Genomic DNA, 60,948 nt, shown 5'->3' with positions numbered 1-60,948 from the left:
GCATACGAGATCTGGGGTGCAGGCCATACACTGCTGAGGGGAGCAGGGGTGAGACAGGAGAGGTCTGCTGTGCCATGTGGGTCCCCTCCCTGGCCGGGGATCGAACTTGTGCTGCAGTGGCTGCCGATAGCTTCACAGTGCTGAGACTTAACCCCCTGCACCACCAGGGAGGCCCCTCTGCCTTAAGTTCAAACACTTGCTAACACAAACTCATTTCCTACTACTCAGGTCCCGTTCACTACCTGAAATGTTGCAGAAATTTCTCCCATGTCTTTTTCACAGCTACCTTCACTTCCACGTTTTTAAGGCTGTAGATGAGGGGATTCAGCATGGGCGTGACCGCACTGTACTGCAAGGAGGAGAGCATGTCTAGGGAGGAGCCAGAGGTGGGCATCAGATAGCGAACCAAGCCCGACCCGAAGAACAGAACCACCGCGATGAGGTGGGAGGAGCAGGTGGAGAAGGCCTTGCTCCTGCCCGTGGTGGAGCTGATGCTCAGGATGGCAGAGACGATGCGCATGTAGGACAAGAAAATGGGGGTGAAGGTCCCAAGCACATGCAGTAGGGTGATGACGATCAAGATGTCAATGTTGATGGAAATATCAGAGCAAGACAGAGGGAAGAGGGAGGGCAGCTCACAGGTGTAGTGGTGTATGGTTTGGGACTCGCAGAAATCCAGGTTAACAGCCAAGAGCACAATGACGACTGAGTTGACAGAGGCCAAAGCCCATGAGAGCAACACCAGCTTGACACAGAGCTCGTTGCTCATCATCTGGCCATAGAGCAGGGGGTGGCAGATGGCAGCGTAGCGGTCATAGGCCATCATGGACAGGAGAAAGGCTTCGGTCCCTGCGGTGACAAACACAAAGAAGACCTGAGTCAGGCATCCCTCGATGGAGATGGTTTTCTTCTCAGACAGGAGGTCCTTGAGCAGCTTGGGCATGGTGACGGAGGACAAGCAGAGGTCTAGGAATGAGAGGTTACTCAGGAAGAAGTACATGGGGGTGTGGAGGTGGGCATTGGTCCTGATCACCAACAGCATGGTCAGGTTGCCCAGCATAGTCAGCACGTAGATCGCCAGGAAGAGCACAAAGAGCAGAGCTTCGACGGAGGGGTTGCTGGACAGTCCGATGAGAACAAACTCTGTGATGACACTGTGGTTCCCAGAGGCCATTGGTGGAGGGTGTTTTCCTGGAATGAAACAGAAGGGTGAGATCCCTTACCTCCTCCGGAGCACCCCCTCTTCTCATGCATCGCTCCCTTCTGGGTCCGGACTCTACACTCAGATATCTCAAAACAGCCTTCGCTACATCTCAGGGAGAGTTTTTATTTTGTTATCCCCAATCTTGGGGTCAGACAGTCTTATACCTTTTCCAAAGGGACTTACTAGAAAATGAGTATCTGGTTCATCTACATATTCATAATACTTAGAGTCCTATGTTCTTAAGTACATAGTACTTACATATTCATAGTACTTACATAGTACTTAGAGTCCATAGTACTTAAGTACATAGTACTTACATATTCATAGTGCATCTTTCATATAGCTTGGAAATCCTTAACATTGTAGCGGAGATCCATAGCGCATTTATAAAACTCTTATCCCCTTCATATATAGGATTGATAAACTCAAGGGGAAAAGAGAAATATATTATACATTTGGTTTAAAATCCAGTGACTTATCAGAATTAGCATCCATTAGACACAGCTCCATGGCTGATAAAAAAATGTTATGTTTAAAGATCAAAAGCACAATGCGAATAACGCAGGCTCAATAACTTCAGTAATAAAGTACACATTTTAATGGAAAAGAGGGACTCCAAAGGCAAAAGTGCTTGGGGCTCGTGACAGTCATCATGGGTCTCTGATCCTTCATAAATAATGATTTAACTCTAAAAGCACAATATTAAATACAGCACATTTTCTTAATCACTATATTAGTTTTACCAAAGCAATTGTGTGAGATTTTGCAGGGAATTGTTTCCTGCCCCCCTAGATAAGGAAATTCATCCCTGTTTTACCTGGGAGAAATCAGACATGTCAGATGTCTGATGTTATGCTGACAAGTGGAAGAAACAGGAAATAAATCGCATTATTTTTTCTAATTATCAGCCAAATATCTAGGTTGAGTCCATAGTAAGAAATAGTTTCTTACCTTGACATTCAGAGTTCTTCCTCATCTGCTCTTAAACGTTGAGCCATTTTGTTTATTTTTGATAGCAGGGAGGTCTTTTGGTGTCTGCTCATCTTTTTCATTTCAAACGCCCTCCTAGCTCCACTGAACCTAGCTCATCTGGTTCTTGCAATGTAACCAGGAAACCACGCTTGCTTCCTGAGAGTCTGTCTTGACAGAGCTCTGCTCTCACCAGAGTTCTCTGTGCAAACACTGGGCTCCTTGCTCTCAGGACTTTAAAGTCATAATCTGAATTCCATTTCTTTTCTCATGTGAAACCTACATCTCATTTTCCACCCTGCAGTCTCTGGGCTCCTTGGGAACATGGAGCACAACTTAAAATGATTACACAGAGTTTCTCTGACCCTGTCCCCAGTTGTTAGCTTCTGTCACCTTTTAGATTATTTTAGCATCTCATATGTGCTTGACTACACCTGGTCAGCAGGTTATTTTGATGATGTTAGTAAACATCACTTTGAACTCTAATTTTTGTGGCCATGTAGTAATTCACTGTCCCGGGTAAAGATTCCTGCCTTATGTGGATATTGTGAGAATCATTAAGTATTCTATTCTTCTTGTCACACAAAAGTCCTTCATTTTGCTTATCCAGACATGTTTCTGACCCAACCTTGCCAGCAATCTATGACTAGGTGCTGACATATCAAGAGAAGCTTAAATTCTGATACCATTAACCCCTTAGTACACACGTAAGCCTTAGACCCAGGTGTAGATTACCTGTGTGGCAGCACAAACATGGCAAGGTCCACCTTTGTGTATTGGCAGGGTTTTAGCTGAGATCCAGGGATGGTGAAGCATAATCAGCTGGAGAGGTTACTCCTGAGAATCCTGCATGGATAAAATTGAAAGCAGTATCTTGAACCAATCTATACAAGCAAAGTAAAATGATATATGGGAGCAAGCTTTTCTTTCTAAAGATCTATTTTTTTTTAAAGATTCATTTACTTTTATCCATCAAAGAACTGGGGTACATGCCAGAGGTGCGGAGGGTGAGAGGATTCACCAGAGACAGAGTGGGGAGCAGAACAGGCAGATGGAATGAAATACACTGCTGAGGGGAGCAGCGGGCGAGACAGGAGAGGTCTGCTGGGCCATGTGGGTAGCTCCCTGGCCGGGGATTGAACTCGTGCTGCAGAGGCTGTGGATAGCTTCACAGTGCTGTGCTTAACCTCTAGGCCACCAGGGAGGCCCTCTAAAGATTTAGATACTGATACAGCTCTTCTGGAAACTGCTTACACTTTTTCATGTTTACTCCCAAAGTGGCACTGCCACGGTGTCTGCAGGGGCATTAACAACATTGTAGTATTTGTGGAGAATCATTTTCTGTCCTGCTCAGCATCCACATTTTGTGTGAGTGAAGGCTGTAGCTACTTTTCTCATGTGATTTTCAAGTTATCACTGAGAAGGGAATCTCCCTCTTCTGATCTCTTTCTAAATAGGATCTTAAAGTGATGTCTGAGATTTTTTCAATGACCGGGGGAAATTCTTTAAATACCAGATCAATTAAGCATAAAAATAAATCACTCTTTGGAAGAAAAGGTATTGGCTTCATTTAGTTCTGAGATATAAAAGACTAATTCCAACTTTAGAATATGGGGTGAGAACAGGAAAAGACAGGAAAAAAGATGAGACTTTGATTGTGGAGGGGTAGGAGATATACAAGGATTTTAGGAGGGTTAGTGTCACTGCTTTACCAACACAGACACTTCAAGTCCATGACATACCTGGTCATTTGATCGATTTTTCTTACAAAGAGAAGCAGCAGGATATTGGGTATATTTATGAGTTTATGGCTCTCAGAAGATTCACTAAAATAAGCATCAACACAATTCAGCTGTTAATAGGTAAATAACAGGTTTATTTCACTGCCTTAAGGATCAAGCCCCAACGTTAAGAAGAACAACTCTGAGGGAGATATTATCTTAGTTAATCCTTCTCAAAGGACCAGCTATTTGACAGCAGTTTTCCACAAAATAAGTTATTCTACAGGGGTCTGGCAAAGAACCTTGTTCACACTGATTGCTTAAAGCTGTTTTTTGTTTTTTGGAAAAAGGAAATGAGTGAAGGGAACGTGTAGAAGGTCAGTCTGGACAAGGTGACATGAGGGATCCGCTGGACTGAGGGGTAAAATTCAGACCTAGGTGTTTGAGGGAAGACTCTGAACTGGGGAGAAGGCTCTCAGCTCTGGAAGCAGGAAGGACCACAGGCAAACTTGATCCACTTGAAAGTACTGTCAGAGCTGCCTTTCCTGCACAAACAGTCCACTCTCTACCACTGATGTCTGCATTTCACTGTAGGCATCAGCTTTGGGCTAGTATTTTGGACCATGAGGCCTGGGAGGGTGCATGCCTAGGCTTTAGAATGTGACTATCCTCAATGTTAAGCAGGGAGGGAAGCAAGACTTGCCAGAGAAACATCCCAGGCAGCTGGTACAAATACACCCTTTGGAGAAAAAGATATCAGAGCTCTAACAAGGGGAGGCGGCCTCTTAAGCTGTTTCCAGCTCTAGTTTGGGGATGAGGAATGGGTGGAACAGGAAGCTCAGCTTTAGGATTAAATCAGTCATGAAGTGGCAATAGAATGCAAACATCCATACAACTTTGCAGGGAGTGTAGAGGGAGCACGAGAAAATCAGAGAAGATATTACCATTTTCCTGGCTTTTCTTGGAGGCAGCAGCTCTACATGTTCTGTCCTTGCGATCAGGGTAGACAAATCATAGGTATTCTCTATAAAAGAACTGCTGTTGCAAGAGTCTGATGCTGTAAAGAGTAGAGAGATTTTTCTCTTTGCCATTGGCAAGTGAAGGAAATTAGAATTCATCACCCACACTCTGGAATCACTGGCTATGTCACAGAATCAGGATCATTACCCTGGAAACTTAATCTTAGATTGGTGTCATTTTGCAAAGCATCACGTAACCTGGGAAGACAAGGATGATTCTTCTGCAGAAACTCATATTCTGAGCAACAGGAAAATGTTTCATTAAAGCCTCACATGATCTCAGGAGCAGTAACGCTGTCTCTTCATTTATTTCTCTATGATTCTGAATACTCTTAAGTATCACTGAAAGAAAGAACAATCTAATGGAACCAATCAGAAGGTCATCCACGCTTATGCAGCCAAGGATTGGGTCAAGGGCCCAGGGGAAGCTGAGTAACTAGCCCGTATTCCCTCAAGTCCTAGCTGAAGCTGAGCTCACAGTTTCCAGTTAACTAGAAAGTTAAACTTAGGAAACATCGAGGGTTATGTCCAGCATTTGAGGTTTCTGAAAGAATGCAATACTTTAAAACTCAAAAAAGGAAGATTATTAGGCCTGAAGGGCAAAAAAGGGAAAGTAAAAATGAACATTTTCCTCATGGCACTCTGGGGCTGAGAACGCCCTTTCTGGATTAGCCTGGAGAGCTGAGCTGTGACACACACTGAGCACTGTCTGGGTCATTGTCAAGTGCACACTTAAGTTTTCCTTATTTTCACAACAGGGTTTTCCATTATAATAATTAAATGAGAGGATGTAACTCTCCCCTGGAAAACTTGTCTTAATTTTCTAGAGTCTCTATTTTAAGCATATGATGAAATTTTTTTTTAAAGATTTATTTATTTATTTATCTATCTATCTATTTATTTATTTATACAAGCACTGGGTACAGTCAGAAACACTGGAGGGTGAGAGAATTCACCAGAGCCAGAGCGGGGAGCAGAACAGGCAGACTGAAGAAGTACACTGCTGAGGGGAGCAGCGGGTGCGGCGGGAGAGGTCTGTGTGCCATGTGGGACCCCTGCTGGTGACCGGGGATTGAACTGGCGCTGCAGAGGCTGTGGGCAGCTTTGCAGCCCAGCACCCAACTACTGCACCACCCGGGAGGCCCATATGATGAATTTTTAAGGGTTTGTTAAAGAGTGATAATTCAAGTACATAAAGAATTATTTTAATGAGTCACACAATGGGATTTATAAGTGTATGTCAAAGCATTTTTTTAATCAGAAATTTTTGACTTAATATTTGTTATACAACTCTATTTTTTTCATTTTTTTAAAGATTTATTTATACATGCAAGAACTGGGGTACAGGCCAGAGGTGTGTGGGGTGAGAGGATTCACCAGAGATAGAGTAGGGAGCAGAACAGGCAGATGTACTAAAATACACACTGAGGGGAGCAGCGGGCAACTCAGGAGAAGTCTGTTGTGCCATGTGGGTTAACTCCCTGGCTGGGGATAGAACTTGTACTGCAGTGGCTAATGACAGCTCGATAGTGCCGACTTTAACCCCTGTGCCACCAGGGAGGCCCCTATAAAATATTGTACATAGGCTTCATCAACCTCCACCAAGATTCCAGTGCCTGTACTCTGTCCCCTTCCTTACTCTATTCCCTCCTCCTACCCTGTTCTCTTCTGGTAACCCAAACAGTTTTCACAAAGTCTAAGAGGGCTTTTTGTGTGTGTTTATTTTGCCAATTTGTTTTCTTTGAGACTTCATATTCCGTAAATGAGTGAAACCACCTGGCAATTGTCTTTCACTTTCTGACTTATTTTACTTAGCACAATCACCCCCAGATAGATACATATTGTCCCAAAAGGCATTATTTCATCTTTGTTAATAGCTGAGTAGATTTCATTGAGCACCTATATCACAAAAACATTGGGGGTGATACAAAAATCCCACCCCTTCTTTCTAAAGACCCCCTGCCTATACCCTAGCCTTACTGCTAGTGCTATCCCTACCCCTATGCTTGAGCTTAACTCTGACTCTGATGCTGAAAAGTAATAAAGGGTAAAGTCACCAGAAAGTAGTATATAGGTCCGGAATATTGTGCACAGTAAAAGAAACCATCTTAAAGTGAATAGACACCTTATTGAGTGGGAGAGATATTTGCACACAATACCTGTTACAAGGTACTGATAGCAAAGATCTACAAAGAGCTTACAGAACTCAACAAAAAGAAAACAACCCATTTAAAAATTGGGCAGAAGGGCCTCCCCGGTGGCGCAGCGGTTGAGCGCTGGGTTGCGAAGCTGCGCGCAGCCTCTGCGGCGCCGGTTCGATCCCCGGCTGCTCCCTGGCCACCGGAGGAGGGTCCCACATGGCGCGCAGACCTCTCCTGCCGCCCGCTGCTCCCCTCAGCAGTGTACTTCGGTCCTTCTGCCTGCTCTGCTCCCCGCTCTGGCTCTGGTGAATTCTCTCACCCTCCCTCCCGCACTTCTGACTGTACCCAGTGCATGTATAAACAAAACAAGCAAACAGACCAGCAAACAAATAAATAAAGCATGCCTCTAAAAAAAAAAAAAAAAAAAAAAAAGATACAAAAAAAAAAATAAATAAAAATTGGGCAGAAGAACAAAAAAGAAACTTCTCTAAAGAAGAAATGCAAATGGCCAATAGGCACATGAAAAAATATTCAGCGTCATTGATTATTAGGGAAATGCAAATCAAAATCACAATGAAATGCCACCTCACAATAGTGAGAATGGCCCCTATTAAAAAAAAAGAACTGTCAACAGCAAATGCTGGCAAGGATGTGGAGAAAAGGAAACTCTCCTACACAGCTGGTGGGAATGAAAACTAGTCCAGCCACTATGTAAATCTATGTGGATGACCCTCAAAATACTAAATATGGATCTACCTTATGATCCAGAAATTCCACTCCTAGGAATCTACCCAAAGGACACAAAAACACTAATTTGAAAGATAACCTGCACTCCTATGTTTATTGCAGCTCTGTTTACAATAGCTAAGCTATGGAAACAAACTAAATGCCCCAAAATAGACTAATGGATCAAAAAATTGTGGTATATTTACACAGTGAATTTTACTCAGAGATCAGAAAAGACAAACTAATGCCATTTGCGGCAATATGGATGGAGTTGGAAGGGATTATGCTAAGCGAAATAAGTTAGAAGGAAAAAGGGAAATATGAGATGGTTTCACTTATATGTGGAAAATAGCGAAACCAAACAAAAGGTCAAGAAAAAAAGTTACAAGCTGACCACAGATCTGAGGTCTACAGCAGGGGAGGGGGAGGGAGAGAAGTCAAAACTGGAGAGGGAAGAGCACAAGGGACTGTGGAGATTGATTAGGGGTGATGTGGTGGAAGAACTGTGGAGACTACCCGGGGGAGAAACCAGTCACTGTACAAAAATGAACAACAGGGCCTCCCCTGGTGGTGCAGTGGTTGAGCGCTGGGCTGCGAAGCTGCCCGCAACCTCTGCAGCGCCGGTTCGATCCCCGGCCACCAGCGAGGGTCCCACATGGTGCGCAGACCTCTCCTGCCGCACCCGCTGCTCCCCTCAGCAGTGTACTTCGGTCCTTCTGCCTGCTCTGTTCCCCGCTCTGGCTCTGGTGAATTCTCTCACCCTCCCGTGCTTCTGACTGTACCCAGTGCTTGTATAAATAAATAAATAAATCTTTAAAACAACAATAACAACAACAACAACAACAACAAAAACAAAAATGAACAACAACATAAGAAAATATAAATAAATTTAGAGAAAAAAATTAACATGTGATGCAGGCATTAATAAAACACATCCATTCACCATTTCTTCAGTAAAAATTGTGTACCAGACACTGAGATGAATGATCCCAGAATGAACAATCTTGTTCTTGCTCATCTACTTGTCTTCCTAGGGAGAAATAGATATTATCTTTTTTTTTTTTTTTAAGATTTATTTATTTATTTATACAAGCACTGGGTACAGTCAGAAGCGCAGGAGGGTGAGAGAATTCACCAGAGCCAGAGCGGGGAGCAGAGCAGGCAGAAGGACCGAAGTACACTGCTGAGGGGAGCAGCGGGCGGCAGGAGAGGTCTGCGCGCCATGTGGGACCCTCCTCCGGTGGCCGGGGAGCAGCCGGGGATCAAACTGGCGCTGCAGAGGGTGACGGGCAGCTTCGCAACCCAGCGCACAACCGCTGCGCCACCGGGGAGGCCCTAGATATTATCTTTAAATGTCATCCTTTGAGAGAGGTTAAATCCAGATTTAATTGATTGCTTGATATCTGATGTCATATTAACAAATAAATATATCAATTCTGGAAAGCAAATACTGTTCCTGCAATTAAGACTGATTTAGTGCGATACTATTGTGCTTGGAAATTATTGATCCTTGATTGGTATTGCATGTGAAGGTAAATATGATAAGAGCTCTTAACATTTGTGACAGCTTAAAATTTGACATGAGTGTGTAAGATAGGGTCCAATTTGCTGATTGAGCAATAGTGATTTTGTGTATCCTTAATGGGAGATAGGGGAGAGAAGGGCATAATGAACCCCACCCCCCCATTCATCTAGAGCACTTTTATTTGTTTTATGTTTTTTATTGTTTTATGTTTTTATCTAAGTTTAAAATACAAACAACTGAAATACATTTGATCTGGTTTAGCCATTTGTTTATTTGTTTATTTTTATTTTTTAAAGATTTATTTATTTATGCATGCAAGAACTGGGGGGCAGGCCAGAGATGCGGAGGGTGAGAGGATTCACCAGAGACAGAGTGGGCAACAGAACAGGCAGATAGACCGAAGTACACTGCTGAGGGAAGCAGCGGGCGAGTCAGGAGTGGTCTGCTGTGCCATGGGTGGAGCTCCCTGGCCGGGTATCAAACTCATGCTGCAGTGGCTGTGAATAGCTTCATAGGTTCTGTCTTAACCCCTTGCGCCACCAGGGAGGCCTGCCATTTTTTTTTTAAAGATTTATTTATTTATACAAGAACTGGGGTATAGTCAGAGGCGCAGGAGGGTGAGAAGATTCACCACAGACAGAGTGGGGAGCAGAACAGGCAGACGGTCTGAAGACACTGCTGAGGGGAGCAGCGGGCAAGGCAGGAAAGATCTGCTGCACCATGTGGGTATCTCCCTGGCAGGCTGGGAATCGAACCCACACTGCAGAGGCTGTGGACAGCTTCACAGCATTGCACTCAACCTGCTACATAGCCGGGAAGGTCCCCATTTGTTTATTTTTAATGAGAAAATGCAAATGTCTTGTATGGGGAGACAACTGGTGGCCACATATGATTTTCATGCACTCTATTTGTGTGATAGTCACAATTTATGCCACAAGTCATGTGTAACAATAAGGACTATGAGAAAAATGCATGAGGATGAAAGAACGGAAGACAGATTTTATGGAATACTTGACCCACAGTAAGTATTTTAATAAACAAGTTATTTAAAGGAATGAATGAATATACTCTACTTTGAATATGCTGCATTTACATGTGTGTATAACATCTGGTAAATGTGTAGGTCTATAGTTGAGGTTCGTTTAGACTGCAGATATAAATTAGGAAGTCAGAAACACATGGGTGGTCTTTAAATCATGGTGCTGAATAAAATAATGCCAAAGAGACTGTCTATGGAAAGAGAGAAGTTTCTCAGGACATCCCATCATATAGAAATGGTAAGGAGGTGGTGCAAACTTCCAGCAGGGCTGTCTTTAGCTCCAGGAGACACAGTCACAGAATCCAAAAGTAGAGTTGCTAGAGAAAGAATAGGGTTGTCACCACTGTCAATCTGCATGACTTATTGATGATAAAGCTGAAGGCGCCACTTCAAAGATCATCCTTTAAGAATAAGTTCATTGATTTATGTAAGTTTTTTTCTGATTTTCTGATTGTGTTAAGTATTCATCTTCTGTGTTGGCCATTTACATTTCTTCTTTGGAGAACTGTCTTTTTAGTTCTTCTGCCCATTTTTTGAGTGGGTTGTTTTTGTTGACTTATACAATCACCCAAGTCTGAATAAGAAAGAAATAGAAAATTTAAATGAGGCAATTACAAGCAAGGAAATTGAAACATGACAAACCTACAACTAAGATCATTCTCCCCCAGGTATGTCCCAGCTCCCTGGTTCGCGAGAACTCTGTTGATCTACTTCCTATTTTCTTGCATAGATTTAGTTGTTTTGCCTGTTCTTTTATTTTTGGAAAAGTCATAGAGTCATTAATAGGTACAGAAGAATTAATATTTATTTATGATTTTTAAAAGTTAGGAAAGTAGAAAAAAACCTTGATTTGATCAAAGATATCTATAGAAAGTATAGATTTTAATTTCATCTAAGTAATTTATCAGTCATTTATAACTTTGGAGGTACAATTTCATTGTACCTTTGGAGGTACCTTGATATATGCATGTTCCACTTACCCTCCACCCCAGCTCTTGTATGCATAAATAAATAAATAAATAAATCTTTTAAAAAATTTGTTTAGTCAAATGACAGCAATTCAATGGAAAAGACTACAGTAGAGGTAAGGAGGAAATTAACAAAAGGTTAATTAGAGGGTGCTGTACCGATGAGTCCTTCCTGATTGGTGGACTGGCCTGAGATGGTATTTGTTGAGAGAGAAGACAGGACAGAGTTCAGAAGGAAGAGAGAAGGCGCTCGGAGAGAAAGCAGATAGGAGAACCTTTAAGGAAGGGTCAGTGTGCATACTACCCCAGGGGCCCAGGATTTCCACTTGATTTGAAAAAGCCTATTGCAGTTGTCCCCTTGAAGCCCCCAGGGGCTGGGTGGGTAGGTGGGTGCATTTGACTGACTTTTCAGTGGACACTGGAGCAACCTACTTGTTTTTTTGTTTAAAGATTTATTTATTTATGCATACAAGAACTGGGTACAGGGCAGAGGTGCGGGGGTATGTGAGAGAGGATTCACCAGAGACAGAGTGGGGAGCAGAACAGGTGGATCTACTAGCTTGGGATCCCTAGCTTGGGATCAAACTTGTGCTGCGGAGGCTGTGGCTAGCTTCATAGTAGGAGACTTCCAGGGAGGTCCCTTACTTGGTTTCGAATTCTTGCTGCCTGCCATACCCGGAGACTTGGGCTGGACTTAGGATGTGCTCCTCTGCTTCTTAGTAGATATCCAGGATCAGCAAGATTTTGCCTTGGAATGACAGGACCGTGTGTTCAAAAGTACTTTGCAATATTGCTGGACTGTGCTTTGCAAGGGTTATACAAATTCTCTCTTTGGGAGAACTAATGCCTGGGCATCTTCGAACGCTCCAACTGAAACGAAGTGACCTCCTACAATATGTGGCTGACCAACTGATTGCCAGCCCTGACTACGACTTGTCTGAAAAGTATCATACTGTTGGCTCCAGCGCTGGCCGCCCAGCATCCTGCACTTCCCAGCCCCGCCTCCAGTTAGGTGTTGCCGGCTGCTGGGGCGCCCCCTCAGCACCACCACCTGGTGGTGATCACCTGCAACTGCAACTGTGAGTTGGTTTCTGGTCCTGCACTTACCGGTGTGCCGCTGACTGGAGGCCTTTGCAGAAGGGACAGTACCATCTGGCATGAGCAGCCTTTGCTTTGGGTTACTGGGCACTGTGGACACTCTCTGGGGTAGGAAAAGCTGCGACTTGTGGCCTCAGACATTCTTTCCTTCCTCTCAGTTGCCTATTTCAATCACCCATTTGTAAATAAACCTTGTTGCATCCTGAGCCTGTCATGGCCTGCAGTTGTAAGCTCATGGTGAGGACCCACCAAACATGACTTTACTCCCTCCTTTGCACGGTTTAATGCATTTGAAGGAATGGATGCTTTCTAGCTATTCTGAAATTGCTTCCGTTCTTCTGCTCTCACTCATGAGAGGCACTGAGTACAGGTCTTAGACAGGCCCAGGGTCTCCAACTAAGGAATATTTCTGCATCACTTTGTAGTAACTTTGGCCAGTGTTTTTCTTTCCTTTTCTCTGACTGACGAAGCAACTATTTATATTACGTGACAGGGAAGGGCACCTCCCCCTCCATCCTAAACATCTTGTATAGACGTGAGAGATTTCTTTAAATACTAAGAATAAAGTTTGTAGTTTTATTCTGTATCAAGTTATTAGGAAATAAGTCTGAACTTTCATTGCCTACACGGAAGACCCTGGTTTCCTTTCGTTCTGATATGTGGAATGAAGTCAGGTTTACAAATGGGCGAGAACAAGATAAAACTAACGTGAATCATGGGGTGGTCCATCATGGTGAAGGGTAAAAGTGTGAAAAGAGGATTTAAAACTGCTCTAGAACATCCTTGCCCAGAGGTGTTGTTTAAAGATGTTTTGGACTAAATAAATGGGTGTGTGTGGAAAGTCATGCTTGACAAGTTAGCTTGAGGGGTGCCAGAAGCTGAGAGGCAGCTTTCAGACCTTAGGTGCGTGAAGGAGGAATTTGGTCAGCAGGAAAGAGTTCTCAGTGCTGTAAGCATGGAAGCCACGTTTGGTCCCCTTGAAGTTATTCTCAGAACTAAACTCCCCCATCTTGCCTCAGACAATTCACACCGTCTCAGTAGGGTCTATATACGAAGGGGTTTAAAAACAGAAAATATTTACCAGTTACCCTGGTAGGATTCTGGCCAAGAAGTGGAATAAGTAACCCCTCAAATCCACTACCTATCTCTGGTGACTTTATTTCATTCCAGCTGTCAGTTTTCTGCAATGTGTTCAAGGCTGAGGTACTAGAGGGTGTGTGGCAGGCTGTAAGGTGTCCCTGTCACCAGTGGCAAGCAGAGACCTTCCTGAAAGGCTATGCGAGGAGCTGAAACAACACCTCCTCGGGAAAGCAGAGCTATCAGGGTCCCATCCAGGAAAGAAGGTATCGTGTCAGGTCGTGGCAAGTTTCCCTCGCAGGCTCAGGGAGGAGAGATTGGAATGGATGCTTCAAATTCCAGAGTGACTGAAATGCATGAGAAAGTGGCAGCAGCGGGTGGGAGTACAGGAGAGGACAGTCAGCAGATTAAAACACAAGAGAACTTTCCAAGAAGAAAAATAGGGGGAACACAGGAAATCCAGGAAGACATTACCATGTTGTTTATTATTCTGGAGGGAGCGTTATCTGAGTTTTCTGTCTTTCCCATCCTGAGTTGGTACATCATTGTATCAACTCTGTCGCAGGAGTTTGGCGCTCAGTGTATCGGTTCCCTTCTTTCACTTTTACTTTTACTTTGTTATCTCTGAATGCTGGGAATTAGAAGAGTTCCCGCATCAGAAGCACCGGAAAAGACACAGGCTCATTTTTCTGATCACCTCACCAGAGGAGGGTCCCTCCACACCGCAAATGGCCCTGTGGAAGAACCAAGACCGTTTCCCTGCAGAAGCTCCTGTTGCGCACAACTGACAGAGTGCTTAGAAGTCAGGCTCTCAGGAGCACGTCACTTACCTTCTCTTCACTCCCGTGCTCATTCTGATCACTGTCCCAGGCGAGTCCCTGACAGGAATTCACCACGGAACCCATCAGAAAGTCTGTGCTTCCGCAGCCAGGGCTGGGCCGGGCACCGGGGCCGCGGGGCTGCTGCCCGGTGTTCCCTGAAGTCTCAGTCTGGCCTGGCCCTGGAGTCCCCAGCTCGCGCTTTCCCGTTAACGAGAAAGCAAACTTATTAGGAAGTACATGACATTCTCTCTAGGGCAGCAGTTGAAGTTTCTCGTTGAAGGCAATTATTTAAAACCCAGAGGAGACTATTAGGTTCAATGAGACCGAAAAGATGAGCTGAAGGGAAGAAAATAATTGCAATTGGAAGAGACATTTTTCTTGTGACTGCGGGGCTCTGAGCAGTGACATGTTGCCCAACCCGTGGTCATTTTCTAGTATAGACAGGAGGGTTTTTTTTTTTTTTCAAATATTTTTTATAGAGTTAATATTGGTTCACCTCATTGTCCATATTAGAGGAGCACAGGATCCCCCTTTTGGGTGTGTTTGCCACGGTGCAAGGTGTAGATTTTTCTGAACATTTGGATTTATCTGACAATTTGTTTTGTCTTTCCATCGTCCACATATAAGTGATGCCATCTGGCATTTGTCTTTCTCCTTCTGACTAATTTTGCTTAGGGGAGTCTGCTCCAATTCTATCCATGCTGCCATGAATGGCAGGAGTCTATCTTTTTGATGGCCGAGTAGTATTCCTATATACATGGTCTCTCTATGCCTTTGTACTTCTCACCAATTCAAAATCACTGAGCACGGTAAGAGTCTCCTTTATGCACGTACAGTTGGCCAAACCCTTAGAATGGGCAACTTGGGTTTTTCCCCATAACAGTTTGAGGTTCTGGGTACCCTTTGGTTTTGTCTGGCATCAGCAGTCCCTGGACTGCACAATCTCCCAACTGAAAGATAGGCTCCTGGCATGGAAGGACACCCTCAGAATGTTGCTTCAGCCATGTGACAGGTGTCCACTGGCAAAAGTGACCTTTCTGACTAATCAAGACCCATGTCACCAATAAATATTTTGACAATCATTTATGATTATAAATAAGGTTTATTTTACAACTTGTTTTTTTTCCACAACTTGTTTTTTTTTTAAAGACTGGGAATTTGAAGCGATTTTAAATATTATTTTTCCAAGTATAATAATTATTTTTCCAAGTCATTTTTTCTAGCAAACACTGAGGAATAAATGACAAATGAAATTGTATTTATATGCAAAGTACACAGAGTGATGATTTTATACACATATACATTGTGAAATGTTCACCTTAACTAAGTCAGTTAACACATCCAGCACTTCAAGTAGTTCCTTTTTTCTCCATGTGGTATGAATATGTAGGATCTACTCCCTTAGCAAAATTCAAGTGCACAAATACAGTACTATTCATGAGAGCCACATGCTATTTATCTCATAATGACAGTTTGCACCCTTTGACCATGGTCTCAACACCATCCAGCCGCTGATAAGTGCCATTCTGCTCTCTATAAGTTCAGCATTTTTTGATTGTACAAATAAGTGAGTTCAGATAGTATTTTCCTGTCTGATGTATATCTCTTAGCATTATGTTCTCCAGGTTTATCGATGTTGTCACAAAAGAAAAACAAGATTTCCTTCTTTTTCATAAGCAAATCATAGACCATTGTTATTATGAATTTGAAAAGGGTGCTTCTTCTCGATGCAAAATTGCTTAAAAGAGTCATCATATACAGGAATAGTAAAGACATCTATACTTTGAGTCTCTGAAGGTTGAAGGTATAGCCATTAGGATTCGTTCTTCATATAAACCAGAATATATGCAGTTTCTTGCCTAGAAGGCAAAAAAAGAAAATAACAGTATAGCAGAAATAGTTCAAAGATACATTATTGATTCATTTTAAGTCCAAGTTGTTGGAGCAAATCTTCCTCTGTCCTTGTCTGGTGACAATGCCAGCTATGCTGCTGTTAATGAACATGTAATCAAACAACAAAGTGTCCATGAGCCAAATCAGACCATTTTTGCCAATAAATTTAATTGGAACACAGTCACACTCATTCATTTGTGTATCACCTGTGACTGCTTTTGTGTTTCAAGGAAAGAGTTGAGTGGCTGCATCAAAGACAATATGACCTACAAAGCCTGAAATATTTATTCACTGGCCCTTTACAGAGAAAATTTGCCAAGCCCTGATCTACATAATGTTGGAATCGCTGATACTCAGAAAGTGGTGTCTATGGAAGATATTTGGACCAAAGAGAAAGATGAAAAGTTGAAGGCCGGAAGAATATTTAAAAAACAAACTGTACTTCATTCATTATTTTTCAAATGATCAGGCCTACTTCTGCATCTGAAATCATTTTAAATGTCACCTCCGGTATACAATGTCACCCCAACCCAGAAACTCAGCTGGAGAAACTTAGTCTCTGCTTTAGCTCCTTTCTCTCCAGCTTCCCCTCTGTAGTTCTTAATTTTAAATATATTAATGATATTTACTAAATGCAAGACACTGTTCCACACCAAGAAAGAAGAAAAAAATGATCCCTGCCCCTGATGCTCAGTAACTAGTGTAAAAGAAAGTCATGTAAGAAAATGATTACAAAGCAGTGTGGTGTTTGCTGTAAGTGAGCTATGTTTAATATGGGGCAGATGAGGATTCCCTGCCTGGCGAATGAATGAGGCTTTACAGAGTAGGAAAAGGGTATGAGGAGCAGTGTTAAAGCATGAGTAGGCATTTGCCGCCATGATAAATTCAGAGAGCAATAGAGGCCAGGAACTGCGCGTGCCAAGTCATGCAGGGAAGATATAGGATACAATGTTTGAGGAGCTACTTATACTTTAGTTTTAGCAGAATCTAAATTGTATATACACTTGGAATATTACTCAGCAATCAAAAAGGATAAACTCATGCCATTCACAACATGGATGGAGCTGGAAGGGATTATGCTCAGCGAAAAAAAGCCAGAAAGAAAAAGAAAAATATCAGATGGTTTCATATATAGGAGTAATATAGAGGAGCCAAATAAGGGATCAGGAAAAAAAAACTATAATAAAGTAAAAATCAAAATCAACAGGTAACCATAGACCAGAGACATTCTGTAGGGGAAGAAGAGGGAGAGGGATCAGGACAGGGGTGGGAGAGCACAAGGGCCAATGGTGATGGAGCACAGGTGAACTGGTGGTGGGAAGTTCATGGGGAAATCATACATTGTACAAAAATGAAGGATGATATAGTAAATATAATTAGAAAAAGGATCTAAATTGTGAGAAAAGCATGGTGCAGTGGAATGAGCATGGAACATTAGTCACTGGGGAGTTACACAACTCTAAGTGGCAGTTAAATCATGAGAGTTTCCTACAGCCATAAGAACCTTTTGTAAGCAAATCATTGCTCAGGTATTTCTCTTACCAGCGGTAGTACTGATTTCCATAGGTACAACGGATGTCTTCCCAGGATACCTGGAGGTGCACAAATGGAGGAAATGAAGCAACCCATTGACACTTGTTAGGTTTCCAGAGAGTATAGGATGCTACAATTTGTCCTTGCTCACTGCTCCAGACAAACCCACCCCTATAAAGTCCCCACACCTGGATCACCTAGAGATAGGATATGAAGTTCCTTTTGGTCCCCTCTGCTAAAACTTAGTTATATTTAGCCCAGAGCTCTAACTTAGCTATTTCTAACTGTTTTCCATAAGTTTCCCAATAAGCACGAAACTGCCAGACCCTGGGGTAAGTGTTAGAGAGTTGTAAACTATATGGGGACTCCATGAAAAAGAGGGCTTTAAACCTCACAAAAGGTATTCCACACAGATAATAGGCTCATGATGTGTCTTGAGACACATTGAGACCCTAGACAATCAAGTACTCAGAATTTATTGGAAGTGGCTAATCTGGAGCAAGAGACAATTTTGAATAATGTTCCTTACCCAACAAACATTGGAGTCGTTGAAGCAGAACCATTCCCCATCCGCAGAATTCCGAATATAGGCGCAGTAATGACCAAAGTCAGCCATTCCCACGTGGGCGATCACAGCGAAGAGTTCATACTGTCCCTGGGGCTGGAAGGAGGGAGGCACAAAGTAACACAACATTCGCCCCTACCTTCCCCACCCTCGTCCAGAATAAGGAATTACAATTTCCTCACACATTTACTCACTGCTTACTCTTTGCCAGGCACTGGTTTGTTCAAGGAAATTACAGAACAGTTTTTGACCTCAAGAATCTCCCAGTTAATGTTGTGACTTATACCAGATATATATATATATATATATATATATATATAAATATATATATAATTTTAAAGATTTATTTATTTATTTATTTATTTATACAAGCACTGGGTACAGTCAGAAGCACGGGAGGGTGAGAGAACTCACCAGAGTGAGAGCAGGGAGCACAACAGGCCGACTGACGAAATACACTGCTGAGGGGAGCAGTGGGCGCGGCAGGAGAGGTCTGCGCGCCATGTGGGACCCTCGCCCGGCGGCCGGGGATCGAACCGGCGCCCTAGAGGCTGCGGGGAGATTCGCAGCCTAGCGCTCAACTGCTGTGCCACCAGGAGAGGCCCTACCAGATATATTAACAGGCTAATTTGAGAACACCCAACTTTTGCCCAAGAAATGGAGAAGGAACAACCAGCTGAGGAACCCAAGGAAGCTTCCCAGGGCTGACAGGCTTGAATTGATTTTGAAGAAAGAACAAGAGTGACAGGGCAGTTACAAGAAGGGAGTCCCCTTGAATGTGGAAACAGAAACTACAAAAACCCAGCAGCATAATGGAGCAGAGTATATTGAGGAACTGGAAGTCAGAGAGGGTGCTGGGACAACACAAAAGAAGAAGCTACAAAGATCAAATTAAGAATTAGGATTTTTCCCCTGAGTGATGGGGAGAGCTCAGAAGGTTTTAAGCAGAGAGCACATCATCAGATTTGTGTTTGACGAACATACTGAAGTAATGTGGCTGGAAACTGGGTGAGAATCCATATGAGACAGAAACTTTCCAGTGAGATAAATTATTTATTTTTAAGATTGATTTTTTTAATTTAAATTTTATTTTTATATTCCCCATACAATTGCAACCCCCTTATTTTGACCCCAAGCCCTCCTTTCCCTGCCCCCCACCCCCCACACAGTGTCTCTGGTTCACAGTTGTTTGTTGATTTTGATATTTTCTTTCTTATAGTTATTCATTTTCCTGGTCCCTTATTTAAGTTTTCTAGATTCCTGTTATGAGTGAGACCATCCAGTATTTTTCTTTTTCTTTCTGACTTATCTCGCTGAGCATGATCCCTTCCAGCACCATCCATGTTGCAGCAAATTGCATGTGTTTATCTTTTTTGAATGCTGAGTAATATTCCATGGTATATATGTACCACATCTTCTTGATCCAGTCATCTATTTTTGGGCATTTGGGTTGTTTCCAAAGCTTAGCTATTGTAAACAGTGCTGCTATAAACATAGGGGTGCAGGTGCTCTTTGGAATGGATGTTTCTGTGTCCTTTGGGTAAATACCTAGGAGTGGAATTGCTGGATCATATGGAAGCTCTATCTTTAGTAGGTCCAGAAATCTCCACACAGCTCTCCATAGTGGTTGGACCAGTTTGCACTCCCACCAACAGTGCAGGAGAGTTCCTTTTTCACAAATGTTGTTCCTCGCCAACATTTGTTGTTGCTAGTTTTTTTAATATGTGCCATTCCAGTGAGATAAATTATAATAATGCAATAAAGAAAGGAATCAGCCTAGAGCATCACTATCAGCGTAGTTACAAAAATGATATTATTAACATAATAATGAACTAGGTTTTGGCATTCACTATACATTTGACTAAATCTTTACATACATTAATTTATTCAACATTCACAACAATCCTATAAGGTAGATGACCAGTATAAATCCTACTTTGCAGAGATGGAATCTGAACTCAGGAAGGCAAGGTACTTTATCAAAGGCCAGAGCTTATAAATAGAATAGACCTGTTTGGTTTCAAAGTCCAAGTTCTTAACCCCGATGCTATACAGTATTGAGGAAGTAAAAGTGAAGGTAGAAATGAGGAGGCAGACACCGCAAATTAAGGAGAAATAACAATTAATAAATTAATAACAAATAATGTTAATAACAAATAACAAACTGACTGGACGTTGGGAGGAGAGCAAGGAAGAGGTGCTTGTAAGGATGGATTCCAGGTGGGAGAGAGAGAGATATCAGGGCTATGGGGTTGAACGTGGAACAGAGCTGTTTGGGCCAGAAGATGTGGGAGCTGTGTGATGACATCCAGTGCACTGATATGAAGCTCAAGAGAAAGAAAGCTCAGGAGAAATAGATTTGAAAGTCTCCAGTTTGAGGTGATCATTGAAACCCTGAGCATTAATAAGATGACATTCAAAAATCGGAGAATAGGAATGGAATTAAGGCTAAATGTCAACAGAAAGGAGGGTCAGAAAAGGGACAGACTATGAGGAAAGACACCCTGGGGGAGAACGCATGGGTAGACAGATTTGATTTTGAAGGAGGGTAGACTAAGTCACACAGAATACCACAAAGAGCTCAAATAAAAGAAAGACGAGCAAGTGTCCATTAAATTTGGCAGCAAGTCATTCTACTTCCTTAAGCCGTAGAAAGTCAAGAAAAGGCAGCTCTCGCCCCACGCCTGCCCCCTCTGCCTGTGCAGGCTTCTCAGACCATACTTTTGAATGAAGCTCTTTCTGCACCTCGTGTCTGTGTATAAGTCTTCTTCTCCTTTCCTTGTTTTCTAATAAACCTGCCCTTTTGGGATATGACACAAAAAGTCAAGATAAGAAGTGATTCTCTAGGAAAAGGAAATAGTGGCAGGAGAGACAGTGTTGATGGATTGTGAAAAGGATTTCCGCATCGCTCAGGGATACTTTAGTCCTTCCTCTCAACACAACTGAATAATGACCCTAAGACCATCAAACAGCATCATTGAGGAAGAACAGGGCTGAAGTCACTGCAGGTTAAGTTAAGTCACCTAAAGGGGGGGATTCAAGTTATTCTCTATTTTAGCTGAAGATCTATGCAGAGTATTTTTTTTTAAAGATTTTATGTATTTATGCATACAAGAGCTGGGGTACAGGCTAGAGATGCAGGGGGTGAGAGGAGTCACCAGAGACAGAGTGGGGAGCAGAACAGGCAGACTGACTGAAATATACTGCTGAGGGGAGCAGTGGGCGAGTCAGGAGAGGTCTGCTGCACTATGAGGGTAGCTCCCTGGCCGGGGGATCAAACTCATGCTGCAGAGGCTGCGGACAGCTTTTTAGGTTCTGTCTTATCCCTTGCACCACCAGGGAGGCCCTACACATCTTACTTAAAAGGAAGGTCCTGAAGTATTGGTTCCTTCCCTCAGAACTATGAGACCCACGCGTATCAATGCAAGCTTTAGCACTTGTGTCGACAACAAAGGGGTGGTGTTATGTGGTGACCACGGCCCTGCCTGGTGATTTAAGGACACAAAAGTAAGTGTTCCTTGAATATATGACTGTGTCTCTGCATCACAGAGGCTGTGGCGTTTTCCTCCCTCTGTGTGTCCTGGGCAGAGTCAGCAGAGGACTTGATGTCTGAGATTAGAGAGTGCCACAGACAAGACACCCAAAAACACCATCTCTGGTGAGTGGGACTTCAAGTGTTTTAAAACTGAGGGGAGGAACCACGCAAGGATGTCTCATGAGCTGGAAGATGGAGGGAAGTTTAGAGCCTCTCACCTGTTCCTCCACATCACAGAGATCTTGCTCATCCAGAAGGACCTGATTTAAATCCAAGCTCTGGGGGAAATACAGTGAATGGCAGACTTTTTCTGTCTTTGAATTTTTGTTGGAGAACCGCAGAAGGTGGATTGTCAAGGTCTCAGGCAGATGGGACAACTTGAAGACCTGAAAAAGTAAAATCACTGTCAACAGGAAGTCCGAAGGCACTTGAAGAGGGGTCGGAGAAATACCAGCGTCAGTGGTATTTTCTTCGTGTGCTGAATCTGCTGGGCTCGCCTGAGAAGGCATGGCAGCCCCTGGGCTCTGCACCAGCGCCAGGACCCAGGGGAGTTAGAGGCTGCTGCAGGGAGCTCGGCTAACCCTAAGCGAAGACTCTTCCGGTTGCTCTTGGGCCTTCTCTTTTCCTTCAAAGTCTCCTCCCACCTGGCGCTGCGGAGTCTACACAACTCTGGAAATCAGAAGTCCCAGGATCCCAGGGAAGACCCTGATGCCGCTCCCCTCCCCCAACCACCACAAGGTTTCCTCAGGGCCTCTGTGAAGACTCTTGAGGAACCCGCTCGAAAACACCCATGTGAGTACCTGTTTCCTAAAGGTCTTCCTTCCACAGTTCTCACAGAAGCTCTTGCTTTCACCTGCTAACTTCTTGGGCTGGAAAAAACAGCGCAGGGCATCCTCCTGTGCCAGAACAAGACAACAGCAGGATGAGTTCCCCATCGAGAGACCCCTCGCCCTGCAGGTGGGGACTCAAGTTCTCTGGAGGCCTCCATGTCCCCTTCGCGTCTGACACAATGCGAGGCACATAGTAGGATTTCAAAAAGTACCCACTGATGGGGGCAAACAACAGGAGGGGCATTTGTTAAGGAAGCAACGCAAGGAAACGGGAAGTAGGAACTGAAAATTTTCAGCCAAGGGTGGATTAAAGAAACCAGGGAATCTGGGCAGCATTGCTCAGGGGGTGGAATGGGAATAAGAAAGTCACCAAGAGGCATCCCTCACCAGTGTTTTCAGAGGCTTTGAGTCCAAATCGAAAAGAGAAAGTGGTAGAGTGAGCCTGTTACTGTACTGGCTGCTTGCCAGGCCACACTCAAGGCAAATCAGGGACTCCTTCATCCGGATCCTGTACAGACTCTGCAGCCTTTCCACCTGCAGGAGAGAGGAAGAAAGTGCTACAACAAAGCCATAAATAAACCAGACCCGGCCAGTTTCCAGAAGTTGGAGTCATGAGACAGAAGCTCCACAAACACCAGCCACGGATAAGGCTGGTACTCATAAGGTACAAGATAGGAACACTTGTAAAATTAGGGAATTGTGATAAGGATTTTATGTACGTTTTGTATCTTACTCCTCTCTGCACATTGTATTAAAGATAGTTGGATGAGTCAAGTGAGCAGCACCTTAAGTTTCTGAGTCTCTGATTTTAGGATCTTACCAGGTCTGCATCCGTGATTTGCTCCTTAATTAGGTTCAAGACTGTAAGGTAGAGTTCAGCAGCATCATGCTGGACAGACACTGGCCAAAGAGAAAAGTTACAGCCCAATAAGTGAGGCCACCGGGGACACATCTCACGCCCTCTGCCCTGACTACCAGGATGCACAACGAATACCCCCCCCCCCCTTTCACAGCCGTCCCTCTTTTTCAGGCTGTTCCATGTTAAATGCTCAGTAAATGAAAAAGAAGCTTGATAATGATTTCTGAGAACTCTTCTTAAAACTTAAAATCTGATCCCACTGCACATAAGTTTTCTGTCCTCTAATTTGCCACCCACCCTACTGACTTCCAAGATAAAACCATTAGTCAGAATGGATTCTCCCCTAGTCCAATTCTCTAACTGGACCCCTACGACCATTCACTTCTCTGTCTCTTTTATGCATTTTCCTCTTTCACTCCCCTAAATATCGAGCAGTTTCCTCGTACTCATATTTGAACCAGGTTTTCCCCAAAGGTGTCTAGGAAAACAGGAAATGTTAGATGATGCTGGCTTGGGCAGGAATTAAGTAGTGAATGCTACATATGTTATACAAGAAAATGTAAGGTTAAAGGTGAGAAGTATAAATGTGAGAAGTATAAATGAATTTAAAGTACCAGTGGTGGGCAGAGTGTGCAAGTATCCATTTGGAGAGGCTGGAACCTATCACCCCCAGAGCAGATACAAAGATGTAAACCTAGGTCACCTCAATAAAAATAATTTGGGGGGTGAGTAAACAAAATACTTTTGTATTGCATTAAGAAAATAAGTATTTGCCAGGGAGTGGGGGGGAAGTATTATTCAAGGGAAATCCAGGAAGCCAAAGAAAATGAAAAACACAGTGAGGAGTATTTTATAAAACAACAGGTGTCTGCCAAAAGGCAAAGACATTGAAGTGATTATTGTCAAAGGATTAAATAAATATTCACATCTACTATATCAAAGCCATTTTATTACCTTCATGATATTAGCATAATTTGTACTTACAATTTTGGGGCTTCACTTTGTTTGCCTTATTTTTCTGAAAGATTTATTTATTTATACTAGAGCTGGGGTACAAGACAGAGGTGCGGGAGGGTGAGAGAATCCACCACAGAGAGCAGGGAGCAGAACAGGCAGATGGACCAAGGACACCGCTGAGGGGAGCAGCGGGTGAGACAGGAGAGGTCTGCCCCATCATGTGGGAATCTCCCTGGCCGGCCGGAATTCGAACCCACGCTGCAGAGGCTGCAGATAGCTTCACAGTGCAGCGCTCAACCTGCTGTGCCACCAGGGAGGCCCTGTTTGCCTTATTTTTCATTTGGCCTATCTGTTCTCTAAACTATAAGATCCATGGATGCAAAGACACTGCCAGCCTGAACCCCTTATTGACACAACAGCACAATACCTGGCACATAATAGGTGAACATTATGATTAGTTGAGTGGATTAACGCACTTGAATTCTAAGATAACAATCCTAAAACTTAAAGACAAGTGGGCTAGATTGCACTGTTTTGTCTCCAGGGAATTTAGAAGGCTGCCTGCCACAGAGCCAACCCTGGACATGCGGAAGTCAGATCACCCTGCTACTTTGAGACATTTGGCCTCATGTGACCATAGCAGAACCAAGAGGCCCCTCTCATCTAAGACATACAGTGATAGTTGCCCAACCCATAATTTACTTAAACCTGCTATATGCAAGGTATTGCACATGCTGGAGGAAGTCCCTGTCACCAAGAAACAAATATTCGAATAGAAGACAAGTACCTATATAGTCATAATTCAAAGAAGAATAAGAAAAATTCGCTAAGGAGTATAAACTGCTGTGGAAACTAAAGAAAGGTGAGACGGCACCTAGAATGGTGGCATCGAGTCTCCATAAAGCCACTCTTTTATTTATTTGTTTATTTTGTTTACTTTTAATATATTTTATTTTATAAAATTTCTTACATCATTTTTCGTTTTTGCACAATGTATGCATTTTAATTTTGGTTATATTCCCCATATAATTGCACCCCCCCCTTATTTTGACCCTAATCCACCCCCCTCCCCTGGAGTGTGTCTCTGGTTTATAGTTGCTTGTTGATTTTGATTTTTTCTTTATTATAGTCTTTTTCCTGGTCCCTTATTTAGGTTTTCTAAATTCCTGCTATGAGTGAGACCATCTGGTATTTTTCGTTTTCTTTCTGCCTTATTTGGCTGAGCATGATCCCTTCCAGCTTCATCCATGTGGCTGCAAATTGCATGTGTTTATCTTTTTTGATTGCTGAGTAACATTCCATGGTGTATTATAAAAGAAATGAAAGTGCTGGCAAAAACTGTCAATGTCAATTTTTTTTCAGAACACTAAAAATAAACCTAACGTTTACCAAGATCTTAGGAGTGTTTATTTCAGAATGAAAAATACTAAACAACCTTAATAAGAAGAGAAGGAGTAGAGGCCTTTCCTTTTAGGCTGATTTTCAATTCTTTCTTCTTAGCTCTGCAGTGGTGCAGACTAGGATTAGTGCTCTTCAAAAAAGCATTTTCGGGGCTCACTGGTGGTGCAAGGGGTTAAGCACAGCACTGTGAAGCTATCCGCAGCCTCTGCAGCACAAGTTCTATCCCCGGCCAGCTAGGGAGCAACCCACATGGCGCAGCAGACCTCTCCTGTCTCGCCCACTGCTCCCCTCAGCAGTGTATTTCAGTCAGTCTGCCTGTTCTGCTCTGTCTCTGGTGAACCCTCTCACCCACCCCCCCCACACCTCTGGCTTGTACCCCAGTTCTTATATGTATAAATAAATAAATCTTTAAAAAAAACAAGGCTTTTCATTATTTCACCTACCTTAATGCTCCAAGAGAAAGCCCCGTTTGAAGGAAGGGGTTTTTGTTTGACCTAACTCAGATCTTAAAACTCCACCCCAGGGCATTTGTGGAAAGCAATCAGTGGCAATTGTTTGATAGCATCATTATCTAAGGTTGCAATACCAGCTGGGGCAAAAGAGTATTGCTAAAAACTTCAAAGAAAGTTCTGGGGAATTGGAAGTCTATAGGGGCCTTTTAAAAACTGACCTATTACTGGGGATCTATTAATAGAAGGCTATTTCCTTGCCCTTGTAAGAACTCAGAGGGCTCCAGTCTCTCATAGCTGGCTGATTCTGAGGTCCTATGCAAACAAGAAATCAAGACAGGGCCTCCCTCGTGGCGCAGCGGGTTGAGCACAGTGCTGTGAAGCTGTCTGCAGCCTCTGCAGCTCAGGTTCGATTTCCGGCCTGCCAGGGAGCTACCCACATGGCGTGGCAGACCTCTCCTGTCTCACCCGCTGCTCCCCTCAGCAGCCTATTTCAGTAGCTCTGCCTGTTCTGTTCCCCACTGTCTCTGGTGAATCCTCTCACCCTCCCATGCCTCAGGCCTCTACCCCAGCTCTTGTATAAATAAATAAATCTTTAAAAAAAAAAAGAAATGAAGACAAAGTGAAAAAAATAAGAAAAATAAAAAAAGAAATGAAGACAAAGTGCCATAAACTGCCTGAGCTTTGAACATGAGCCCCCCGAAGGCACATGAGCCCCTCAGCAAAGACTGGAAATCTTACTCATTCAAAGCGAGTGGTAGTTAACTCTGAGCTATGGGACAGTGACTCACTGGCCACACACAGCAGGGAATGTAGGTTTTAGAGGATTAGTCCAGGAAAATCACTAAGCAAATAGCAACAGTGAAAACAACACAACAACATACACTACTGGGGGGTTCTAATTTCTAGCACTGCCATACAATAGTACCTGAAATGTTTATTAAAAAAAAAAAAAACCTACAAGACCTCCGCAGTGGTGCAGCGGGGCTGAGCACAGTGCTGTGAAGCTGTCTACAGCCTCTGCAGCACTGGTTCGATTCCCAGCCGGCCGGGGAGGTTCCCACATGGTGCTGCAGACCTCTCCTGTCTTGCCCGCTGCTCCCCTCAGCAGTGTATTTCGGTCCTTCTGCCTGTCCTGCTCTCTGGTGAATTCTCTCACTCTCCCACACCTCTGGCCTGTACCCTGGTGCTTGTATGAATAAATAAATCTTAATAAATAAATACAAGAAATATACAAAAAATTAAAAAAAAAAAAAACAACCCCACAAGATGCACAAGGAAATAGAAGTATGGCCCACACATATTAGGAAAAAAAAAATCAATGGAAACTGTTACTGAGAACAGTCAGATTTTAGCCTCAGTAGACAAAGGCATTAGATTAATCTGTATTCAAAGAATTAAAGAAACCCATTTCAATATAATGAAATTATGAAAACAATGTCTCACCAAATATAGAATATCAATAAAGGGGGAAGTGTTTCCACATTACATTTTTTACCAATGTAACCTGGGTTCACAAACTATCCATGATTTAGGTTTGCTCCTCTGCAGATGCAGGTGACCACACCTGCCCACTACAGCAGCACCGATCATCCTCCACCTTAGACCACTGGCCCCGAGCCTCTTCACCCCCCACTTCCAACTCCCCTCTGGTAGCCTCAACTCCACAGTCCATTCCTATGATGCTGTTTTGTTTGTTTACGTTGGTCTGTTTCCTTGTTTGTTTCTATACTCCACTTATGAGTAAAAACATGTGGTATCTGTCTTTCTAATTCTGCCCGATTTCACTCAGCACAGTATCTTCCAGCTCTACCCGTATTGTCACAAATGACAAGTCATCCTTTATAGCTAGGAAGTACTCCCCTGTGGATGTATAAAAGCCACCTCTACTTAACCCATTACACACTTAATCCACAGATGTGTCATTAGGCACTTAGGTTGTTTCCACAACTTAGCTATTGTAAACAGTGCTGCAGTGACATCAGAGTGCATACACCCCTTTAAACAGGTGTTTTTTAATTCTTCAGGTAGATACAAAAGAGTGAAATTTCTGGATCATAGAGTAGATCCATTTTAGTATTTCGAGGAAGTTCTATGTTGTTTTCCACAGGTGCTGTTTCCCATTAACAGTGTGTGAAGGCTCCATTTCTTTCTACTCCCTTGCTAACCCTGGCGAGGTGGGGACTCGCTTCCCAGCCTTACACAGCACATCACGCTTATGGAGACAGTAGGCCAGTTCCATGGGCCGCACGGCTTTCTGCCTGCTGTCCTGCATCTTCTCCATCAGCAAGAGCAGCTGGACGGGGACACTCCGCTTTTGTTCTTCTGCTTCCCGTGGCACTGTTATCCTGCCAAAAAAAGAACAGCCGTGACTCTCCTTACCCCCATGAGCCTCAGTGCTAGGTATATATTGGAATCACTTGGGGAACTTAAAAAAAAAATTCATGTTAAATACTCTGTAGACTTACTGAATCAGAATTTCTGGGGGGGGGGTGTGGGGTGCAGTCAGAATTTTTAAGTTTCCCAGATGATTGAAATGTGCAGACACGGCTGAGGGCCACCAAGTTAGCAAATTGGTTATAGAGTACTCTCTGCAGGGGGTGCTTGGCACAACTGCTGCCTCACCCCCACCTGACCCTGCCCAACAATCACACTAATGTGAAGGGCACTAGGTCCTGGGTCCACAGCAAAATGACCAACCCGAAGCATTCCAGAGGGAAAGGCCAGATTCTGACCTACATCCTGGGAGCAAAGGGCAAGGTGAAGGGATAGGAATGTATTTGAGCCTCTCTCAATTGTCTCTGCCAATGCAAGGGAGAAAGGAGAGCACGTGGGGAAGAAAAGAAGGCATAAATACATGTCACGTATACACGGAATATACTTTATGTGTGTATACGTTTTGTTTGAGAAAAATCAACAGAGACACTCATTATTTTCTTCAACATTGTTCTAGTCCCAAATTCTTTTTTTTTTTTTAAAGATTTATTTATTTATTTATACAAGTTCTGGGTATGGTCAGAATTGCGGGAGGGTGAGAGAATTCACCAGAGCCAGAGGGGGAGCAGAACAGGCAGAATGACAAAACACACGGCTGAGGGGAGCAGCGGGCGCGGCCAGAGATCGAACTGGTGCTGCAGAGGTTGTGGGCAGCTTCGCAGCCCAGCGCTCAACCGCTGTGCCACCGTGATAGGCCCCCAAATTCTTTTTAACCAAATCAGTGACTCTCAAATATAGCTGTACTTTAAAAGCAACTGGGGTGTTGCTTAAAAAGTACCAATAGCTGGGCCTCACCCCAGACCAACTGAAAAAAAAAATACTTAGGGGGTGGGACCAGGCACTTATATTATTTAAATGTATTAGGTGATTATGATATGTAGTCCACATTGCACAGAACAGAAGCTTTTCTCAGGCAAATTTAGGAAGAAGATTTCTAAGAGTCCAATTTGACAAGGATGTCCACTTTCAATGCTACTATTCAACACATCCTAGCTGGAGCAATTAGGTAAGAGAAGGATATAAAGGGAATACAAATTGGAAAAGAAACACTAATCTGAAGGAACAGATGCACTCCCATGTTCACCGCAGCACCATCTGCATTAGTCAAATATGGAAACAACCTAAGTGCCCAAAGACAGATGAGTGGATTAAGAAGATGTGGTGTATATACACAGTGGAATACTACTCAGCTATTAAAAAGATGAAATGTTCCCATTTGTGACAACATGAATGGAACTGGAGGTGATCATGCTAAGTGAAATAAGTCAGAAGGAGAAAGACAAATAATGGATGATTGTATTCATATGTGGAATATGGAGAAACAAAACAAAGGAACAGAAAAACTAAACCAACACCAACCCTGAAATTTGACAGTGAAAACTGAAGCTACCTGAGGGGAAGGGTGGAAAACAGAGGTCAAGTCTGGGAGGGGGTCCAGAGGAATATGGCAGAGGATTATGGGAGCTTTGGTGGGGATGGTGGTGTAACAGACATCTTAAGAGGTGTGCATCTAGATGAGAAATGCTACAAACCATGGTTGCAAAATAAAAATAATACAATAAAATATGAAAGTCCAAGTTGCTGTGAATAACTAAATATTTTAAAATGTTAAATCATATATATGCATATCAGTCTAAATAATACTCTTACCTCTTCAATATCTTGGTGAAACGCATGTTCATAATGAGTACTTGAATCAGGGTATTAAGGCAGCATGTCCGTCCAATATTGTGTAAACCAACTAGGCCTATATAAAAAGAAACAAAACCCCTGAGGATAAGACCTAGCTAAGGGACTTAAGAAAATTCTAGTGTTTTTCTAGAATCTACCAAGAACATGAAATCCTACAACGTACTCTCAGAGGAGCAAAGAATTCACCAAGGATCTTGCAAATAAATTGAAGAGTAAAGTATGACCCTTGCAGAAGTGAAATAGCACTAAAAGTTTTCATAGTCCATTAGGAAAGAGATGTCACAAGAAAGTGTATTCCTCATTGTCACACCAGTAGTATCAACAATTGCGAGAGCAAAGGAAAAGAAATAGTACAAAGCGCATAACCTGCAGAATTACAAGTTCCTCTCATTCAAATTGTCCCCTATAGAGTTGAGTCAAAATGACTATCTATGGGGATAAGACTAATTTCCCAGCTAGTCTATTCTGGACTCCAGTGGAAAGGGGCCTGCCTATTCCCCACCACATTGGAGGAAATCTAAGGAAAGCTTTAGGGAAGCGCTAACTCATCTAAACCCACCTGGAGAGTTTGAAAGCCAGAAGTCACTTAAAAGGATGTGAGCAAAACCAAAGATAGTATTTCTCTGACTCACTAGCAGCTAAACTTCCCCTTCCAAAGCTTGGGCTCAGCAGACCCTACAAAGTGAGTGATTTTAAGAGCTAGGGAGAAGCCACTAATTTCAAGTCCCTGGGGAAAGAGCAATAAGAGTGTAAAAATCCAGGAGAGCAGGTGCTCAGACTCCTGATCAGCATAAGTGCCTTTGCCTCTAGACAGACTAGCACCCAGGGGCATCAGCACCAAAGCTGACGGCTCCCCCACGCAAGCATTTGGTGTGAAGCAGTTTCTGCAGATGATCTCATTTCCTCTCAACAAGTTATGCACCCGGGACTGCAGTCATTCCCACGTTACAGATGGAGAAATGGAGGCACGAGAGGCCGGCAGCCATGCACCACAAAGTTCTACTGCTGCAGAGTAGCAAGGGTGAGCAAAGCGATTCTATGCAAAGAGAAAAATGGGAACAAGGAGATGACCATGAGGACGGTCCCGGACACTGAGGCGTTCTCGCAGCTGCACCCTCTTCCTCTTCATGTCTTCGTCTTCTTTCTTCTCAGTGGATCCTGCCAAGAAATGCTGAGACTCAGCCAGGGCTAATTTCCTCAGGATCTCAAACACCTGGTCCATTAGAGTTCACGCCAAAGTACCCAGGCTGCCGGCTGCCTGCTCAGTCTTCAGGACCGTCTGACCTCACTTCCAGGAGGACCTCACATGAGCGTCAGCTTGGCGGGACGTCTGTGAAAACACAGGTAGATGAGGTAAGAGAGGGATAAAATACATTCAGGCAACCAGTCCTGATTATGTAGCGCCAAGTCTGGGGGAGATAAATGTTTGGCGAGATTGACCCATGAAGCTCTAAGGCTAGAAATGACAAGTGAGACAACCCTATTCTTTCTCTCACACGCTCACCTTTTTTATCATCACAGTAGGCTGCTGTATCTTCTCCCCCACCCTGAGGTTCTCTATTTTGGCACAAGGCATGACATTCACTGAGGGGTGCAGACCAGAATCCCAAGTGTCTCATTGCTGGGCACTGATACCCAGACAAGCACTGGGGGCTGGTGTGCTACTGCCTACAGGCTGCTCTGAAGCATGCTCCTTGCTTCCCACACCCTTGACTTCTGGGATACTCCTACAGACATCCAGCTCCTAAAACAGGTTTCCTTCTCTGGGAAGTCTGACCTGGCTCTGCAGGTGGGCCTGGGTGGTGCTGTCTGTGCGCCCATGGACTCTGTACACAGTTATTCAAATAATTGTCTCCCTATATCCTACCGCGGAGAACAGCTATTGCTCCACTTGTAGAAGACAAGGCACACCGCCTAGATTTCTCCTGAAAAACACACACTATTCCCCAGGCTGAGGGGAGCAATGGTGGTGGGCAGTTCCGAGTGGAGTCCCTTCCTGGGAATTCACCCAAGAAGAAAGCTAGTCCAATCCCTACCCAGTGAGTGAACAGTGGGGGCATAGAAAGCCTTACCTTGCCTCAAAGCTCTGAAGGGTGAGTCAGCCCCAGAGCTCCCCTTAAGATCAGCTGAGGTATCTGCTGTAGCTGTTTGACAGTTCAACTTTTCTGCCCATGACTGCTTCACTCACCCCTCCCAAGTGCTGTTCCCAAGACACTCCCCAATAAAACTGCCATATGCACATCTCAGAATCTTAGTGACTGGCCTGAGATCTAAAAATGAGTGTATTTTCAACTGCTTCCATGACACTTCACACAGTGGACACTGGGCACCAAATAAATAACCATTGGATGGATGGACGGATGGATGGATGGACAGACGGACAGATAAGCATGAAGAACGAAACCATTGTCTTCAAATTACTAAAGGACTGTCACGTAGAAGAGACATAACTAGGACCTCTCATCTGTGAGGCCTGCGGGGAGAGGGGATCAAACAACCTAATGTGTGAAAACTACGCAGAAACAGATTTCATTTCAGAATAAATAAGAACTTTCTCAGAGCCAGGGAGCTAGCTCCAGCAGCAGTACTTTGTCCCTTGTAGAGGTATCTGCACAGAGGCCACCCTTAAAGGAAGGAGAGTATAGAAAAGAGTTGGCCAGTGAGTGAGAAGATGCGATGGTTAATTTCCCTTCCAAACCTGAAACCTGCAATATCTACCTAGAGAGTATTCAAATGTGTTTAACAGAACTGTGTATTTGGAGAATCACCATGGCAGTTGGAAAGAGAAATCACTGCTACTTCTGGAGATAACTGTGCCCCCCAATATATATTTATATACACACATGCATTATGTATGTGCATAGGCACACACACATATACATTTTGGGTTTTTATTACAATCTTTAAGGTTGTTACACTTCAAATAATGCTAACTTCACAAGAAAATGTGCAAAATGAAGAAAATATAAATCACTCTTAATGCCAGGTCCTCGAGATACCCACCACTTGATATCTGTCTTCTCAACCCTTTTTCCTATATACATAGGAAACTGCTTTTCCCATTTCGCATCATAACAAGAATTTCTCCACGTCATACAAGCTCTTTATAAATCATTTGAGATGCCTGATATAGCAACAAAACATTGTGAAATAATCTGGTTGTTTTCAATTTTTTTACAATTATTAAAAAATAACACAGTGAACATTTTAGGCACAAAATTTTTCTCTATGTATTTGACTTTTCTTCATGCAAACCAAAGACCCAGGGACACACCACATGGCAGCTCTCTATGATGTGGTGTTACCCACGATACCCAAGTTCCCCTGGTCTTTTACTTCCTCCTGACAATACAGACTTTAGTCACCTGTAAATTCTCCCCAAGCATGTTCTGGAATCTCAAGATTCTCTTGTATGTTCTTGGAACAAGATCACATACACTGTACCCTGCCACTACCTGCCCTGTAGTGTCCCCAGGATATCTGCCATCTGCCGGGCACTGCCAAAAACAGCAATAAACACACCAAAGTTGCCTTTCATCTCCAAGCAGGCACACAGTGTGGAAGTGTGAGGCACCCACCTCCTCCCAGTGCCTTTGCCTTTTGAGTTCACCAAGTTCCTGCTGAAAGGGCTTCAACTTCCTCCTGCAGCTGCTGTCTCCCCAGGGTATTAATCTGGCTCGCAGGTCTAAGCTGAGAGCATAAAACACTCTGTCCTCCCAACGGCTCCCCTCTCCCCACTCAGGGGCATATGTATTACTTTTCCTCAATGGTGCCTCATCCCCATGCAAATAAATCTGTGATCCTATGACTTAGCAGATGATCAGCGACCGAGACACTATATTGAACTTAGTAGAGATTCCTAAAATATATAACTACAGGGGCCTCCCTGGTGGCACAAGGGGTTAAGATGACCCACTATGAAGCCACTGCAGCACAAGTCCGATCCCCAGTCAGGGAGCTATCCACATGGGGCAGCAGACCTCTCCTGACTTGCCCGCTGCTCCCCTCAGCAGTGAATTTCAGTAAATCTGCCTGTTCTGCTCCCCGCTCTGTCTCTGGTGAATCCTCTCATACCCCACACCTCTGGTCTACACCCCAGCTCTTGTATGCATAAATAAATAAATCTTTAAAAAATATATATATAACTACAAGGTCAAAGTATATATAAAGTTTAAGTTTCTTGACATATGTTGCTAAATGCCTTGCATACAATCTCACTTCTGACCAGTAGGGTATGAGGAGCCCATTTGGACTCAGCGATCAAGTGAAGTAACTTATGTTAACTGATGTTTACAAAGACACATTTCATGGACTTGTTAGTAGGCAAGATGAGGGGCACCCCAGATGGGACCCTGAAACCTGCCTGCCCTAAATAGTTTCTGTCATCTGCTGCATCAAGACAAAAATACTCTAGTGCATAAGACCTTCAACGGAAAAGAACTTGAATATAATCAGTGTGCAATAATGAGTGTGCAATAGAGAGAAGTGGAAGTGAAAGAATATAGTTTCCAAATCAAGCACCCCAAGTTACCCATCCCCTCAGGAGCAAATGACAAACAGGGTGAGCCCAAAACAGGGCAGCTGAGGCCCAAATGCTTGTACGTGTCTAAGGCACCTTCTGGTGGGGACCCATAGGAAAGGGGCAGAAGTCTGGAAGGAAAAGAGGGAAATCAAAAGACAAAGGCTGCCATTCTCAGCCTCCCCATGGGCCTCACCCATCTCTGTTTTAAGCGTCTCTTTCCGTGTCCCCCAAGTCTCTGGTGCAAGTCCAAGTCCGAGAAGCAAGCATGACTTCTCGTCACATGTCTCTCTGCTCCATGTGCCTCTGGTCCTCTGCTTTTCCCCCCCCGGCTGCTTCTGCCAGTCTTTCTTCAGCTTTACTTCCCTGCTAGCTCCACCCTTCTTTAGGGTGGAGCAGGGAAACTCCCTTTTCCCTATTACAGAGTAAGTGAATCTTTAATCTTTTAAAGAGGAAAGATTATAGTTTGAAACAAGGGTCATCTTGAGGCGAGGCAGGTGATATGCAAAAAAGATCAGTGGTTGGGAGCAGAAGATGCAGAGAAGGGTGTGTTCCAAGGTGAATGCAAATTGGTTTGCAAAGGTGAATGCAAATTCAGATTGGAATAAAATGGAAACGTTCCAGAATTTTAATTTTTATAGTAAATTGATCTCCAATAGTTGGGGCAATGCAATCATGCCATAATGAGATACCATTGTATAATGTCAACTGGCAACAACTAAGAGTTCCAATTAAACCAAAGAGGGAGGGGATATGGATAAATAGAATCATTTAGATCATACCAGTAGGGGAGAAGTATAAAATGGTACAACTGCTTGAGAAAACAATTTGGCATCATCTTGTAAGGTTAAACATTCATTTTTCAACCCCAAAATTCCAACACACGTCCCTGGAGACATTTACAAGAATGTGCATAACAGCACGTTTAGCAAAAGCAAAACCATGGAAAATTTCCAAATACTCAGTTCAATCAACAGGAGAAGGTATGTGAACTGCAATAAATCAATACAACGAAATCATATTCCTCAGAACATACGAGTGAACTACACGAGTGAATATGTCCGACATGAGGAATCTTAGAAATCTTAGAAACATACTATTGAGGGTGTTGGAAAGATGGTGCAGCAAGAGCAAAAAAAGAAGAATCCTTTGTTTCCAGAAAATCTGGAAAGGGGGAAGGCGTATCAGGTCCTCAAAGCCACCCAGCAAAGCAGGCATTTTTTTTTATGATTTATTTATTTATGCATACAAGAGCTGGGGTACAGGCCAGAAGTGTGGGGGGTGAGAGGATTCACCAGAGACAGAGTGGGGAGCAGAACAGGCAGACTGGCTGAATCACAATGCTGAGGGGAGCAGCGGGAGAGTCAGGAGAGGTCTGCTGCACCATGTGGGTCTCTCCTTGGCAGGCCGGGGATTGAACTTGTGCTGCAGAGGCTTCGGATTGCTTCATAGTGCGGTGCTTAACCCCTTGTGCCACCAGGGAGGCCCCCCAAAAAGGCATTTTTGGAAAAGAGAAAGCAAAGAAAAGGGAAAGAGCTCAGGTTTAAAGAAATTGAGTGATTCCCACACAATTCCTGGAGCCTCACAATGGGAAGTGCCGGATAAACATTTCCTGCCTTTGCTGCATTCACCCAAACGATGACTGGGGGGAGCTTACTGGTGCGGGGACCAATCCAAGACATCACCTGGGAAAGACCTTCTGTGGTGTCATCGTCAAGGTGACCCCTCAAACCGTAAAAATACTTCATACAGTGGAATCTTATATGACCTGAGATCTTCCAAATCTGGAGTCTGTCTGGGAACTGATCTTGAAGAATAGACAAGCCATGGTGGAGAATAAGACTGTCCTTCTGACAGACAACACAGCGGTTGAGTAGCAACTTAGGAAAAGTAGTGCTGTTTGTTTAAAGACCTCATTCATGACATTGCGTTCCCAAGGGAAGTATTTACAGGGAATCTCAGAATTCTTGCACCCTTTCCAGCTCTCAGTGACCAAAAATAGAGTGAATCTCCTCAAGGAGCTGGTCTTACTTGTCTATCCAGGTGAATGTATCAGCTCACCTGGCAGGTGAACCAAACCCAGAATATCTGAAAGCACAGTGCCTTGGAAGCATTATGTTATTTTTGGGAATAAAACTTCAACCCCAAAATTCCTGTTACCTCCTCTCCTGACATGAGCAAAGGACCCAGGCCATGGAAGCAGCCCTGCTTTGTCACTTCTTATATCCAGGAGCTTAATGTTTGCAAATAAAAAACCCAAGCGTGTGTAGAGTAAAGCTGTGGATGTGAGATTTTAAGATCTTGTTTTGGAAAGAACTTGAAATATAATTAGAAAAACAAAACCAGGACAGGAGGAGAAAAATGTCAAATCAAAAAAGCAATTCTCAGAAGACAATATATGATGACTTTTTTTTGTGGATTTAAGCTCAAGGAGAATGGAACATTATGTTGCTGAAGCATCAATATGTGTGCGTGGATAAAGCTTTTTAAATAGGTCATGAAAAATCACCAAGCTAAAGCATAACTCTGATGGGGAGGCAGGGACATGACACAGAGAAAAGCATCTCATGACTAGTGATCCTCTAGTTAGAGGTGAAAAGCTTTCATGAGTGTTTATTTTATGATTAATTTGTTCATTAATTAAGCAGACTTGGAGTCGGCTAATGGCCTGAGGAAAACAGTCTCACATAGGCCTGGGCCTCACTGTTCTCTCTGCACATAGCATATGCACTACTGGAGCAGTTAAGGTGAGGTAACATAACTGATGAAAAATCTGAATGACCAGTCAGCTCATTTTAACTGACTAGCCTTAAAGGCAGAAGCGCCATCGAAGTCTTAATGCACTGTCTTCCGGTGAAAAGCAGAAACCAAACCAAGTGGGGCATGGAGACACTGGCCCCTAGTGGAAAACATGGAGAGTACCCACGTAGAGAGGTCAGGAAGAAAGATCACATGTATTAAAGGGAGAATAAATTTGCTAGTCTATGAAGGATATTATATCTTTGGGGGGCTTGCAACTACTTATTAGATTTAAAAGTAATTTTAGAAGAACAGTTAAGAGTGTATCAATTACATGCCTTGTAACATTGCTTGTGTACTAGAAGTTATAATATTAAACAAAATAGTCTTTAAGAATGGCATTTAAATCTTAATACCTAATCCCATTTAAGCCATGCGCCTTTAAGAAAAAATGTTTATGAATTCTTCAAGTTATCACGAGAGGGAAAACAAAAATACTAAAAATCAATAATAAATCATCATTCAATCCAGGTATAATTGAGAATATTAAAAATCTGAAGACCATAGAAGAAAAAACAGACTATTCAAATGAATCAAGCCCACAACTCTTTGTAGTATTTTAGTCTATTTCGTGGGGGCTAAAATGATTGCTTTAGATTGTCACTGAATTCAATGGTAAATGAAACTCTTTAACTTTCGAGAGTTGCCCAACCTATGAATCCTAGGGACAACATGGCTCTGGAAAATAGTTTCTAAAAATAATATGCCTGAATGATTTTCTGCCATGCACGGCAGAAAACTTTAAGAGCATGGTGGATTAAAGAGGAATTCAGCCAGGGTCTCTGCCTGCAAATCTGATTAAAGAAAATACTTATAATTGGAAAAGCAGCTGTGGGTTGTTTTTTTTTGTTTGTTTGTTTGTTTGTTTTTGTGGGACCCTCGCCAGCGGCCAGGGAGTGAACCGGCTGCCCACAGCCTCGCAGTCCAGTGCTCAACTGCTGTGCCACCAGGGGAGGCCCTGGAAAAGCAGTTTTGAAATATGAATGTCAACAAACTGTCATGAACGTGGAACAAGATAAAGGCTGTGAATACTTTAGGAATCACAGACACACCATCAGGGCTGGCTTCACGCGTGTGGAAACTCACTGCACTCAGAGACCTGCACTCAGAACAGCCCCAGCTTGGTTTAAATGCTGTTCCGTGGCCCTCTTGAAATTCCTACTAATATTTTAATAAAGACCACTGTGTTTTTCATTTCACCACGGGATCCATAAATTCTGGAGCCTGTCCCGATACAGTATTTTGCTTGCATCCTTTAGTATGGATGTTCAGGAAGTAATTACAACACAGATGGATATTGCAGAAATGCTAGCTGAAGGAGAAGGACAGTGAGCCATTTCCATTATTTTTCATCAGTCCAGAGCACATGACTTGACACAGAGAGGTTTTAGAGTTGCCTTCCTGTATACTTAGGGGCTGTATAAGAACCGTGGAAAATGAAACATTATGTGCTTAAGCCATAGTCAGCTTAGTAAGTGATTGAACAATAAACCACACACACACATACACACACACCACTCATACCATAGTTGCAGCACTTAATGCCTGTAGTTTGTTCACAGGACCAAATATTTCTCATGTGATGACTGCTGTAGAGATCCTGCAGTTTTCAGTTTCAGGAAAGATGCAGAAACTGGTGTGCATTTAAGTAAAGTGGGGAGAGGGTGACTTCAACTACAACCAGATATCACCACCCAGCCCTTTACTGTTCTGCCAGATGGTGCCAACATGCCGGCAGTGCTGTGACTATATAACACAAGTTCCTGCAAAAGCTTTTCTGAATGCAACAAAATTTCTGCATGTTTTTCAATTCATGGACACTGAAGTAGAACTACTAACTGTAGGAGGGTGGGGTCCTAAGTGATTTTCTTTGGTTTTGAAGAATACTGGGAAGCCCTCTTCTGACATCTTCCTGCAGGAGACTTCCTTATCTGGAAACAAAGCTACCAGGAACTCGTGCACCTTTGGTGGACTAACTTTGAAAACCTTCATGAAACTCATTGAAAGTAGCTGCGCTGCGTTAAAACCTGTAGGTCACCCCACCCGGGCAGCAAATGTGTTGGCTGGAGCAGCTTCTGTGCGGTAGCTACCTAGGGAACATGCCAGAATACAGATTTCAGTCCGGGGGCTCTGCAGTGGGGCCTAATATTCTGCCTTTGTAACAAGCTCCCGGGGGATGCAATGTATTCATGGGACCCTAGCAAAGAAGCAAGCAAACGGGCTTGCCAGGTCCTTTCCACATTATGAGGACTGGCTGGGGCTCATCCCAACTAGCCACACCCACTCCGGGATGCAGGACCAAGTAGTGTTGGGCTGGTTTGTTGGAAAAAGTCATGTGATCCAATCAGGGCTGATCTTCAGCAGCCCTTAAACGTCTTACACGGTGTTTTCAGAAGGAAGAACATAAATCAAGCCATATTTTCCAGCATAGGAAAAAATCCACCAAAGAGCCAGTGAAAGGAGCTGGCTCCAAGAGCTGGAGAAACTCAAACAGATTCCTGAGGTCACCAGCGTAAGCCCTGTATCCAGCCAAGCCTCAAGCTGCCTGGCCACCAAACTTCTCCATTTAGAGTCCCCTCTACAGTTTTTAAAATTAATTTGAGGGCCTCCTCGGTGGCGCAGCGGTTGAGCGCTGGGTTTCGAAGCTGCCTGCAGCCTCTGCAGCGCCAGTTCAACCCCCGGCTGCTCCCCGGCCACTGGAAGAAGGTCCCACATGGCGCGCAGACCTCTCCTGCCGCCAGCTGCTCCCCTCAGCAGTGTCCTTCTGCCTGCTCTGCTCCCCGCTCTGGCTCTGGTGAATTCTCTCACCCTCCCGCACTTCTGACTGTACCCAGTGCTTGTATAAATAAATAAAAAATAAATCTTTAAAAAAAATTAAAAAAAATTAATTTGAGATAAGATCCTGTCATTTGCAGCTGAAGAATGCCAATTAATACCCATTCTACTTCTAGGAGTCTAGCTTCAGAAAAGAATAAGAGACACTATAGAGATCTTTGTAAGAGACTGTTTACCAAAATTCATTTTTATGATCTATTTCCTTTATGTGTTTTACAGATAAAATCAAATAAACCATTGATAAGAAAAATTGCAGCCAATAGGATATTATGGTGGAAGCATTTTTATATTATTTTGTCCATTCTTTTAAAGGTTGCTTTGTCTTCCAATTAATAAACATTAAACGTTTTTTTTTTAAAGGGGGGGTTTCTTGTTGCCAGCTGCCAGAAAATAAAAGTATCCTCTCAAATTCAAGATCTGCAGCACTATTCATATGGCCTTCCCAAAACAGAAATGCAATAATAAGAGTTAAGTAAGTTATGGAATACTCTCATAAATGGAATACTCTGGTTAAATTCACATTTTAGACAGTTGGGGCCTCCCTGGTGGTGGAAGGGGTTAAGACACAGCACTGTGAAGCAATCCGCAGCCACTGCAGCTTGAGTGCGTTCCCTGGCCGGCCAGGGAGCTACCCACATGGCACAGCAGACCTCTCTTGACTTGCCCGCTGCTCCCCTTAGCAGTTATTTCAGTAGATCTGCCTGTTCTGCTCCCCACTCTGTCTCTGGTGAATCCTCTCACTCCCCACACTCTGGCCTGTACCCCAGCTCTTGTATGCATAAATAAATAAATCTTAGGGAAAAAAATTTTAGACTGTTTAATAAGGTAAGGGAAATGACTATGATAATTCATTGAATAAAAAAGTATAAAGAAATTGTACTATGAATGTTATTTTATAACACTAACTTTATATATATAAACACAGACACCAAAAATTAAAAAGCACACAAATAAAATATACACAGAAAATATTATTAAAGGGTGACAAATCACTTTTTTTGGTGAGATTACAAATCACTTTTTCCTTTCCTTGATAATTTCTCTTAATTTCCAAATTGCCTGTTACTTCATTTCGGGGCTAGATTTACTATCTTTTAAAGGAGCTTTTGTTGGCAATAATGTTGCTATTCTTAGATCCAAAATTTAATGAATTAGGGTGGAGACAAAATGTTAGAATTTTTATTAATTCTTTTAGAAAAATGCAAAGGAGGGCCTCCCTGGCGGCGCAAGAGGTTAAGCACGGCACTATGAAGCAATCCTCAGCCTCTGCAGCACGAGTTCGATCCCAGGCCGGCCAGGGAGCTACTCACATGGTGCAGCAGACCTCTCCTGACTCACCCGCTGCTCCCCTCAGCAGTGTGTTTCAGTCAGTCTGCCTGTTCTGCTCCCCGTTTGTCTCTGGTGAGTCCTCTCACTCCCCCTGCACCTCTCACCTGTACCCCAGCTCTTGTATGCATAAATAAATAAATCTTTTAAAAAATGCAAAGGAAAGGAGATCATCTAAAGGTAGAATACACCAAAATATCAGTGCCTTACATTATTTAAATTATGTTAAATAGCTCCCATAACAAGCAACTTTTTTCTTAGTAAATATTCATTTTCTTTTTTCCCCAGTGCCTCCCTTTATTTTGTTTTTGATTTTCATTTATTTTAACAAAGTACTATTGTTAGTAAGTAGCAAGGGCCCCCAGTGCTTTCCCGAGGCAGCAGAAAAAGGTAGTTACAGTCAGAGCCAATCACAGAGAGCAGACAAGAGTCAGGAAAGTGAAACTTACAGCTCTAAGACAACGAGGCAAGCAAAACAGGTGCAGGGGACGCAAAGGACCAAGCTGAGGCTGAAAAGCACCTACCAGGCACCCACCATGGCTCGATTCCACGGAAGTTGAATTTTCAGACTCAACCCCAGACTCAAAAACATGGTTCCAACAGAAGATTTTTAAAACAGGGAAGCTTTTTGGAATGACACCATCATGATGGACAAATGTTACTATACACCTGTCAGTGGCATCAAGAGTGAGTCCTGAGGTAAAATATGAAGACTGGATGATAACAATGTGCCAGTGTGGTTTTATCAATGGAACAACCAGTCACTCTGGGGCAAGATATTGAGAGTAGGGGCATGCCATGCTTATGGGGCAAGAGGCCTGATGGAAATCTCTGTATTTCCCACTGAATTTTGCTGTAGACCTAAAATTGTTATAAAAAATAAAATCTATTGTTTTTCCTTGTTCCAAAGTACTAAACTAACTTAGTTAGCTCCCACACTTCCTGGAATGTTTACCCTTAAAATAAGGGTAGATGAAGGACAGAAACTGCTGAGTTAAGCTCAGCACCACAGGAGCCACAGAATCAACTGCAGTCTTCGGAGAAACAGCAAAAAAACATGATACAGGAAAACTGGGCTGGTCTGGGTCTCTCTAAGCTCTTCACTAACAACTAGACTCACCATAAGAAAAACTGTCTCACCTTTAAATGTCTGAAGCAGAAGGAAGTTAACAGGCCAGGAACACAGTACAAGCTGCCACACGGTTTTCTGGACCCAACCAAGCAAGGTAGCAACAAATTTAGACCCCACTTTTAATCATTTATTGTGGGTTTCTTGGAAAATGGTCAGGTGCTGGGCCCACAGCTTAGAAGACACCAGATAAAATCCAAATCAAGAAGTCGTAATGCTACTCTCGCCAAAGAAACAGTCCATGTGGATGGGGCTAGGGCTTTTATTCTTTGAGGCTGTATACATGTTAAACTTTCCCCTTTGTAAGCCCATCATTATAGAAATATGCCAAGCTGTGCAACACATTTTAATAGTGAAAAGAAGCCTTTTGTTAAGTTCTTTGATGGTGTTCCATAAACCAGGGTGGTGTGTACAGCTGGATACTCTCCCACCCACTGTTTTACAATAAACACATTAAAAAACGCAAATTTAGGGCCTCCCTGGTGGTACAAGGGCTTGGGAACCGCACTATAGGGCGGTCCGCAGCCTTTGCAGCACGAGTTCGATCCCAGGCCGGCCAGGGAGCAGCCCACATGGCGCAGCAGACCTCTCCTGACTCACCCACTGCTCCCCTCAGCAGTGTACTTTGGTCAGTCTGCCTGTTCTGTTCCCTACTCTGTCTCTGGTGAATCCTCTCACCCCCCGCATCTCTGGCCTCTACCCCAGCTCTTGTATGCATAAATAAATAAATCTTTAAAAAAAAAAAAAACAAAGCAAATTTAGATTTAACCACCAGCCTCACTCTATATACAACACTTGAAAGAAATGTTTGTAAGTATTTTAACATATATACTTTGTTTTCTGAAACCATCCCAAAGTACAATTATCTCAACTCTGTAACCCATTCAGTTAAAGCCTCTGTTTTAATTTTCAAACATGTTGAACTCAGATTTTCAGAGATCACAGAATGGAGTTTATGTTTAAGGGTCGAAATATAGCTTTCTTCCAGGAAAAAAGTAAAACAGAGATTTAAGCAGGAGGGTACAGAAGAGTACCCTCTTCTCTTAATGCAGTAGAGTGACGCACAAGCAAAAAGCACCCATCAGAAACAAAAAGGGTGGGGTAAAACTAAGATACTGTGACTTGCACAATTTGACAGAAATCTTTAAAATTTCTCAATCTGTATGTGCACTGATCCAACAATCTAACTTCTAGATATTTTCCACAAATATATTTGCCTGTTCACATGAATGTGTACATCAAATGATATTCACTGCTCCATCCTCTGTTCCAGCAAAAAGTGGAAACAAATGTCCACAGATTACTTCAATAACATACTTCGCATATTACATACCACTTTTAAAATGAGTCTGCCATGGAAAAAAATGCCCATACTATTATCTTAGGGAGAGGAGGGAGCGAATTACAAAGCAATTTTTAAAAGACTTGTACATATAAAAATTTCTGATAAGGTCTACACAAAAATGACATTGAGCTGAGAATTAAGATAAACATCCGTTGCTACTTTACATATTTGTTTGCATTGCTTGAACATGACACATGCTTGTAACACTTTCGTGATTTCTTTTTAAATTAACCAACCACAAAGTCATGCAAAAAGTCCAAATAAATATATAAATATATAATATATATTATATATAAATATGTAACTAACTAAATATATAAATAAATATATAATAAATATATAAATATATCAGCTTTGGTTCAATCTAAGTTCGTGATGGATCACAGACCACTATTAATCTGCAGAGCCCAAACGAACTCCTAGATCATTCAAGTGGCATAAAAGGGGAGCCCCATTGCATGAACCTCCTAGGGGAAAAGGCTTCCAAAATGAACACCAGACTTGCCTCAAGTGCCACGCAAGAGGCCAACCTCCACCGCTGAGCTCGCTGCTGGGGAAGCTCCGAAGAGGCGTCTTTCTCCTTGCCTGGAACCGAGAGGCGCGAGCCGCCGCCGCGTCCTCCTGTCACCTGGGCCGGCTCCGGCCCCGCCCCTCCCCGCCCACTCCCCGCCCACTCCCCGCCCGCGCCCCGCCCCGCCCCGCCCCGCCCCGCCCCGCCCCGCCGCCGGCTTTCGTTTCCTACTGAATGGAAAGTGAAACTCGAGGGAAGCGGGCGCGGGCGGGGGGAGCGCCTGAGGCAGAATAGGAGGAGGGGTGCGCCCGCGTTCCCGCTCGCAGGTACTGGACACCCGGTTTCCTGAGTGGCCACGTCGGCAGCTGATGCATTTAAAGATGTGTGGTGATTTTATTTATTTTTTTAAAGATTGATTTATTTATGCATACAAGAATTGGGGTACAGGCCAGAGGTGTGGGGGGGTGAGAAGATTCACTGGAGACAGAATGGGGAGCAGAACAGGCAGAATGACTGAAATACACGGCTGAGGGGAGCTGCGGGCGAGTCAGGAGAGGTCTGCTGCGCCATGTGGGTATCTCCAGGGCTGGGGATCGAACTCGTGCTGCAGCAGCTGCGGACAGCTTCATAGGTTGAGTCTTAACCCCTTGCGCCACCATGGGGGCCCTGTGTGGTGTTTTTAATACCTGCTCTTCGTCCAAGTTGCCCAGACTGCTCTGTTTTATTTAACATTTAATTAGGATGCATTTAGAATCATTTAGCATTCATAGTAGGCTAACCGCTTCTTTCTTAAGGCTGTAAGTTCTTAAATGGTCCATCTTAAGATCGATGCCTTATAGATTCCATGAAATATGGTGTTGGGGTAGGATGCTTATTCTAATGCCCTGCAGCTCTGGGGTTTAGCAGAAAGGCAGGGTGCCAGCTGGTGCATGACAGAACACGCGCCTCCATAGGTCTTACAGTGGCATGGCTGTCCTTTAGACCTAACATGGACTGGGTCCCTGAGGTATGCCAGGGGCTCTACCACATTCTATACCTTATTTAATCAGTAAGTAATTTCTGTATAGAAGATCCTAGCTCATATATGTTACATTTCAAAGTGCTGGAGCCAGGATTTCCAAGGGGTCTGACTCTACAAGCTTCAATTTACCCAATGCTGCCTTCAACTCTTACTTTAATTTCCCCTTTTAGTGTAAAATAAGAGATCAGGGAATTTCAGATTTCACCAGGGGTGTGTGCAGATATGGAAGGTTAGAGGTCCTGTAACATGCACATGTTAAATGCTTGTTACCTCTTTTACACATGCAGTCACCCCTGGGTGTCTGTGCAGTTGGTTCCATAAATGCTGAATGGGAATTCAAGTTAATCAGTGTGGCTTCGTTCTTTGCAGTGGGTGTATAGAAACAGGTAACGAAAGGATCTAGAGGTAATTGTGCACATAGATTTTCCTTAACTCTGTTCACTGAGAGAACCAGGCAGCAGCGACGGCCCAACAGCTATGAGCCCATCTAACACTTAGATATCGGCTTAATGATAGTCATTGTCTAGTACATGGGACCAGAATGCCCTGGAGAAGTGGCTGCTTCCAGGGTCAGATACAAGATGAGCCTAGGATATCTTCTTTTGCCAGAAAGTAAAGAAATGCTTTTAAAAAATGATGGGCACATGTCAGAAGTGTGCAGAAACCAACTAAAGGTGCTCTCTCTGGCCAAATCTGGAACAATTTGAGCATTAAAATAAAGAACAATACTAAGATTGTCGATAGTAAGATTGTAGGATATTAAATGACAAAGGAAACCGTAGTCCATCCCTATAAAAATAAACAGTTGAATAAATTCAAAATTTGATGAGGATTAGGATATTTACAAAATTTCAGTCATTTTCCACAAAATATATTATTACTTACTAATATTACATATGAATGTAATATTGTTATCACTATAATTAATGAAAATATTAATAACAAAAAGGAAAATAAGTATTTTCACAGCAACACAGTGGACATCATCAGGAATGGGAAAGTTGAAATTATATGCCATTAGGATGAAATGAAAGTAACAGCATCATATCTGTATAATTCCTGTCAAAGATGGAAAACCTGAATCCATTCGTAAAGAAACAGCAGACTACTCCAAATTGAGGAACATTCTACAGACTAGCTGACCTATAATCTTCAAAGGGGCCGAGGTCATAAAAATCAAAGAAAGATCTGAGAAATTGTTCCAGACCAAAAACAAAATTTAGGAGATGCAACAGGACGTCCCAAACTGCATCCATTTGCTGTAAAGGACTAAATTGGGGGAACTTTCATGGGGTCTGGGGATTAACGAGCAGTAATTTCATACTCTGAAAGCAGGCAGCCAGGGAAAAATGAAGCATCATGTGCAAGACTTTCAAATAATCCAGAAAAAAAACTTGTACTATATTGACTTTTTAAAAGTTTTTTTTTTTTAGATTTATTTATTTGTGCATACAAGAACTGGGGTGCAGGCCAGAGGCACGGGGCTGGGGGTGAGAGAATTCACCAGAGACAGTGGGAAGCAGAACAGGCCAATTGGCTGAAATCCACTGCTGAGGGGAGGGGAGCAGCAGGCAAGACAGGAGAAGTCTGTTGCGCCATGTGGGTAGCTCCCTCACTGGCTGGGCACCAAACTCGTGATGCAGAGGCTGTGGCTAGTTTCACAGTGCTGTGCTCAACCCCTCGGGTGACCAGGGAGGCCCTATATTGACTTTTTGAAAGGTTAATGTTGCAAATATTTTTAATGTAAAAAAATAACACGGTCCATTAGTTTTTTTCTGAAGACTGTTAATAAAATTGTGCTCTGTGCTGAAGGAATTTTCAAACCACATAAGAAAAAATTGAAATTGAAACTGCATGATACTCATTTCAAAGGAAAGTGTGGGTTCCAGAAGCATTTTCTTTGCTTGTTTAGTATGTCTGCCTGTTTGGGATCTTTTCAGTGAAGTCTCATCAGTTTTCTTATTTCCTTCTTTTTCCTTAATTTGAAGTGGGAGAGACAAGGAGCCACCTCTAACAGACTCACTTAGTTGATTCTGCATAAAAAATGTGGTCACGGAAGATGCGTGGCTGCCTCTGGGGCATAATCTTGCTCCCATTCACAGTAGAAAATAACTTTTGGGAAAAGCTATTTGTCCAAGGTGAGGAGCCATCGAAAATGATACTAATTTTTATTCTAGGAAATGGGCAGGGTTTTATTGCATGGGATAAAGGCAAGTGGTGTTTTAAGGAAAAGAAGAAAAAAAAATCAGTGGCTAAAACAAAGCATTAGTATCTTTTCCAAAGCTCAGTTCTCCACAAACACATGTGGTTTCAGGTGACTTGGATACTTACCTCTACGCAAGTTTTTTTTCTCTTCCCTAGTTTTCTTTCTGGAGTTTGTCAAGACATGCTTTTTTTTTTTTTTTTCTACTTGAAGTTTTATTTATTTTGGAAAGCAAAGTAATAATAATAAATAAATAATAATTTCCTGGGAAGTGTGTAAAGGATATCTCCTCCCAGTATTTATGTGAATAAACACATTCTCCTTAGGACACAGCAGTAACAAGTTGAGCTGTTAGGTTTAAGTTTCATTTTCCTGGACTGGGAGTCCACCGAGAAGTAAAATACCGTATTATCTCCCCAAGCCATTCCTCAGGCAATTTGTTATCCTAAAGAAGAATCATTTTTAAATTAAATACTTTGTTTTGGCCAATAAATTTGAAACATACAGAAAAGTACACAATTATTAGAACCATCATTTATACTCCTCACTCATTATTAACATCTTGGCACAATTGCTTGTCACTTTTCTTACACACACACTCTCTCTCTCTCTCTCTCTCACTTGTATGAACATCACTTTTTTTTTTTTAACTTCGTGACAGAATTGATCAGAATTCTGCAGTCCTAAATGATTCATCAATGTATGGCCTACGATCAGAGATATTACTTAACCCCAGTGCAATTACTATCAAATTCAGGACATTTAATATGGAAACAATTTTCTAATACTCAGTATTTAAAAATCTCTAATAGTCAATATTCAAGCTTTGCTAATTATCCTAATAATGTCCTTTATATCAACCTTTTCCCCCACCACACATACAGAATTCAAGTCATAATCTCATTCATTGAGATTTTGTGATAATTAAATGTTGGCAGGGATGTAGGGAAACTGAATCACATACATATTGCTGGTAGAAATGTAACGTGGTATTGTTACCCTGGAAAAAAATTTGGCAATTTCCTGAGAGCCTAGAAATATTCCTTGTCTAAATGGACAGTTATTTTATGACAAAGGAACCAAGAGTATAAACTGGAGAAATCAAAGTCTCTTCAACAAATAGTGTTGGGAAAACTCAAAATCTCTCTGCATTAGTTCTTAAAACTGCATATCACAGTTGTAAGAACTAATGCAAAGAGATTTGCATCATCCGCCTTTGGAATTCTTGTCTGGGAAAGTTTGGGACAATAATTTATTAAGCTAAATTAAAACATTAGGTCAATATTATTGAACTGTCAATAATTTATTAAGTCAAATAGTTTATTTGTTCAAGCCAGCACCTGCTGATAGGCCCTGCCCTCCTTTTTTTTTTTTTAAAGATTTATTGATTTATGCATACAAGAACTGGGGTACAGGCCAGAGATGCAGTGGGTGAGAGGATTCACCAGGGACAGAGTGGGGAGTAGAAAAGGCAGATCTACTGATACACACTGCTGAGGGGAACAGCGGGAGAGACGGAGAGGTGGAACTCATGCTGCAGTGGCTGCGGATTGCTTCATAGTGCTGCGTCTTAACCCCTTGCGCCACCAGGGAGGCCACCTGACCTCCCTTTCTTAGAGGATGTACTAAAAAGGGCTTACCACAGTGACTCCCTTTTCTGTCCCTATGAAATGTGTCTGTATCTCCTACAACTCAAGACCCTGAGTCATTCCTTGCCTGGTAACCATCAGGGAGGCTCAGACCTCTGGACTTCCATTCTTTGTGGGAACATACAATTCCCACTTCTGTAATTAACAGTTAGTAGATTCATGGCCTAGTCACATACACACTGACCAACCCTTTGTAAATTTCTGCTTGAGCTTCACCTCATTCCCCCTGCCTAAAAATTCTCCCTTGGAAATACCCAGCCACCTCTGTGCCAATCAAAATGGAGCTCAATTCTTTCTCTTACTGTCAGTAGTTACTGAATAAAATCTGTTTGCTTGGCTTTAATTAATATCTGGCTTTGTTTATCTTTGATCCCCAACAACATTCACCCAATGATTTTAGGATACACGAATGACCTATCCTGCTCCATCTATATTTGTTAATTAGTGTTCTACTAAAAAGAACATTTCCGGCGTGCAGACCTCTCCTGCCGCCCGCTGCTCCCCTCAGCAGTGTACTTCGGTCCTTCTGCCTGCTCTGCTCCCCGCTCTGGTGAATTCTCTCACCCTCCCGCGCTTCTGACTGTACCCAGTGCTTGCATAAATAAATAAATAAATCTTTAAAAAAAAAAAAATAAATAAAAAGAACATTTCCTTCTCCCTAACCCCTTGGTTTTTTGTTTCTTTGTGTCAGTATGAGCTCAGCATTCTTTTTCATTCAATGTGGACTGTCATCACTCCAGTTGACTCTCACAAGGATGAGTTAAGAACATTGTTTCAACCTGGTTTCTATGTCCTGTGATATTTCCTCCTCATTTTTTGAGAATTTCATCATTTCCTCATCACTGTCTGGCACAAGATGTGTCAGGTTCATTCCTGAAATCAGCCAGTTCTCTAACAAGTCATGATTTCCTACAGATGGCACTGGTATTGAAAAAACAAGAGATTTGTACTGAGCACTAGAGATTCTGATTGCTTCTGGGCTCATTGCTTCGGTTCTTTTCAAAAGAAGAGCTAGCGGGTAGAATTTTTATTTTTTTAAATAACATGAATTCAAACTGAAGTCTCTTAATTCCCTTCCAATTTTGCAATATTATTCAATGTTACAGGGTTATTCCTTGCTCTGTTCCATTCCATAATTGTAGGTCCCTTCTTTCACTGGGAGAACCCTTGCTGCCATTAACATCAATTTATTTGTTTGCTCCACCTGATAACACACAGTAATTTCAGAAGAGCTACAGCCACACCTACCAAGAGCAAATATACTTAGTAAAGTTCAAGATTTATTTGCCGTTCTTTTTATCTTTACACAGAGATACAGTATTGTTTCCAATACTGTGAATTAGATTTTTTCTTCTCTTGCTTGTGTCCCTGGAATAAACCCCACTTGGTCATGGTGTATGAACCTTTTAATGCGTGGCTGGATTTGATTTGCGAAGATTTTGTTTAGAATTTTTCCATCTATGTTCATCAAGGAGATTGGTCTGTACTTTCCTTTTTTTCATCTGGTTTTGGTATTAAGGTAATGTTGGCCTCATAAAATGTGCCTGGAAGAGGGAATACTTTCCCTCTTCATATTCTGGAAGAGATTAAAAGGGCATGCAGTGGCTCATCTTTGAAGGTTTGGTAGAATGCACTAGTGAATCTGTCTGGTTCTTTTTTTTAGGATACTTTTTTTAGGATACTTTTGTTTTTTTTAGGGAATCACCCACTTTCCTATTCATCCTCTTTCTGGCAACCCTTATCCCAGTTCTGGAATTCACTACCTGCACTTCATGAACAAAGCCAAGAGGCTTCTTTTCTCCTGTCTACCCCGCACTGAACAGGGTAGAGGAACCCAACCCCGTGACTGGACAGAGACCAGCCAAATGAAGAAAAATGGGAGAAAGGGGGGGTGAAAGTCATCCCAGGCCCTTTTATCTTTCTCTCTCACACCCTTCTTTCCTCACCCCTCTTAGACTTTACTTCTGTGACTTTGTTTTAACCAAATTCACAAATTTCTGGAGGAAAGGAATATGCCATAAGTGATTTACCCGGCCCTGGCTTTGGCCAAGGGATGTGTTTTCTCTCCCTAACTAGGTCATAGTTATATACTCAGGAAGTCCTTTGAGGCTTATCTGAAATCCACCGGCAGGTCTCTGATTTCCATCGAGAGGATATTTGTCCTTTCCTGATAGGGCTGGCAGCTCCTCACCCTTAATCTGACACAGCTAAGTTGGTTCAAGGGTGATTACAGAGAAGGGAGGTCACAAAGGTCAGGAGATCTGGGCCATTCATTTTAGTACTATGATCTCCTTCATGGGAGAGCAAGAACGTGTGGGGTCTCTGCCAACAATCCTCTAGACGTAATTAGCATCACTTCTTACCTAGTCTTTTCTTGGAATATTTTATTCCATTTTTCTCAAGGTGTCCAAGGAATCTTCCAAGGGATAGAAACATTTAGGGAAAGTCCGCAGCAAGATGCACATTTAATGCACATGGACCCACAGTGGGCCCAACCTTGCCTATCTTGCCAATAGATTAAGAAACACAGACTTCTGATTTTTTTTTTAAATCCTGCGAGAGTTGCCCGTTTCAGGGAAGAAATCTATTAACTCATCCTCTCATTTGTAAATGATGTAGACTTTTGTTTCTCCCCGTCTGTCATTTTATCCCTCATTCAGTAGCTAGAACCTGCTAGAACCACAGATACCAGGGGATGGATACAGTACGGGGTGGACAGGAGAACGGGATTAGTGGTCCCTACTGTCTGAGCTCCAACTCTTCCTCTTGCTCCCACAAAACTCCCTAGGCCTCAGTTTCTTCATCTGAAAATTTGCAGAATGTCCATTCTGAGCTTGTTGGAAGGAGTAGCGATCAGGTATGTGTGTGTGTTTATAGAGAGAAAGGGTAGCCGATATCCTAATAAAACCTTCCAAAGGCTTGTTTCACTTAGAAAAAGCCTCCTGACTCTGGCCTGTCAGGCGGAACAGGCTGCGGCCCTGCGAGGCTCCGGCCTCTCTGTCTCTCACCGTCCTCCAGGCATGAGTGTCCTCCTTTCTGTCCTTCAGACACTCTGAGCTTGTCCCCACTTTTGTGTTGGCCCCTCTCCTAACACCACGACCCCAGAACGTCACGTGCCAGCACTTTCCTGTCGGGTCTCCCCAAGGGCATCTCTGACCCCTGCAGTAAAGGAGGGGCTGCCAGGCCCTTCCTCCCGTCACCGATGTTATTTTACTTCATATCACTTGGCATCACCTGAAGTGATCAAGTTCATGTTTGTGTACTCACAAGGGCAGGGGAGAGTCTGACTGGTTCTCTCGCTCCCTCTCTCAGCACAGTGCGACTCCCCGGAGCCCAGATCTTTCCCTGCCCTGTGTATTTTACCATTCCCCGGCTGCAGACTATGTTTTCGGGTGGACACAGCCTCATCTGGAATGGAAAACCCCAATGATGCCTCCTCACACATGTAACTCGGCTTCCCCCCCAACTCAGAGACCACGACTCTCATTTTCTTTAGTGACACAAAACTGCTCTTCCCCAAGGGAGGGTCTCCCAGAGCTGAGCACCCAGTTCTGACCCAGTCACCCATGGGTGCTGGCGTAGGATACCCTCCCTCCTGTCAGCCCAGGGTTACTCTTGGGTGTGAAATGTGCTTGCAATGGAGCAGCGGAAATAAAGAGACACAGCCAAGGGGATCGTGTATATTTAAAATTCCTCCCCTTCGTTTTCTTCTTCAAATGAGTCAGTCCCCACTTCTTCATAATCCTTCTCCAGGGCAGCCAGGTCCTCTCTGGCCTCAGAAAATTCTCCTTCCTCCATGCCCTCGCCCACGTACCAGTGAACAAAGGCCCGCTTGGCATACATCAGGTCAAACTTGTGGTCCAGGCGGGCCCAGGCCTCGGCAATGGCTGTGGTGTTGCTGAGCATGCACACAGCCCGCTGCACTTTGGCCAGGTCTCCTCCAGGGACAACAGTGGGAGGCTGGTAGTTGATGCCAACCTGAGGAACAGAGAAATGGAGCAATAAGAGATGATGGAAGGCAGATAACCGTCTGGGTGACATGGCATGAAGGCAAGACACGGATGTGGGTACAGGGACAGGATCGCAGGACTGAATGTGGAAAGAGGGTATATCGGGAGGAGGGAGAGCAGGCAGGTAGACAGAGGTGAATATTGAAGAGAAAAGTGGGCTGTGGCAAATTCAAGAGGAAGGCCTGAGATACCTAAGAACTGGAAGAGAAAAGGGGAACTGGGCAGATAATTGGAAATATTACTGGGGACAAATAAGGGTAATGAATACAACTATCAAAGGGGAATTATGTAATACATGTTTATCTCTGAAGGGGAAGTCAACTCACTTTCTAGACTTGAAGTTTTTATAAAGTGTACTCTTTGCTGGGTGGCAGCCTGTAGTTCCTCTTTTGTTCCTGAATTTAGGGAACTTTCTCTGCCAAAGGTGACATGCTGCTTGAAAGTTCATGGGATTATCCAAGAGCATTAAATTAAAAGGTCCAGGGCCTCCCTGGTGGCACAGTGGGTTGAGCACAGTGCTGTGAAGCTGTCTGCAGCCTCTGCAGCGCTAGTTCGATTGCCGGGCCGGCCAGGGAGATTCCCACATGGCGCGGCAGACCTCTCCTGTCATGCCTGCTGCTCCCCTCAGCAGTGCTTTTGGTCTGTCTGCCTGTTCTGCTCCCCACTCTGTCTCTGGTGAATGCTCTCACCCTCCCGCGCCTCTGGCCTGTACCTTGGTTCTTGTATAAATAAAAATAAATCTTTAAAAAAAAAAAGGTCCAAAGGTCAGAGGGATAAGTGTTAGTACTACATCAAACTCAAAAACTTTGCGTGGTGAAATATACCATCATTAAAACAAAAAGAGCTCCAGGAGAGTGTGAAAAAACATTTGCACATCTTATGTCCAACATGGGACTCTTATCAAAATCTAGAAAGAACTCATATAACTTAACAACGAGAAAACAAATATCCCAGCCAAAAAATGGGCAGAAGACCCTAAATAGACACTTCTCCAAAGGAGACATACAGTTGCCCAACAGGGGTGATTGTAAAAAATGTTATCACTTATTCTCAGGGAAATACAAACCAAAATCACAATGAGATACCATCTCAATCCTGTGAGAATGGCCTGCTTCAAAAAGATCCTAAACAGCAAATATTGGCAAGGGTGTGGAGAAAAAGGAACACTACAGTGTGGGTAGGAATGCAGCCTGATCCAGAGCCTGTGGGAAACAGCATGAAGATTACTCCAAATATTAAAAATGGATCTACCATAGGGCCCAGAAATTATACTCCTCAGTACCTACGTGAAGAATGTGAAATCACTAATTCAGAGGGACACATGCACCCCCAATGGAAACAACCTATGTGTCCAACCACAGAGCAGTGACTGAAGAGGGTGTGGCATATGTGCACAATGAATACTGCTTGGGTATTAAAAAAAAACAAACTCTTGCCATGTGCGGCAATGTGGAAGGAATTAAAGGGAACTATGCGAAGTGAAGTAAGTCCGAAGGAGAAAGACAAATCGTCCAGTAGGATGATTTCACTCATCTATGGACTATAAAGAAACAAATGAACAGATAATACTTAACCAAAACAAACCCTAGCGTTAGGACTGCAGACCTGAGGCTGCCAGAGGGAGAGGGTGGGAAACAAAGTGGGCCAGGGGTTGTGGAGGCCGGGGGGAGGCGTGATGGACTATGTGGGGGATTATTGGGGTTTTGGTGGTGGGCATGGTGGGTGTAACATATATCTGAAGCAAGGACACCGGTATCCCTAAATTATATACAGTGCTGTCACCTCCATAAAAGATGATACAATTTTTTAAATAAATAAAGGAGATGAGAATAAATAAATAACTGTGCCTAGAGTCACCGCTCCTCTTTTGAACAGATCTTGCCTTGACCTGAGTCAAGTGGGGACAGATATCCTTGGGAAGGATGCAAAAGGATGACCCCCCACCCCTCGGCCATAGCATGTGCCTTTCTGAGAGGCAGCCAAAGAGGCTGGCGCTGTTTTATCTTTCTGGACTAGCCCCAGAGTGTCAGCTTAAAATAAGAGACAGAATGAGGAGGCAACTCCTGTTCTGTCAATTTTCTAATCACCCTCACCTCTTTTTTTTTTTTCTACTTTTTTATTACTCATTTTCCTGCTAGCTTCTTGTTGTTTTTTCCATTTTTAAAGCTCTTGGCTATTTTCACAAGAATGACCAGAACTGCCACATAAAAATAGGCATAGTCCGAAACAAAGATGATCTGTGTAGCACGGAGCCGAGCAGTGAGGCAGAATGCGAGCCTCCCTTACTCAGCAGAACAGCTGGGTCAAAGCATCGTATGCAAATAAGTCAGCCAAGAGGTTGGCAGGTATATGGTGCCTTATTTTTGTTAAGTTCCACCAGGAAAAAGAGATGTTCTGTATCTCTAGCACCTGCTACAACCATTCCTGGGGCTCAGTATACCTCTGAATTATTAAAGGCATAACTGGGGGTGGGGGGTACTGATCAGTGTAAATGGTGGTAGATGTTTTGACGGAGGGGTCTTTAATCAGACCACAGGAGCACAGCGCGAGGTGGTCAAGCAGTTCCATGTGCAGGGCCGGCTGCGTGCCTTGCCAGTGCACATGGAAAGGGCTAGGGTTAAGGTGTGGCTTCTGACGTTCAACATTCATTAGCCCTGGGATCCAGGCTACTGTCTATCTCCCCAGAATTTAGCATTTTCCAGACTATGGGCAGCTGATCTTTAACAGGCCACTTGGCTTCTTTAGCTTCTGCTCATTCCTGGTTAATGGAAAACGTCAGAGATTCATTGTATAAGTAGCCCACAATCATATAACCACCATAAAATGTTTATCCTAACTCTAAATTGATTAAATCTGACAGGGAGGATATTTAATCTTTCAAAATAAACTGGGAGAGAGGCACATCCTTCTTTAGAGGAGGGAATTATACATCCCTGGCAGTTGAACATATGTGGTTAACTCCATTTTCTGAACTGTTGTGAGATCACAGCCACTTTCACCCACTCATTCCACTTGCCCACAGCTGGTTCTTTCCAGCATCATCCTCTCCTCTCTATAAAAGAGATCTTTGCTGCAGGACCTTTGAGATATTTTTAGATCTTACAGTAGGAGTGACAGAAGAAATGAATGGTCCTCCTTCCTATCTTTCAGTGTTCTTATGCAACAGAGTTTCTCCTCACCTAAAGCAAATGAATGAATGAAATTAATGATACATTTGGTTTAAGCCTCTCTTCCCATATCATCTTATAAAACATGAAGTTCCCATGGAATTATCACCCAAGGACCTTGGAGTTTACATCTCAATCTCCCCCATTTTTGATAATCTACCTCTCCCTCTCCAGTCTACCTCTTCTTGAAGTCATCAGCTCTCACCTTAAAGCCTGTGGGGCACCAGTCTACAAACTGGATGGTCCTCTTGGTCTTGATGGCAGCAATTGCAACATTCACATCCTTGGGTACCACGTCCCCCCGGTACAACATGCAGCAGGCCATGTACTTGCCATGTCTTGGGTCACACTTCACCATCTGGCTGTTGGGCTCAAAGCAGGAGCTGGTTATCTCAGCCACAGAGAGTTGTTCATGGTAGGCTTTCTCGGCAGAGATGATAGGGGCATAGGTGACCAGTGGGAAGTGGATGCGGGGATAGGGCACCAGGTTGGTCTGGAACTCGGTGAGGTCCACGTTGAGAGCCCCATCAAAGCGCAGAGAGGCAGTGATGGAGGACACGATCTGGCTGATGAGGCGGTTGAGGTTGGTGTAGGTGGGGCGTTCGATGTCCAGGTTCCTGCGGCAGATGTCATAGATGGCTTCGTTGTCTACCATGAAGGCACAATCGGAGTGCTCCAGGGTGGTGTGGGTGGTCAGGATGGAGTTGTAGGGCTCGACCACTGCAGTGGACACCTGGGGAGCTGGGTAGATAGCAAACTCTAGTTTGGACTTCTTGCCGTAATCCAGGGAGAGGCGCTCCATCAGCAGAGAAGTGAAGCCAGAGCCAGTGCCTCCCCCGAAGCTGTGGAAGATCAGGAAGCCCTGCAGGCCAGAGCAAGCATCTGTCTGGGGGCAGTAGCACAAAAGAAACCATGAAGACAAAGGCAGGCAACCCACAAATTTTCATGTGAGTAAAATCAAACAGCCTGGGAGGAGTAAGGAAATGCAAGAATTTCAGTGATCTTGAGAAGACTAAAAACAAGGGGGTGGCAAACTGCACCTGGACAGTACATGAAAATTCTAGCCCAGTGACTTGGTTGAACCAGGAAGGAGTTTCAGAACCAAGTGGGTTAGTGACTCTGCCCATTGAGAGCTCCAGTTCCTTGCCTATGTCCCCTGCCCTTGTCATTTGATTTCTTCCCCCCAGACCCCAATTTTGCATTTCTATGATGCCTTTATAATGAATTCAAACAATTAACCACTGGAGAAATTTTTTAATGAAAAAAATGTGTCATTTGATTTCATGGGAACTGCTACCCATCTCAGCCCCACAATATTACCCCTTATCAGAACGAAAGCAATTCATAGAACCACAGAATCTCCCCACTGGGTATAAGCTATGATCATTCTGTCCAGTGGTTTTGAGCAGAAGAAGTGAACATATACAGACACATGGCATCCTTAGCTCCAAAGTCAAGATCAAGTCCAACCTGAGCCATTGCACAGATGAGGAAACAAGGGCTCAGATAAATAAAGCGACTCGCCCTACAACTTGGAGCTCTGACATCAAGTCCACCTGGCTCAGATGCTAACTCCGTCACTTCTAGCTATGGGACTTGGTCTGTTCTTGAACCATCCTGTCCTTCAATTTCTTCATCTGTCAACTCCAGGGAAGAGACCTCCTTCCTACAGTCTTTTGATAGGAATGTGCTGAACTGACATTTGTAAAGGCGCTTGTAAGAACAGAATGTATCAACAGTCTCTTCCTCTTCCACGTTAAATGCTTTGTTAACCTCTGCTTCCTTATGCAACAGGGTGGTCCCCAAGAAAGGGGGAGGTTCGGGGTACTCCTCTCCCTGCCCTGTAATATTTACACTGCAGTACACTGAGCCTTCCTTACACAGCAGTTTCCCCAGACACCACCACAGAGTATCCAGTAAGCAGTAATCAGCTTTCAGCCTGTAGGGTCGTCCATGCTGTCCAGGCAGAGGCAGGGGCACCCTTCCTGTGAATGCTTCTGACCCCACATAGCCAGAAATTCCCGAATCTTAGGGTCTACCCCGAGCCAGCAGCCATGTGTCTCTACAGCGCGCCCACGTTAACCTGACGTGCAGGCCTCTTGCCCCCGTGAACACTCACCAGCTTCCGTATGCGGTCCAGCACCAGGTCGATGCTCTCTTTGCCCACTGTGTAGTGGCCCCGGGCGTAGTTGTTGGCTGCATCCTCCTTGCCCGTGATCAGCTGCTCCGGATGGAACAGCTGGCGGTAGGTTCCTGCCCGAACCTCATCTACCGGGAAAAGAGCCGTCAGGTCTTACTACCCAGCTTCCACCTGGCTTCCTACTGCTTCCCTCCCCGTGAGAACAACTGTGTGAGAACAACACCCCACATTTCCCCCTCCCTACCTGTCAAGCTCCTCTGAGTGTTATAGACAGACAACCCTATCACAAGCCCTGCAAAAAGCTAAGAGAATTTCCAGGCAACAGGGACTACCAAAGCCAAAAGTCTGTGACTCTGGAAGGAACAAGGAGAAGCCAGTTGCTCTGCTGGCTGGAACTTAAAAAAAAAAAACCCTTAGTTACAAGGCTCACCAAACCCCAAAAACACCGTCTCTCCTTCCTTCTGCCTTGCCCTCGTTGAGGACCGCCTTTTGTTTTTCCTTTCATGCTGCAAGGGTACTCGAAATTTTAACCCAATTTCCCTAGCATTAAAATGTTCTAGGAACACGGAGAAAAGTTTGTTTCAGGATGATCTACCCACTTTCTAGACTCCCAGCAATTGTTCAACTCTAACCTCCACCTCCAAGTGGTAGTGATAAATTCCAGGCACTAGAGGGCTCTTCAAATGACTTGGAAACAAAGCTGTGCTCCAGGTTCTAGAGCAGCAGGAGGCTTAGGGAGACTGTCAGGGGGCTCCGCACACCTCCAGGGACACACAGGGGACACACCGCAGACCAGGGTGCTTGGGGCCCGACTCCATCCCTCCTCTTCAGGTCCGTCTGCTTCTCCCAGGGAAACAGCCTTTCACAGTGGTCTGAGGGCACTTTTGGTATTTGTACAAAGTATCCAAGGAATGGAGTACCGTGGCCTAGCACCCCTAGGAATTAGGCGCTACAGGCATTTACCCAGATGCCTTTACGGATTGTGTCCATTCTTTGCTTGCTGGGCTAGCCTGGAAGCCCAGGAAACCCTAATGCTGGGCTGTGGGTGGATCCAGGGGTCAGAGCAGGGGAGTGGCACTGACAGGCATGTGGGAAAAGGGAATGACAAATCCTGCCCTGGCACAAGTCAGGGTGCTTGTTCTCCACAATCCAGAGGAGGTTCATTCTAGAACCCCAGGACCTCTGACCGGAAGATAATATGGCTGCTCTGTGTAAGATACTGCAAGTTTAGACCAGACCCGGAGTTATTATAGACTCAGAAACCTATACTTTGGGAAACTATTTGGGAGTTTCTGATTTCTCAAATTCTTTGCATTTTTCACTCTTAGTATCTAGCAGACGATCTTGACCATTTGTCTGTCTCAGTTGGCTTACAGGTTTTAAGTAGAAGGTGTTTGATTCTGCACTGTTTAGGGCTATGTGGGAAGCAGAAATTCCTGTCGCCTGTTGTGTCCCCCATACTAGAGAGCTTGAGCCACCTGGTGTGGAAGGGCTCTCGCAGACGACCCCGCCGTCCCTGCTCACCTACAACAGTGGGCTCCAGATCTACCATCACTGCCCGGGGCACATGCTTCCCGTTGCCCGTCTCGCTGAAAAAGGTGGTGAACGAGTCATCGTCGTTGATCCTGTTGGCCTGGGCACCAAAGGTGCCATCCGCCTGGATGCCGTGCTCCAGGCAGAAGAGCTCCCAGCAGGCATTGCCGATCTGCACTCCTGCTTGACCCACGTGGACGGAGATGCATTCCCGCTGCGGGGACAGGCAGAGAGGTCAGCGTG

General features: G+C 43.6%; 3 protein-coding genes across 3 annotated transcripts in view; all 3 read right to left on the bottom strand.

Moving 5' to 3' along the window:
- Positions 1-238: 238 nt before the first annotated feature.
- On the bottom strand, positions 239-1,174 carry LOC311185168 (olfactory receptor 8S1-like; the record flags this gene model as incomplete). Its single annotated transcript, XM_084255666.1, has 1 exon — positions 239-1,174. The coding sequence occupies one exon, from the start codon at positions 1,172-1,174 to the stop codon at positions 239-241; it is 936 nt and encodes a 311-aa protein (XP_084111792.1).
- Positions 1,175-16,121: 14,947 nt separating this feature from the next.
- USP18 (ubiquitin specific peptidase 18) lies at positions 16,122-31,740 on the bottom strand (the record flags this gene model as incomplete). Its single annotated transcript, XM_084254845.1, has 10 exons — positions 16,122-16,167; positions 17,744-17,793; positions 18,264-18,395; positions 22,053-22,220; positions 22,635-22,730; positions 23,052-23,198; positions 23,485-23,564; positions 28,533-28,678; positions 30,477-30,573; positions 31,611-31,740. The coding sequence occupies 10 exons, from the start codon at positions 31,738-31,740 to the stop codon at positions 16,122-16,124; spliced, it is 1,092 nt and encodes a 363-aa protein (XP_084110971.1).
- Positions 31,741-53,539: 21,799 nt separating this feature from the next.
- The window catches only part of TUBA8 (tubulin alpha 8), a gene marked incomplete at both ends in the record, with an annotated part of 17,237 nt that continues 9,828 nt past the window's right edge, over positions 53,540-60,948 (bottom strand). The window contains 4 exon segments of the mRNA XM_084256491.1: positions 53,540-53,833; positions 57,238-57,918; positions 59,152-59,300; positions 60,697-60,919. Coding sequence (XP_084112617.1) covers positions 53,540-53,833; positions 57,238-57,918; positions 59,152-59,300; positions 60,697-60,919 — 1,347 coding nt within the window.

Source organism: Talpa europaea (assembly GCF_964194135.1).
Source record: "Talpa europaea genome assembly, chromosome: 15".
Classification (NCBI taxonomy): Eukaryota; Metazoa; Chordata; class Mammalia; order Eulipotyphla; family Talpidae; genus Talpa; species Talpa europaea.
The sequence above is the reverse complement of the archived record's forward strand: the minus strand, read 5'-3'. Positions and strand labels throughout refer to the sequence as shown.